Source organism: Calypte anna, chromosome 2, assembly GCF_003957555.1.
Source record: "Calypte anna isolate BGI_N300 chromosome 2, bCalAnn1_v1.p, whole genome shotgun sequence".
In the NCBI taxonomy this organism is placed as follows: domain Eukaryota; kingdom Metazoa; phylum Chordata; class Aves; order Apodiformes; family Trochilidae; genus Calypte; species Calypte anna.
This window is the reverse complement of record NC_044245.1, coordinates 110871606-110943694: the sequence shown is the minus strand read 5'-3', so window position 1 is coordinate 110943694 and position 72089 is coordinate 110871606. Positions and strand designations below refer to the sequence as shown.

General features: G+C 38.8%; 1 protein-coding gene across 7 annotated transcripts; it reads left to right on the top strand.

Moving 5' to 3' along the window:
* Nucleotides 1–16337: 16337 nt before the first annotated feature.
* On the top strand, nucleotides 16338–59386 carry PCMTD1 (protein-L-isoaspartate (D-aspartate) O-methyltransferase domain containing 1). 7 transcript variants are annotated; one of them, XM_030446420.1, is made up of 6 exons: nucleotides 16545–16626; nucleotides 36791–37214; nucleotides 41079–41181; nucleotides 51802–51973; nucleotides 53560–53683; nucleotides 55309–59386. In XM_030446420.1, the coding sequence occupies exons 2-6, from the start codon at nucleotides 36908–36910 to the stop codon at nucleotides 55677–55679; spliced, it is 1077 nt and encodes a 358-aa protein (XP_030302280.1). In that variant the 5' UTR covers nucleotides 16545–16626; nucleotides 36791–36907; the 3' UTR covers nucleotides 55680–59386. The 7 variants fall into 7 exon arrangements, with proteins under 7 accessions (XP_030302287.1, XP_030302286.1, XP_030302280.1 ...); XM_030446422.1 differs by lacking the exon at nucleotides 16545–16626 and adding an exon at nucleotides 17227–17277; XM_030446421.1 differs by lacking the exon at nucleotides 16545–16626 and adding an exon at nucleotides 17283–17367.
* The last annotated feature ends 12703 nt before the right edge of the window (nucleotides 59387–72089 follow it).

Below are 72089 nucleotides of genomic sequence, written 5' to 3'. Positions count from 1 at the left end.
CCATCATTATCAGGGCTACGATTTCAGCCATGTTCTTCATTATAACACAATGGGGTTTTTTTTGCTAGAAAACAGATATAAGAGAGATGGCTAAGTGTTATCCCAGATTATAGCAAAGCCTGGACAAAAGAAAAATTTAGCCTAACACACATAGGGAAAAACCCACTGCTGGTGCCAAGATTAGTAACTGCAGGTCAATGGCAGCAGGTGGAGGGAGTAAAAAACAAGAAGTGAGAGTACTGTTGCCATGAGGAGAGATGCCTCTGCATCACTTGTAAACAAACACTTTAATCATGTTTGCTCCTTCATTAGCATTTGAACAATTCCTAAGAAGCTGGCTTGAGATATAAAGATGGTTTTAGCTCCTTTCTTTTTTATGCAGGTCCTGGATGGCTTTAACCAAAAGGCTTCTCATCTGAATAATGAGGATAAGAGTAACAATACTTCTCTATCTCAAATGACTGTTTGTTAGAATAAATTAGATGCTCAGATGTTATAGCAATGCATCCCAGTAACTTAAGAAGAATTTTCAAAATACCCACACTTACATGATTTTTAGATGCCTACAATTCAAAATTATCTTTCTGGCAATCATAAGCTGTTTGTATGTATGCAAGGAATTTCTGGGTGGTTAACCCCACAAGTGTGAAGAACACTTATCTGGAAATACTTCAGCTAGCTGGCAGCAGAATCTATAAAGAGGAGACTATTGAAATATTAAATGACCTACACTAAAGCTTCTCATGCAGTTTTGCAGCTGCAGGAGAAGCGACTGCTAGGATGCTTAGTTTGGTCGCTTCAAAATGTCTACAGTGAGGCTCTGGTTTGAAAAGTGATTATGTAAAAATAGCACTTCCTACTCAGCAGATCTGTTCTTGTATGCTTTAGTGGGGAGAGGGAAAAAAAAATAAAAATCACTGCATGTCTTCACTGCTGAGCCACCATATCTCTGGGGTAAGAAACTGCATCATACTTTAGTTTATGCAAGTTCATCAAAATCACAGATGTAAAGCTCTAGTGTACCTAAGCAAACCCATCATTTCAAAACTGTGACCTTTGAAATCAGACCTGCATAACCTCATTACCTTCAGCTGAATGGAAATGAATGAAATGAAAGAAATGCTTTAGACTGAAACATCATGATTGGATTTCCTCCAGCTTCCTATCACCCAAACTAATCAAGCTATTTCTCCCTCAGGTGGAAAATGAAATGAAAGAGGGAGGTAATGTTACTTTTTAAAAATATTTGGCATGTAGTCTCAAAGTATGGTGCCCATATAAGTTTCAAGAGGTTACATGAGGACTACAGAAGGCTAATAGGATGATAACAGCTGCTAGCACAGGGATGTAAGCAGTGGAAAAAACAGATTCATGCAATTTGGCCAGCCTGCTGTTCAGAATGTCAGACTCCTGAGTGACGGGGTGGGTTTTCTCACTATCCCGGCTTCCAAAGGATCAGTATTTCACAACAAATGTTCCTCTCTTAGGCTTTCAAAAGAAGTCTTTTTTACCAATCAGTGTGATTTTTTCCCCCAAGATGATCAGATGAAAAGGCTCCTATAAAAAGAGGAAAAAAAAAAAAAATAGTACAATTCTTAACACTAGAAAATGCATACTTAGTATCTGCCTAGAGATTTGAAGAATACTTTGATCATTCTTGCCAATTACATACCTGTTAGAGGCGAGTATATTTACATATTTAATATTCAGCTAAACTCCAAAAAATTCTTTGATCAAATAGACATGCCATTTATCCTCAAATGCTGTGCCAAAAATCTCATCTTTAGATAGCCTAATGTGTGAAGTGATGAATTTGTTTTTCAGTCTTTTACAGAAAGCCTTCAATTTTTCACTTCAGACTATAACACCTACCCTTTTAACAAGTGGATTGCCTCTCCTGAACATTATTATTATTATTATTATCTTTAAATAGAAAAGAAACAATATCAGAATGGTTCTCTTAGCATTTTTTGCCTTTTGACATGTCTCCACTTAAAAAACTTCTGAGAAGCAAAGCTAATGGCACTATGGTTGCAGACACAACCCTTTTCTAAATGAACAGAAATGTCTACATATTTCTTTCATCTGTGACACACTCCAATGTGCCTTATAGATGCAGATCCTGAATGACCTTCCCCAAGTCCCTGGAGCAATAGTCTGAGAAGTTCAACTATCCTTACAATTGCAAGTTCTGAATTAGGGCTTTTCTGCTCATTCCAGATAAAGATCACTTCATGAGTTTACAGGAGAAAAACATATGGGTTCTGACAGAAATCAGTCCAGCAACAGAATTTGGACTCAGGGCTGTTATGCTAGAGTCAGACATGACAAATTCCAGTGAGAAGTGTTGGATTTTTGTGATCAAATTGTGTTCTTACAGAATACATGCTCTCCAAGCAACGTCTAAGATTATAACTCTTTTTTCTTCTTCTTTACCAAGCTTTCTCTCAAGTCTCTTCAAAAAACTCTTTCCCAAAATGAGAATCCACCCATGTATTTTATTCAGCAGAGATGCAAACACTGCATCACAATTCCTTTATGCATTTAGAATGTAATATTTGGCTTTGAACCCCAGGCTGGGTCTGGTAGACATTTCAAGAGTGGTCTTAACTTTTATTGTGGAAGTACTGGACATTCCTCTCTTTACAGTACCAGACATTCCAACAACAGAGGGTTGAGACCATTGGGAAGTGAGGCACACAGTCTGATAACCAAACTGCAATATCTCTGGAGTCAGTGTCAGGAAAGCACTTGAAAAACAGACCTGAAATTGAAGCACCGGGATAGAGTCTATCAGAAAAAAAATAAATACAAAACAAAAATTTAAAAAAAAAATACAACAACCCAACAAGCAATCCACTGTTAGAGATAGAGTAAGATTTTATGTTCAAGTCCTACCAGAATTACTCTAGTATTTTTGCAGTGTATTCCTTCAGATTGCTGCTTTGGGCAGCAAGTGCTTGAGGCTCTTCTGTCACACCAGATTAGGCTGGGATCCATGTGCCCCATTAGCAGCATTCAGGACTTACTCAGGAATAAACTGATTTTGTAGGATTGTTTTCAAAATGTGAGATGGAACTGTATTGACTTCTTTAAGCATGGACACCAGAGTGTGACAATCTCTAGGGTGTGAAATAGACAATGACAATATTAGAGAGAAACAAGGACAAAATGACCAAAAAAATGCACTTTTGAGCGTAGCAATGTTCTCATCCTCACTTATCACAAAAATATTTTGGAGGTTACAAAGCATTTTTTCTTACCAATTATTAGATTAGCAAATGGTAGAACTTACTGAAAGGATACAAATAATAGTATCAAAAATGTACAGCCCTTAGCAAGAAGGTTTTAGAGTTCTCTCTTCAAATCACTACATCATTTTTAATTTTTTTTTTTTTTTTTTTAAGTCAGAAGACTCATTTTCTTTGCAAAAAATGTTTTTTCTACCTGGGACAAATTTGTAGAAACAGATTTACTGAGAAGAATTTTGACATTTTCCTGGCAACTGCCAGTGATGCCTGGTGAAAGTAGCTAAATTTTGCTTTAGAAGAAATCTGCAAAAACTCATGAAAACAGCTTTTGAACTCATCTAAATGTCATTCCCCTAAAGACAAATATAAATAGAAATGTCAGGATTGTAATTTTTTACTCACTTCAGGAACCTCATTTGGTGTACTGCCTATACAGATTAATATTAAACTTTTTGGAGGTTTTTTTCCACTAAGAAACCCACATCAATTTTAAGTGTTGATTCTGTTTTTTTCTTTTAAAGCTTCCTCAACTGGACACCTACCATATAATTTTGCAAGGAGAATGTTTTGCTTCCAGTGATTTCAACTCGAATTCTCCAAAATTTGGTAGGATTTATCAAATAATGAAGAAATCAAAATGACAGCTATCCCTGTTTTGCCCAGCTCCCTGTGATCAGACTCAAGCAAGTAAAAAGGGTCCAAAGGAAAGCCAAGAGCTCTGTCTTATCCCTGCATCTCATGCATTACAGATCACTCACCTTTGCCTTGTGAGGAATGTTAAGGATTGTGGTACAAAAGCTAATACAAGACATTTCTATCATTTTGGGTTCCCTACAGTAGAAGAAAATGTGTTCTGTTTAGAGGAGCCCTGCAATACCACAAGCTTGGTATTTTTAGTATATAATCACATTTTTGGTTTTGAATTTGTGCTCCAGTAATAAAAAGAAAGTTGAAGAGTAATCTGTGTCCAACAAAGCAGCACGACAGGGACTGTAAATGGTGTATATCTGACAAAATTAATCTTTGGTGCAATGCTTTTTATATCCCTTGCTTTGATAGTTCATCTTCTAAATGAACTTTAGAAGCCTCTCATTTAGATTCTTCATGGGTATAACCTGTTTAAAGGTGCTAGAGATGACAACTTAATAAAGGCTGATCTTGAAAACTGAACAAGATGACAAGAATTTAGACTACTATTCTTGGTTTTTCTTTTCTTTTTTTCTAATTCTGAAAAATTTGTTTAACCTTGATGTGCTTCATTGTACTCTCTATAAAATAAGGGTAATGATACATGCCTATTCAATAGAGAGCTGGGAAAATAATTATCCTTACATTGAAAAGCTATGGAAATGAAAAGTATCATTACTTCACTGTCATTCAATTGCATTAAAAATTATCCTTCAACTTTCATTAAAGTCTTTGGTATTACATAGAACAAAAACGTGCAGAAGTAATGAATGTCATAGTATTTTATTTTCTATATGGTTATTTACTGATATGAAATGATTGGCAGGTCCAAGGGCTTTTAGAGAAACAGAGACTCACTTCTGTTTGAAGGAAAAATCCCTGTCCAACTCGTATCATCCATTTAATTTAGGTTCTTCCCAGCCATTTTGTAGTGTTTCAGGTCTGGGAGCTTTTGGATTTTGCTAGCATTACAATGCTTCTTTCATAATTGTACTGTGAAGAAAATTATCTAAAAATAAGCTAAAGAAATCAAGCTCTCTGATGTCAATGTCCCAGATATGAGGAGAACAACAGTATGATGCTGACTAAACACAAACCTCTTCATCTTTTTAATAAGCTTTCCATAATACAGTTCTGACATAGAATCATAGAATCATAGAATCATAGAATTGGCTGGGTTGGAAGGGACCTCAGAGATCATCAAGTCCAACCCTTTTACCACCGTTGCGGTTGCTAGACCATGGCACTGAGTGCCACATCCAGTCTCTTTTTAAATATCTCCAGGGATGGAGAATCCACTACTTCCCTGGGCAGCCCATTCCAATGCTTGATCACTCTCTTCGTAAAGAAATTCTTTCTAATATCTAACCTAAATTTCCCCTGGCACAATTTAAGACCATGCCCTCTTGTCTTGTTGAAAGTCGTCTGGCAAAAGAGACCAACGTCCACCCGGTTACAACCTCCTTTCAGGGAGTTGTAGAGAGTGATGAGGTCTCCTCTGAGCCTCCTCTTCTCCAGGCTGAACAGCCGCAGCTCTCTCAGCCTCTCCTCATAGGGTCTGTACTCGAGTCCCTTCACCAGCCTGGTTGCCCTCCTTTGGACATAAAGTGTTCCAGAATTTAATTTTTGTTAAATATGGATCTTACTTTAAGGCCTGTCCAAAGTCCCAGTGAAAATCTGTAACCATTAGGAGAAGTGACACATACCCCCCTCTTTCCTTTGTGCTCACTAATGACTGTGTTACTGAAAACAACTCCTGCAAAATCAGAAGCTATCAGCTGAAAGAGTACTATACTATATCAATATCAGAAGGTCAGAAGCTAGTTCAAATATCTAAAGAGCATTGTGATAGTTGAACTATGCAGATGAGATACAGCAATAAAGCCATATCACAATACACCCTGTTCCCAAGGAATTTTCACTCTATAATTAGGCAGAGGCAATAATGAAGATTTTGGGTATTACTGACCTTCACGAGAACACCATCATTGAATGTTACTGACCACTGTGACCCTTTGAAAAACAAGCTAAAAAAAAAACAACAAACAGAAGAGTGTGCAAGAACAACCCTGTGAATAGAGGGTGCTTAAATAAGGAAGATTACCAAAGTTATTTTCTTTTTAATTTTTATATATGTATATTTATAAAGTTTTTATGGCTTCAGATATAATGTAAGCATTTAGTAAGTTGATTTGAAATTCTGGAAACTGGTTATAGCATGTCAGATTTATATCTGAGCATGCTGGAAGGTTTGCATCATGTCTCACTAGGAAGACAATTGGCATTATTTGAATGTTGTGTCTTTTTTTTTCTGTGAAATGAAGAGCATATTTCATCCTCTAGCTATAAACGTCTTTAAACATTACAGTCCTCTGCAGCTCTGAGTCACAAATCAAGTACTTATTACAGTCTGGACTCTTAGTACCTGATTGTGTTTTGATTCCCAAGTTCTGATAAATGATTTTGCTCTTCCACAACGGCTGAATTAGTTTTAGAAAGCCACACAAACACTACAACCATACACTTACTGTTGCAGAAAACTGCTTAGCCTGTGACAAAATAAACTAATTCTAGCGTTTGAATAGAGTCAGTGTAATAATTAAATGAAGGTTCTGTAAATTTCTCTTACATTTAATCACTATAATAAAAAAGAGCTACTGTAATCTTCTGAAATGATCCATCCTGGCTACAGGATAGAAATGCAGAATAAAGAAGGGTAATACATTGACTTTCTTAATGTCAGTGATAGTAAAGATAGTAGCAAATGAAAGGCCATGAAAAAAGCCTCGTGATCCCTTGGCTAGATGAGCTCACAGCAGCAGCACAGCCACGCTACAGAAGGAATTGAAGCCAGTGAGACAGTCAAGGTCTAAAGGGTCTGAAAGTCCTAAGGAAGAAATTTCACATAGGTTTTTAAGGATCTCAAGTAAAGTTTGACTGCAAAATCTCTAGAGCTTCATCTCTTTCATGATTGAGTTGTGCAGCATCTTTTTTGGCTTGTATATTTATTTTTAATATATGTGTAATTTTACCTTTATTATAGACTCATATGAAGAAACTCCATGAAACCATTATTTGGATACCAAATAATTCCATGTGTCATAAAAACTTCAGTTACATGCTTATTTACATGCTTATTTCTTTGTAGTCTCTTGTGGCTTCTACCATCATAGCAGCTTGAAACTATTTGGATGCTGTTCTATTTGTAGGTATTAAATCACTGGTGCTGTGTTCATTGTGGGTTCAGTTTGCTATTAGATGCCAGAAATATGTATGGCTTTATTCATGTGAGTTAAAACACATTGAGAAAAAGTACCAGTTGCTGTCTTAAAAAAATGAAAGCTCTTGACTTTTTTTCCAATTCAGCAGCATAAGCCTTCTTTCTTTCTAGAGAACAGGAGTGTTAAATCAGCAGAGCTCTGCAATTCCTTGCAACATAGAAGTAAAAGTGACATTCAAGTGTAACTTTTATTCATTGATCTGAGTTGATACTGGCACAAGCTAAATATGCATATTTGCCTGCCACAGAGAAATTTATCTGTGATCTAGAAAATGCTTTGATTTTTCTTTCTTTTTTTAAATAGGAAATGGTTATATGAAGGACTGGTGCATCTGAAAATTAGCTAGACAAACACTTTAAAAAGAAGAAAAAGGACAGAAATAATTAGTGTGTATTCTCTAACATTGACACATTCTTGCCTATATACCCTAAAACATTTCCACAAGTGCTGTTACTGATTATATTCCAGAAAATGAAAAAAAGCACAATTCAGTTAAATACACTTAATTCCTTGGGGCAGAAAAATCAGTTTGGTATTATTCTTTTGGTTTTGCCTGCTTCAGTAGCAGGGTAGTAAGTCATACAGAGGCAAATTTAGCATATAAAGAAATAACTATATTTTTTTTCTTTAATACACTGATATTTCAATTGTTTCCAGATTGGATTCTGCCATTGCTCTAGCATATAACATAATGTTGACAGAACATATTTATACTTTTCTATTTCAGAATCCACTACAGACCTTCTTGCCATTGAAAGCTTCAACACAGACATAAGAAGAAATGCCATATACATACATTCACACATTTGTATGTAGTCCATTATTTTACTTAAGAAGTTGCAAACTTTAGCAGAGTAAGACATCATAAAACAACAATCAAATAAATCTGTCTCTCCCACCTGGGTTTTCTTCACTGGATTTTTTTTCTTTCCATATACAGTTAGCCATATAAGTCCTGCAAGAGACCTAATGCATACCCAAGGTCACCTGAAACAATCAGAAGCTTTTTAGCTTGGCATAACTTCAACATGACTGATCAGAGCAATCTTATTCTAGTTATTATAGGTATTCACTGCAGTTAGGTATTTACTGCAAAATTTGGCCTGCCCAGCTGTCCTGGAGGTGTTTTACTTGGGCTTGATCAGTTGAAAAGCCAAATGTCAGGACTGGGTGCACCAATGGGTTGCAATGGCCCTGATGAGCCTCACCTGGGACCTCCACTCACAACCCCTGCCCATGGTCCTAGAAGATGTTTAGTCTCAGGTTAGTCTGTGCTGTAAGGTATACCTACCATCCCCATCCCTGCAATGCTGTTTGTTTCTCTTGTGTTCATCCTAGATGTGGCTTGTTACTTTGCTTTTGCCTTATGATCCATGGATTATTCATAGGATCTGCTGCTGTTGCTACCCTGCTTTGCTTATCCAGCTCAGGTGCTATTGGACTGTAGCAAGCCATGCCCATCCTGTCCTGTGGCTGCTCTCAGCTCTTGGTTCAGCTATAACCTTGGTGTAGTGAAATGAGGCAACCAGGTGCCACTAATTGCCAGGGAGTGGGCATGAGCTTGTGTTAAGCCCACCTGTGCCTGATTAGGCTGGGCCCCCACTGCGCATGAGCAGGACCAGGGGGCCAATAAAAGGTGAGGCCTGAGTCACAGGCTCAGCTCAGTCCTGAGCAAGCCAGCAGAGAGGTCAGTTGCTCTCAGAGCAACAGCACTGATCTAGGCTAGTCAACCCTGTGGCTATAGGCTCAGAGCACTGTTTGTGAGTCTCTGCTGGAACACCTGGTTGGACCTTGAAGCGCCATGCCCTAAAAGAGGTTTGTCTTGCTACACCTTGGAGTCCTGTTCTTGCTCCTCCTTTGTATTCAGTGGTCACCATTCCTGTCAAAAGTGAATCAGAAATAAGAACCTGAAAGTACTCAGCTTATTGTGCAAATAGATCTGTGGGGAGCAGCCCCGGTTTAACGCTATTAGCATACTTAGAAAATCTGCCTACAGTATTTTTTCTTTCTTCTCCTCTTCTAGCTGCTCTTGCTTTTCAGAATCTTTCTAAAACATGCTAGTGAAGCTTCCTCCATGATGCTGTCCTTCAGCCTGTGTGGTTTTTTACAGTAGCTGGAGGCAGAAAATACCTTGCAGTTAGTGCTAGAAGAAATAGCTGTAGTAGAAGTGGCCAAAGAGAGATTTCTAAAGACAAAAAGAAAAGAGTTGCCATCGTGAGCTTTGTTTTGCACTGTTCTCACTAGCTATTTTCTACAATCTTCTGTAACTTCTCAGATCATAGTTTCATGTCACACCCTCTCTTCTTTCTCCCCCTTTGTTTCCTGCCTCATCCTTTTATCCATCTTCCTTCACTTAATCTTATCCTATCTTTACATGTCATAAACTACTGCAACTCAGTGCTTGGCACAGCCATACAGTTCACTTATATGCATCGTGTTTCCCATACCCATATTGAATGAATTAATTTCAATAGCAGTATCTCACCTAGCTAACCACTCATAATTTTTTTACCTTTCTCACCATTGCTCCAAGAGTCAGAGGGGAGAATATTCACAACATTTAATTTCTTCTACTATATACTGAAAAGCGTGGTGTACAGCCACAGAGGAGGGATTCTAGGAAAGAGCTTTAATTAGCTGGTTCAGAACAGAAATGTTCCAGAGACCCTTTCCATCACTCCTAAAAATCTAGTTCAATATAACCTACGGAATGATGTGCTCCTCAGACACAGTCATGAAGTTTTACTTTTAACACCCTAGCAATCTGCACATATTCCAAGGACTTAACAATAGTCAACTGCATCATTCAAAAAGCAAAAACAAGCTATAAAAAAAATAGGTGTAAAACCTCTGCCAAATTTGGAGAAAAATATCAACTGCTTTTTTGGAAAGCGTCAAGAGTTTGGAGGAGGCTAAAAGAAAAGATTATGTTCTGTTAGAAGACCTTTAGAAAGCAATCTGCATGATGAATATTAAGCACAAGAGATTTCACTGAAAAGTAAAATTGCTAGAAGAAAATTGCTTCCATCCTGGTTCAAAACAAGACACTTCTAATTTAGTCTTTCTTCACTGCTCATAAAAATTACTCAAAATGTAGAATATTAAAGCCTATGAATTTTTGAAAAATGCACCTTAGTTTTAATGATCTCCATTCAAAACTTGTTGTTTCCTTGTCTTTTTGGTAGCCTGTTGGTAAGGGACATTTTTATACAGTTCAAAACAAGACCAGATTAATGTCTGTAACAACTCAATCCTATGGATTAAGAGATTTACATTCTCTTAGGAAAAATTCATATGAAGTTAACTTTCTCAGCCAAAATATTAAATATGATAGAAATGAAACTAGAGACATTTGGATTTTTCACATACTTACATCTGGAAGAAAGCAGTCCTCATTTTTCCTACTTACAAGATAAAAGCAGCATGTGAGAACATTGTGCCTATTTGTTGATTGTGACTCTATGTAGATGGCTGGTCATAAAAACCTCTAAAATTATTGCACATAGGCCAGATGACTATCAGAAAGAGGACTAATGCTAGTGTATTATCAGGCCATCCACAGAACAGAGTCTCTACAAGTTACAGCTAATTTAGAGAAATGATATATTGTTCTGTGTTCAGTTACCAAAATCAGGCAAATTTCCCAAATTTATTAATTTAAGAAGAAAATTCTTGGTTTTATTTAAGATACAAAGTACAGTAACATTCTCTTAACATGAGTCATACTGGGGAAGCTTATAGACTGTTTGCCTTCAAACTATTAATCATGGTGGCATATAATTTTTCTCAGTTTGTGTTGCTTCTAAAGAAAATAGCATTATAAATTTAGCAAAACACCCTATTGATTTAAGCAAAGGATGACACAAAGAGTCTGCTATTGACTCACTGTCAGTTACAGCCAGAGACAAATCCACATATTTCCATGGAGAGTGTCTCGTGCTTGCAGTTTACGATCAATGAGTAGGACAGAGGTGATAATTTATGACACTTTCTGTTGACGCTTTCATTTTGTATCCTAATATAAGCCTACAAAAATTTTCAAGTGGTTGAAAGCAGAAACACTGGAGGAAGACAATTCTTCTCCCATCATGGGTCATAGAAAAAAAAATAAAAAGTAATGTAAGTATCCATAACCTTTTAAAAGAATGCCTTAATATACGCTATTACAGATGAATAGGTTGCTTCTATTCATTAAATCTAAAAGACAAACATTTGGTACCAAATTCTAAAACATTTTTTAAACATCTGATTGTATGACTTGATTTCATTTTTCAGTATGCCAACTGTTACCTAGATGTGATCAGTTTGTTATGTTTATGAACAACATTTGGTTATGCACTTATCATAGAATCAGAAATAAGAAGGGTTTGGAAAGGACCTCCAGAGATCATCCAGTCCAACTTCCCTGCCAAAGCAGGATAACCTAGGGCAGGCCAAACAGTCTCGGAACCCACCCACATCCAGGTGGGTTCTGAAAGTCTCCAGAGAGGAGACTCCACACCCTCTCTGGGCAGCCTGTTCCAGTGCTCCATCACCCTCACAGTAAAGAAGTTTCTCCTCGTGTTAAGGTGGAATTTCCTGTGTTCTAGCTTAAACCCATTACTCCTTGTCCTATTACTGGGCACCACTGAAAAGAGATTGGCCTCTTCTTCTTGACACCCACCCCTCAGACATTTACAAACATTAGAAAGATCCCCTCTCATCCTTCCAGGCCACTGGAACCCTTCCATTACTACAGTCTCAGGCTAGTTCTCTACAGAAAAAAAAACATGGAGGTACAAGCAGTAAATTGGAAAAGTAATCAATACAGTTGATCATGAGAGACACACGCTTGAGACCAATGTCTGCAGCCAGAGATTCGATTTAATTTCATTTTAAAATTAATTTCAGTAATTTTCATCTTTAAGTTAATACATAAATATTTTTACCATGCATTTTCAGTGTTTTAACATATGACCTTATAGATATCTTATATATATATATATATAAAACTTATAAAACTTATAAGTTATCTTATAGATAACATATTCTAACAGCTAAAATAATGCTTCTGGCTCGGTGCCACCTGTTGCCCATATCCAGGAGCTCTCCCAACACAACAGCTACAGAGGACCAGAGAGTGCCAACACTGTTCTAGCAGAGGATTTCATGGCAAGGGAGAAAAAGTCTGTCTTCTGCACTCTCCAAACAAAATATTCATGCAATTAATCTCTGAGAAGTGTGTATTTCAAAATCACAGCTATGAAAATCCCCATTCCTAAAAATTACAAATACCTTAACAAGGTTACCGTAAAAACTGCCTCTTTGAAGGGGGCAGGAGAGGGATAGAGTTTGCAGTTCTAAAGTAAATTAAAGCAGCAAGGAAGCCATAAAAACCAGCAGGAATACTGAGAAGTAACCTAGCACATAGACATGGCCTGAAGTAAATGATGATTTACTTCTTTTAAAGACGCCTTTTCTGATTAACCACTTCTGGAGCTTTTGGGAGATGTTATTCTGATCTAAAGCTTCATTAGCATACAACCACTTTAAAACAATTATGCTGCAATTTACTCAAAGTGTAGATTAAGAAGGCCAAAGACGCAGAGAAACTAGAGCTTGTACACACAGATCTTGCCAGTCTTACAGGTGCCAAGTCTCACCTGCTAAAGCAACACCATACAAATGTGACTAAACTACTTTCAGAGCCAGACCACACCTGCAAGCAGCATAGCTGCATTAGTTTCATAGGTCCACATCCACAGCCCACTGAGCCAGTTTAATATTTTCATGGAATCATGGAATTGGCTGGGTTGGAAGGGACCTCAGAGATCATCAAGTCCAACCCTTGATCCACTACTGCTGCAGTTACCAGGCCATGGCACTGAGTGCCACATCCAGTCTCTTTTTAAATATCTCCAGGGATGGAGAATCCACTACTTCCCTGGGCAGTTCATTCCAATGCCTGATCACCCTCTCCGTAAAGAAATTATTTCTAATATCCAACCTAAACCTCCCCTGGCACAACTTGAGACCATGCCCTCTTGTCTTGAGCAGCTTGTTTTGCTGCTCACTGGAACTGGGAACTATGATGTGATGTGACCGTGCAGTGTGACTTCTCCACTACAACTTAACAGGCAGTGGGTTGGCACTCTGAGTCCAACAGAACCAACTCAGTTTGGGTTTGGCACTCTGTGGGGGCTGATCCCACAGTTCCTGGGGGCTTGAACACTACTGCTGGGATACAGGTGAGAGCCACAGAAGGTACATTCCCTATCCGGGAGGAAAGATTGTAAAAATAAAATATTTTAGAAGTATGATTGGTGGACCAAACATTGAGGATAAAAGAAGCTGTTTCCAGCAGTTTCTTTATTTTTATTTATTATTTTCTTTATTACTTCTGTTACTTATATTTTTTGCAATAGCACAGTATTTTTTATTGATACAAGATGTTAATGTGGGCTGCAAGACAGATGAAAGCCTCTTCAGTTCTTCATTTAAGAGCCTTCTTCCTGAAACAGCAATGACAACATATGAGACAGTGTTAAGTATCTGCTCACTGTATCCAGTTGCCCGGGGTAATATCTACTGTAGGGAGCAGAGCACAATATCTGAAAACTGTAACTGCTACTTTCACACAATAATGAGGATTTGGGGACCTGTTAGCCTACACAACCCACAGTTTTATGAGAGTAAAAGGATTTTCACTGTGTATCAGTCAAGAAGTGCTCTACATGAGTTTTGAACTCAGCTAACATATACAGAGGTTTGACAGGTCTGTCATGTAAAAGCTTCTTTTTTGAGAATATTAACTTACACTCAAATGAAAAGAAAGGTTGCCTAAATTATGCACATCTGAAATTTAAAATAATGTGATGGTAAGAATCTTCCACACCAAGATGCAGAAGTTACACACTGCAGCAGAAAGTATGTACCTTACTTCTGGTCTGATAATGGATGACACAATTAAGAATAGATTTGGAGAATTATACATTCTTGAGCAGAATTTTCTGCTATGCCTGAATGCTGAAACTCTGAGAGAAGCTCTGAGAGAAGACAGCAGAATGTCCACTGTAAGTGGAAAAGGATGGTCCTGGTTTAAGCATAACATGGTAATTTACAGTGAAAAAAAATATCCAGAAAAAAATCCCTTAAAATTAAGTGAGCAAACTATAGCCATAACTTCTGTCCTCAGTGAATACAGATTAAATGCAATTTGCCTGACAGGTAATGAGTATGTGTTTGTCATGCATAAGATCTAGGATGTGATGCAAAGAGAAGGAATGAAACCAGGAAACCCTTATATAGACAACAGGGAATGATATGCACTTAGTATAGTTTTCTAAAAATTCTTAATAAATATTCAATACTCAGGGCCACCAAGCATTTAAATTTACTATTAGGGCAAGATGTATTCTATTGTCAAAATGTTTGTTTCTCCTCCCCTCCACTTCTCTCATGCAAAAGTGCATCAGTTGCAGCAGTAATTGCACAGCAATTTGTAGGATTATTTTAATCCCTCAGGCCAACTAACAAAACACAGAATTGTTGGCCATAGTCTAGCAGAAACTCTGCCCCTTGGGTTGCCAGTTATCTCTACCTCAGCTGTTGTAATCTACAACCATTCTGTACTGCAGGTATTAACTAATTCCATCCCCACAACAGAGTAATACTCCTGGACTCATACCAGCAACATTTTTGTCTACTTCAGTTCTCAGGGCCATTACTGAGAAATCCTGTTCCACCAGTAACCAAACTTTGGCTAAAACTCAAAACTTCATGCCTTACAACTCCATTTCGCAAAACTTTCAATGCCTAAACCAATCCAAATTAAGTAACCACTGTAAATCTCACCAAATTACCTAAATTGTTGTTTTCCCTGTAACCTGCACTCTACATCTTCAGGTTTTCATATCCAGTTGCCTGAAAACACAAACACTTCACCTTTTGCCTGATTATTTGGTGAATATGAACTTACTGCTGCACAAGTGTGACTATTATCCATTCTCTGATACTGATCTCTAGCATTTCTCATTCCTTTCCTTAATGGAAAACTGATTATCCAAGCCACTGCAAGTCCTGACAGCTGAGTACTTTCAATTCTACAAAACACCAGAAGCAGTCTCCATGCCCCTCTCTGACCTCCCAGATATCACCTCAGTTCTCCATCCCCCTTTGAAACCAAGCATGAGACGATGCCTTAAGACCCCTCACCCGAGACCAGGCCTCAAGAGTAACCCAGAGCATTTTGTTCACCTCAGGCTCCACCAGACGGCACAGAGAGGCCCCAGCCTGCCTTGATTACCACTTCCAACTTATCTCTTCCCCGGACAATTCGTCCTTTAACAAATTATGACTCTGAGCTTTCCCCGAGAGCTATCTCCCTGTAGTTTTGCAAACTATTCTTTCAGAGTTCCGCCAACACCGGAGCCCGAAGCTCCTTCTCCTTCACCTGGAGAAGGAGAAGGGAGGAGAAGGGATTCCCTGCTGAGGGAATCACCTCCCTCAGCACCACTTTTGATTCCCCTTGGACGAGGCCCTGACTGAAGTGAGGGGGATGTGAGGAGACGCCTTAGTTCTGCTCTTGGGAGAAAAGCCAAAAAAGCCATGAATTGAGGAGGCCCAGTGAAAGCAGAGCAATTCCGGACGGGCACCGGGCACCTTAAGCGCTTTTTTTCTTATCAGCCGGGCCCCAGACGTCCTCCTTCGCCCTCCGGCGGTGTTGCTCCTCCTCCTTCCCCCCCCCCCCGCTCCAGCCCTCCGCCTGTCCCTTGCGCTGCCAGAACTTGTTTTCATTCCTCGGCGGCTCACGGGAGACAAGCGGGCCGCCTGCCAGGGGCGACGGGGTCCGGTCCGGCTCGGCGCGGTCTCGGGAGGGGCCGAACCCGTGACCGGGCGCTACTGGGAGGACGCGGATCCACACGTCCCCAGGCGACTAGTGACGAGCTGCGTCAACGCCGGCCTCTCATTGGCTCTGGGGCTGGAGCAGCGCAGCCAATCAGAGATCGAATCGAAAGGAGAGGGCGGGGCGAGGCTACTTTCCCCCCGCCCCGTTCTTCCTCCCCCTTTCAAACCGCCCCGCGGGGGCGTGGGGGTGGTTCGGCGGCCTGCGGAGGCAGCGTCACGTGACCTTCTGTTTACATCCTCTCAGCTGTTGGGGCCCCTCCTCCCCGCCCCGGCTCTCGCACCGGCACTGGCGGCGGCGGACACCCGCGGACCCCTCTGACCCGCGGGGAGGGTAACACCGGGGGCACACCTTTCTCCGCTTTACGCCAGCTCTCCTCTCGCTCTCTCTCTTCTAACTCAGCGACTGCCCCCGCTGCGCTCCGGCCGGGAGACCGGAGTGCTTTCCCCGTCTGTGTTTTTTCCCCCAGGGCGGGTCTTGCTGTTGTCGCCCCGCGTAAAGTCCGGGGCCCGCTGCGGAACGGGTGAGTGTCCCCAGAGGGGAGAATGAGGGGGGATGGAGGGGGTAGAACCGCTCTCCTTGGCTACGCTCAGCGGCGTGGAGGCCACCGTCGGGCAGCCGGGACGGTGAGTTACGGTGAGGGGACGGGAGGGAACGCGGCCCGCGGACCCCCGGTTGCCCCCCCCCGCCTCCCCAGGCGCTCCGGTTCTCATTGTTAGTCGGCCCCGCACGCAGGCGCGCACCCGGCTGAGGCGCGGGGGGGTGGTGGTGGTGAAGGGGGGGGAGGTTGTTTTCGTGCTGCCGGGACGGGGCGAAGGCTCCCTGGTGCTCGCGTCCGTGGGGCGGGGAGGGAGAGGACGAGGAAAGTGTGTATACGCCATTGGCAACCCTGTTCCTCCTCCTCCTCTGCCATTTTCGCACCCTGCACCCCCTCCTCCCCCCCCCCCGCTCTCCCCTTTCCTTCCACCCCCCGTGTCCTTTCGCCGCCTGCGTAATAAATAATCTCTGGCCCAAAAAAAAAAAAAAAAAGGGGGTGGGAGGAGAGGTGGTGGTTGGTGTGGCTACTGTGGGCCCGGGGCAGGTGTGAGGGGTCGGGGACTTAAGGCCGGCGGGTGGGATGAGGAGGGAGAAGGGGACAGGGACAAGAGAGAAGCTTCCAGCCTTGAGAGACCAGGTGAGGGCATCGCTCGTCCCCCTCAGTGGCTCTGCGGCCTGCGCTCTCCCCTTCACGGCTGGGGTCTTATTTTGCCTTCGAGGAAATGCAGTAAGAACTGTAGCTTAGATCTACTTTTTTTTTTTTTTTTTTTTTTTTCCTCCCTGAAGTCCTTAATAATCTCAGGGTATTTGTGGGGGCTTGCGTCTTCCAGGCCGAAGCATTTTGGGTGAAGCGAAAAGGGGGTGTGGGACAACATTTTGTTTCAGGAAAAGCCTCTGAGCTAAGGACGGGCATTTCTCCTATCGGGAGGGGAGCTGGTGAGGCAGCAGCAAGAGGGAAACACTTCGTTTACATAAATGAAGCGTGTAAAATGCCCGGTAACTTCGCTTTTCTCGCCTTGAGCGGGGCTGGGTGGAATCGGGTGAGCCGCAGCGGCGGCAGCCGGGAGGGAGGGCGAAGGCGGCCGCTGCCCCCCTCTCCGCCATCAACTCACGTTTTGTCTCTGTTTACATTGTGGTCTCTGTTTTGGCTGGGAGCAGCGTAAGGGGAGGAGCAGGAACTCGCTCCGGGGCAGCCACCTCCTCCCCTCTCTGTTTTCTTTGTTGTTATCTGCTCGGGGGAGGCGTCTTGGGGACACGCTTGCCTGTAGCTTAGCTGCAGGTCTGCGGCTAATGTGGTTCCTCCTTGGCCCCCAAAACCTTGGGCCGCCTTCTTCTGTGCATGTGCAGGTCTTGTCTCTCCTCCGTCGTCGCCCTCCTCCCCCTGCCTCGGCAGTTGTCAGCGGCTCGCAGTGAAGTTGGAGGAAGGGGGAGGGTGGAGGGGGAAGGAATCTTGGCATTTATTTGATACGCAGTCAGCAGCCTGGGCCTGCTTTGTACAGCTCTGTCGGCTTTGACAGCAAAAAAAGAAAAAAGGAAAACATCCTATGTTGGAAGGGAGGGGGGCTGTTCATTTTTCTTGGTGGAAGATGAAGGACAACGTTTTTGGGGTCTCCATGAGAGAAGAGAGAAAGAAATACTGAATTGTTGCCATGTCTGGAGAACGCTTGTGTCTTAGCAGTTCTTAACCAGTGCCCATGTAGCTGCTGTTCTCCCAGTGGGTGTTTTTTACTCCTGTCAAATAAGTCAGGCACAGTTGAACTGCAGATTTTAGCAAGGACTTAAGATTTCTTCTGATAGTGAACAGTAAGCTTTGAGACACAAACACAAAAGATAACACAAGTAAGGATAGTTAGCACTTCAGTGAATTAATGCAAGTGTCTAATTCTTGACCATGTGCCCTCTGTTTTACAGAAAATGCTTCTAAGATGTAAGATGCAAAAAATCTAATTCTTAAAGTTAGTTAATGATGAGAGTATATTGTGAGAATGCATTTGTAACCATAATTCACTTTTTTGCAAATGAATCATAATACGTGACGCATTTTTTTCCCCCACAGGACCCTTATCTTTCTCTGTGCAGACTATCCCTGGAAGGAATCAGGCATGGATAAATGGAGCTGTGATCTGCAGAACTCCTGCCTGATTTGTTGGGAAAGTTGAAAAATATTTTGGATGTGTAGGTGAACAAATGTGTGAAACATCTATTGCTGTTTTAACTGACTTCGGGTGAAAAAAGTATAATGATAGGAATGTAAAAAATAGGAATATAAAAATTACATGAGTTGAGTCAGAGAGCCATAATGATGGCTTTGGACACTTAGCCAGATGTTCTTTACAACAGTGTCCCTCAGAAATGCAAGGAAAAACAATTGGATGTTGTTGAGAGGTCTGTAGTGAGGAGATTGTAATGAAATCACAGAAACAAGTATGTAATACTGGACAGCCCTCAATAATCAAATGTTATCACTAGGTTTGTGAACAGTTGAGTTCCTTCCCTGCATAATCTCCAATCTTCACTCCAGAATTCTTTCTGCCTCTCCTACTTGGCTTTGTCTCTGGGTTTTCGTCATCCAGTCTGGGACTTCATGTCATGACTTGCTTTAGGTATTTGACTAGCCAGTTCCAATTTTTCAGTACCCTCTTTATAAATCTGTGAAATCTTGCAATTTTTATAGTCCCAGTCTTGGCAGATTGGTGATTTTTGTTGCTGAGTCTTCTGTTTGCCTAACAGTGACTGCTACAAGCTGCAGCAGCTCCTTTTCAGGAGGCTTCTGCTAATAAGAGACCTGATTGCCAGACATGTTTTCTAGCTTTCTGTGCTTGTGCTGGACCATACCATTGCAGTCACTTGGCTGTGTTTCTACAAACTTGAAGTGCAGTTGCTTTGAGTTGGTGTGGATGCTGAAGGTATAGGTAGGCTTAAGCATGATACTGGAAATTTCCTCTCTCAAGAGGATGCTGCTTGGAACTTTTGGTTTTCTTTTTTTTTTTTTAGGCAAACTGGAACCAAGAAACAGTAATTCAAAGATAAAATTTGAAGTTCCTGCTTCAGACATAACTAGTAATACAAGGTGGTCTCTCTTCCCACAGATGCTTCCAAAACTCAGTATAGTCAAGATGATTTTTTCTTGCTGTGTTCCAGAAAGGTATATGCCAGAAGCTTTAAGAATTCTCAAAAACATATACATTAAAACAGCAATTGTGAAATAGTTAGGCATTATGGCAATGCTCATATCAATCTCCAGTCCATGGTGAGAAACATCTGAGATTACACTCATTGTTTCCAGGTGAGAAGTGTCTTTGCACATACCTGTTCATTTGTTTCCTGCCTTGTTCCTGTTTTCAGCAGGAATGTCACAGAGATCTGCTGTTTTGCCCTGCTGAGCTGCAAGTGATCTGTAGCTGATCATAAATTAGCTATAAGAAAAGTATCTTGAAGTCTGCAGAGCTTGACATTAAAATGCAAACATCACTGAACATTTTTTTATTTTGCCTACTTAAAATTTAAGTTTGTCAAAGCAAAAGCCCAAAGAATACATGCATCATCTTGTTTTACAAATGAATGATGAAGTATGTGACACTCCTAAAAACACTCTAGGTATCTTCTGGTAGGGTCAGAAGTTCATATGAATACTTCAACCATCAAGTCTAAGGTTTTTGGGCTTTTTGTTTTGTCTTTTTCTGGAGAATTCTTTTAATATATCTGCTTTACAAAAGTTTTATCATACTGTTCCACTTTTTTCTTTAATGGCGTTCTAGTGAGTAAAGTGAAGTAGCTTATATTAAGTGTTATGGGTATAATTACATTAAAACATCAGGAAATGGCTACTATGCTCCAATTCATTTGGGACCTATTTGTATGCACTGAGTTGTAGTGAGAGCCTTTTGGCCAGCTTAATGCAAGCTCTTGAAGTTGCTGCTGCTCCAAGGAGCTTGAAATTCTGATGAGTGCATGTGTGTGAATTCTTGTTTAATGTACTTTTGATCAGAAGATAATTGGAAAAATTGAAACAAAGAAGTAAATGGAAAGTAACGATGGCTTTAAAGATTGCAGTTAGTCCTAAGAAACTTATTTCTGAAACCAAGAGATGCTGGAAGTTATATCTAGAAAGCAGCTGTGCTGTTCATCACTTGTATGTGTGAGTTCAGTTGGTATGTGACTTATTTCCCAATGAAATTTTAGTCTTTTTAATTTAAGCACAAAAATACAAATTGTACTTCATTTTTAGCAGAAAACAGTGATTTAAAAGGTCAACAGGGTAGCTTAAAAAAAAAAAAAAGACAAAAAACTCCTGACTCCACAGCCCTAAGATAGTTTAGAGGTGACATCAGGAGTCACCATGGTAACTCCCAGGCTACAGATTCTGGTGTATTCTCATGGGGGGTGAGTTCTAGAGTGAGGAGGTGACCGTGGAGCAAGAGCAAACTGCTTTTCTCGTTAGAGGCATGTCTCATGGCAGAGAAAGACTTGAAGCCCACTATGCAGAAGATGAATTTTGGAATCTGCTTTTGTTTTGAATAGTGTTTAGCAAAGAAATGAAGTAAAGGTTTAGTCTGTGACAAGTGCAAATAATTGAATTCTGTGTGTTGGATGGAGTTTCAGGTTTAATATATCCTAAGTGTTGTTAAGGAGACATAAAATATTGAAGCTTAGAATTTTTATCAAGTGTTGCATTTCACTTCAGATTTTCTCCAAGTAGTACTTGCTCAGCACAGAGTGGTGAACCAAGTGCTAAATTTGGGTTTGAAGTGTTTCTAAGATGTAAAAAGACAAATGGAATTAATGTTTAAAAACTTTTTTTAGGAAACAATCCAGAAATTGTCAACAAATCATAAAATTAGGTTTAAAAACTAATTTAAAACCTAATAGGCTTAGAGCACATGGTTTGATAGCAACATGGGATGTTTGGAGTCCTGTGTGAAGGTCATTTATATGAAGGTGCTGTAGGGCATTTGAGTTGACAGCATGGAGCTGCCAGATATGAGATATGGTTTACTGAGTGCCTACATTCTTCTGAAGTTAAAAAAAGATGTCAGTCAGGATAAATCTAAGTAGAGGTAGCTGAGCAGTTAGAGAGGGGTCAGTCTTTGTCTTGGTTAATAACCAATGCTTTACTGGTGTTTATGTGCACAACCAGTTGTGGGCCAGCATAGTGACTGTGGACAGGTTCTCTGTCCTGAGAGTTTTTAGAACTTGGTGATGACAGACTGCACCTTCAGTTCTTTTTTTACAATTCAGAGGTCTCCAGGTTTGTTGTTTTAAGAGTCTTTAGCTCATGATGCCTTAACTTTAACTGGTTCCTTTTCCACTTCCAGCTGTTGGGTTCATTTCAAAGGACACGTCCCCCAGTTTGCTGCAGCTTGTATTCTATCTAAAAGTCTTGAATCACACAACAGCAGCAGCTCTTCTTGCTTATTTGCAGGGAAGCAAGAACAGGGTGTGGGCAGGAAAGTTTTCTGTTGTGTTAGCTAACACTAAGTGTTACCATATTATAGGCCAAGTAGACTATAGTTAGCATGAGCACCTAAAATGGCACTAAAGGCCTGTGTTTAAGCACCTGAGTCACACAGCAAGTATCAAAGGCTTGGTATTCATATGACAAACTTTTTTTTCTCTGCATGCTTTCTAAGTAGAAAATACTTAATAAAGCTGTCAGTAATCATGATTATTTCTTCCTTTTTTTTAAATAAAAAGGCTTGTTAAACTCTTAAAGGCTAGGTGCATATTTCTAGTGGCAAACTAAGCAATCTTGAAAATTATTTTCAGCATGGATAGCAACAACTTTGTGGTACTGGATATTCCACTGGCATCTGGCTGTTACTGTGCAGTTTGTTAATTTATTTTCTTTTCTAGCTGATGTCTACAAGTGTTTTTATAGCTTTGGCTGTAGGTGTTGAGTCAAATCAGAGTTCTTATACAATAATAATATAAGATGTAGTGAAAGGGAGTATGCAGCATTATAGTAAACACAAAATACATGTACTTCTGAATGTAACTATTAAAAGTATGTCTATTGGTATTTGCCTTTAAGCAAAACAAATAGCATTTGCTGCCAGTTCCTGTTGTCTTTAGGAGTTAAAGGGAACAAAATTTGGAAGAAAAAATCTCAGATTATATGATTGACTTGATTATTTTCTGAAAAGTGACAGAACTGCTTCTCTAGAAAGTTATACCTGCATTAATGTATGGTTTCCATAAGTGAAGTGATGAAGTTACTGGAATTGTCTATGGTAATAGCTAATGAATAGCATCCAGCCATTGTTTATTGCCTGTTGTGCCTCTGTCCCAAATGACAGGCTTGATTCCTATAAATGGTTGTTTTAACATTGGAAGAGGAATTAAGACCATGTGGTTGGGAGAAAATGACAAGTGGTTACTATTCTGAGAATTTGTGATATTTCTGTAGCAGATGTTTTCAGTGGATATTCAGGAATTACCATGTGGTTTTCTTGGCAAATATTTGCAAGAAAAAGCCAAGTAGTACTCCTCAACCCAGTCAGAATCACTGGCACTATGTAATTGTCTATGTATCATAGTTAGAAGAGAGCAGAAGCTGCTATCCTAGTAATAATTTAATTACAGTGGGATTTTTTGTATGATAGGTATGGCTAAAATGTATGCAAATTAACATTGCTGAAAGAATAAACTAAAGGAGATGCTTACTTTCAGCAAACAAAGTGCAAGGTTAATATTTGTGCAGTACAAATAATTTCAAGTAATCTGGAAAGTTGTGTTTTTAGCATGACATCAGTTTGCCAGTAGAGGAGTTCATTACCATTTGAAAAATTTGCCCGTGACCCATAAATTTCTTGTTTACTTCTGCTGTTTGTGTTGGATTCTGGCAGATAGGGGATTTGGCTCTTCAGCTGGGGCATATGACCTTGCTGTTTCTTTGCAGTTCTCCCCTCAACCCTTGAGAGAACGAACTGTGATTTTGTTTCCATTCAGTGCAGACACCTGCTGTTCAGTTTTAGTTTTGCTGTGTTTTCCCTTCAAGAAACTCTTAATTTGTCATTACTGCAGTTAGGAGGTCAGTGAAACTGGAAGGACACAGAAAAAAAATGAGTTGTGGAGTTATGCTGAGCTAGCAGTTGCAACTTTATAAATCCCACAGGCCTTAGTCTTTGCTTATTTAATTGAATTAATTATGCATTCCTAAGACTCATTACTCCTGAGCTTCTGTGGTGTTTTCTGGAGTAACTCAGTTGTCAGAAACAGTTACTGTGGGATTTGACTTACCTGTTCTGGATGCTCTGGGTAAACTGGAGTTGCTGTGATGTAACTGTGGCAGGTTGCATGACTGTAGCAGCCTCTTGTGTTACATCTGTAAACTACAGTTCTCTCAGGTAAAACCCATATGCTTTGTATGACTGAAAAAAATGATGGAGTAGGATTATGGGCATGAGCATATGCTTAATCTGCTACATGAAGCAATGATAGGTTCTCAGCTTTCATTTGGTGAAATACTTGTGTGAATATCTCTGGTTGGCCACCACATGAGCACAGAAATGTATCACTAATGCAAGCATAAATGGCTCCAGTGGCCTTACCCTGTTACCCTTTTAGGATGGTCAAGCTGAATGTCTGCTAGTGGCAAACGCATGCGTGTGTATATATTATGGATCTTTCCATTTACTGGGTATAGACACTTGTTTTACCCTGAAACTGGCTCTTGGATCTATTTACGTTTCATTGTGTCTTGCACTTCCACACTCCCAGGTATGCCCCTGACACCACAGGTTCTCCAGCAGCTCACTTCCTTTTCCTCTTTTCCTCCAGCAGCCAGCTCTCAATTTCTTCACTGGAACAGGCAGCCTGATACATGGTTCCCAAGCCAGCTTGGTACTGTACTCCCTGTGATCACAGTCTGCCGTGCAAAACCTCACGCCCTCCTTCACTGGCATGAAAGACTCACAGTCCCCTATGACCTGTGGTGTGACTCTGCTTGTAACGTTGGTGCACATGCACACTGAATAAAGTCCCAGGAAAAGAGCTGCAAAAAAGAGATTAATGGGCAGACAAAATAGACAGTAATGATTCAGGGCAGAGCACAGGTAGAAGTCCATAACCACCTGCAGCCTGTCCAAAGGTTACCTGTCCCACTTGTCACCATAGTTCTGGTTTTCCTCTGCTTGTTGCTCCCAAAGCTGTTTTGATCCCTCCCTTTCCCCACTCTCGCTCCCTCTTTTAAACATGTCATGACAGGACTCGAGCAATCCCTTAATTCCTTTCCTTTGTATCCTATGGTAAATCTGGTAGCCCAGCCACATCTCTCAATCTGAAAAGTGCTGTGGAGTGGCCTGTGGGGGGGAGGGAGTGGGGGATATGGGGAAAGCTGATGGGTCTCCTATGAAAGCCCTGGGAAGAGCCAAGTCAGGGTATTCAGTTGGGTTCCTCAATCTGCAAGAGTGACTCTGCTCCTTTGCTTGCAAAATAGCTTTTCACCACATACCCTTACAGGGTTAATTTTGGTACGTGCTGGCAAATAACCTGTTTAATCATTTGCAAGCACAGTTGAAAATTTATGGTGGAACTTACTGGCTGGTGACAGGTGTGAATTAAAGGGATACTGTTACAAAAGCAAGACTTGGAAATGTTACCTCAAAGCAGGGTATTTTAATAGCAACAGAAACAGAATGCTATAATGATCGCATGAAACTCTAATAATGCGGTAACCTTTTAAATTATAAAATGAGCAGTTGATTTTATTTTTTTTCCCAGATGACCTGAATTTGTGTAGAGGCTTTTAAAAAATAGATATAATTCATTCTTTATTTGTGTGTTTTGAAATTTTTGATAAGTGATCACTTTCCTTAAGAGCCATGAAGAGAGAGTTAATTTATGTTTCATAGAAAGTAAGCTTTGGATATCTTAAGAAATAGGGATCTGTAGACAAAGTAATTTTTGGGTATGCTCTTTAATGGATTTATGGTGCGTTTAGAGAGTGAGGCAGGTTATGACATTGAGCCCTAGAGTGTGAGGTGCTTGGAGATGCAGAGGCATCTCCCATTGTCAGAAAAGATCAGATCCCTGACCACTTGAGGAACCTGAATATACATAAGCTTCTGAGATGCATCCCAGAGTCCCAAGGGAATTGGTTGATGTAGTTGCTAAGCTGCTCTCCATGATACCTGAAAAATCATAGTAATCAGGTGAAGACCCTGGTGATTGGAAAAAGGGAAACATTGCATCCATTTTTATAGAGGGGAAGAAAGGAGCACTCTGGGAACTGCCAGCTTGTCAGCCTCATCTCTGCCTGGGAAGGTCGTGGCACAGCTCATCCTAGAAGCTATGCTAAGGCATATGGAAGACTGGGAGCATGGCCTTACCAAGGGCATGCCCGGCCTGACCAGCCTTGTGGCCTTCTGTAAGAAAGTGACTACATCAATGGGCAAGGGAGGAGCTATAGATCTCATCTGTCTGAACATCTGAACCTTTGATACAGTCCTGCAGCATCTCTATATTGTAGAGACACAAATTTGATGGATGAGGAATTAGTTAGTTGGAGAGTAGTGGTTAATGGTGCAATGTCCAGATGGAGATTGGTAAAAAGTGCTGTCCCTCAGGGATCCTATCTTCATCAATGACATAGTGGAATTGAGTGTACCCTCAGTTTGCATTTGCAGATGGCACCAAGCTGAGTGGTGCAGCTGAAGTGCCCAAGGGATCAGATGCCATTCAAAGGGATTTGGACAAGCTTGGGAGGTGCTGCGCCCATGTGAACCTCATGAGATGCAGCAAGGCCAAATGTAAGATCCTGCACCTGCATTTGGGCAACCTCTGGCATCAGAACAGATTGGGGGATGAGGGGATTGAGAACAGTCCTGCAGAGAAGGGCTTGGGGCTACTGGGGGAGGAGAAGCTGGCAATGTGTGCTTGCAGCCCAGAAAGTCAACTGTATCCTGGGCTGCACCAGAAGCAGCATGGCCAGCATGTTGAGGGGGGTGATTCTGCCCTTCTGCTTTGTTCTGGAGTTTTCAGAACAGGAAAGAGAAAGACCTTTTGGGGTTGGTCCAGATGAGGGCCACAGAAACGGATCAAGAGGGCTGGAATACCTCTCCTAGGAGGAAAGGCTGAGAGAACTGGGCTTGTTCATCCAGGAGAAGAGAAGTCTTCTAGGAGACCTTTGTGATTTTTCAGTATTTCAGGGGGGCTTACAGTAAAGATGGGGACAGACTTTTTAGTAGTGCCTGTAGAGACAGGACAAGGATTAATGGTTTTAACTAAATGAAGGTAGGATTAGATTGGATACAAAGAATACATTTTCTTCAATGAGGATGATGAAACTCTGAATCAGGTTGCATAGAGAGGTGGTAGAAGGAAGAACTGCCCCTGGAAATATTCAAGGTCAAGTGGGACGGAGCACTGAGCAACCTGATATAGTTGAAGATGTCTCTTCCCAATGCAGGGGGTTGGACTACGTGACCTTTAAAGGTTTGGCCTTCCAGGCCAAATACTTTTATGATTCTTTATTCAGGATTTAGGGATTAAAAATACAAAAGTTAAGTGCAAGTAAATATCCATCACTTTCTTTGACAAGGTAAAAGTAACTGTTAGTGTGCATGTGTACTACTAAACAAGTTAAATGGGAAAGAATTGGTGAATCCAGTGCAATACTTCTGCAAGATTTTATCAGTGGAAGAAATTTGTCACAGCTCTGAGGAAGAGAAGCAGGAAACAGGGTAGGCCTTACTTGTACATCCCTCTTGAGGATTACAGGCCTACGTATAAAGTCACTCCTCAAACCACTGTTACATTGCATTGGACTATTTTAAGAATCCTAGTAAACAGGATCAGGACTTGAATTTCTTTTTAAACTTTATTTAGTATCTCATAAGAGGAGGCATGATAAATGTTGGTTTTCTTAGGCTATAAAAGTAAACATTCTGATAATACAGTATTAAAAGCTGTTTATGCTATGATGATTGCATGCTGTTTTGATATTTTCAGATATATTTCTAAAGATCTGAAAGCTCAAAGATTTTAGTGTACCTGGAACTTGATAAAGTTGATATTTCTGTTTTTATTTGGGCCTGTTTTGGTTTTTTTTTTGTGGAGACTGCAGTAAATGCATAGCTCTAAGATTGAGGTTTCAAGTGTCAGCAGTGTAACCATCTTCTATTTTTACACTTGACCTCATTTTTCTTTTCTTTGCTGAAGGCAACAGGCATATGTTCTGTTGCTGCTGGAAGCAAGTTATTTAAATAACTTAATGTTATGTGCAGTAGGGTTTTCAGTTTTAGTGTGGGGTGAATTAGTGAATATATTGTTGTGGGCTGTATTTTGTGTACTCAAAATTACATGAACTGTTACTTGATCTGCTTAAGAACTAAAGCTCCAGAAATTACACTTGAGATAAAAGGTTAGTAAAGTTGTTTCAGTTTTCATACTAAACCTGGTTTGTATTTCATTATAAAAGAGAATTTTCCCCCTCTTCCCCCAGCTGTTGCTGCTTGCTCTCTGAAGGTGCTATCAGTAGCCAAGGAGCATCATATTTTTGCGGTTTGTTACCTTCTGTTCAGCAGAAACTAAATTATTAAGCATTTCCTTTTAGGAAGAGTAACAAGTTTTGTTTTAAAAATGCTGAGTGTTGCCAGATGGCTTATGCTTTATGTCAAGGTGTTTTAGTTGGCTTATGATCAGGATAATGTTAAAATCTGCAGAAATGTTTATGCTGCTTTTGCCTTTTTACACTGATCAGGACTGGGTATTCTAGAAGTAGGGTACTTGCACATCTGCACAGCTCTTATAATTCTTAATGTTTGACTGTTATGGCTTACATAAACCTGCTTGAAATGAGTATTCTCTGTTAAATAGCCTTGTACAAAGCTGTGTGTTGTGGCAATTAGTTTTGCAGCCTGGTCACTCTGTAGCTCACTAATTCCTGTGAAATATGTGCACAGACAGCAGTTCCTCCTCTGAAAAGCAGGTGCATGATGCAGACTCAGTGAATATCAGACATCTGTATGTACTAAGCATCACTGATTCATAGCTGTCTAATGTAGTCCTCTTATCTTAGTCCTGCCAGTGAAAAAGCCTCTGTTAACAGATGCCTCTTGTTTCTATGGTTCTGTTAGGCCTTCTAGAGAAGCATCTCTTCCTCTCTACTTCCAGCCAGTCTGTGATATAGCAGCACTCTGCCTAGTTTATGTAGACCTAGAGTTGTAGCCTGGGAACAGGCAGAGATGTAGGAAAGCTGAGAGCTTTAAAAGGAGTGTGCTGTAAGAGGACTGCCAGATTCCTTCATGAATACTGCTGTCAGAGAAAATATAGGGGTTCTTCTGTCTGTTAGACATTGGGTTAAGCTGACATTCTTTGCTTATGGATCTTTTAGTGGACTTTTGACAGGTCACCAAATTGTCTTAGACTCTCCAGAGATGAGACCATTTTATGAAGTGTCTCACAGACCAGCATCACCAAATATTCTGTTCTGGTGTTCATATAGACACAGTTTTAATAATTTTGAAAACTACAGTTGATGAATTACTACGGGGTACAGAGGACTGGGCAGAGCTGGTATTCATTCACTCATGGAGGTATACATACAGCTTCTGAGATGTGATTACCATTTGCATATAGCTGACCTCTAATGGTAAGCAACTGACTGGCAACTATTTATAGTTGACATCTTATCACCCTCTACTGTGAAAAAAGTGTCCTGTTCTGCTCTGATCAAGTGCTCTTATCAGGAGCTGTCTATTTCCACTGCTTGAGCTGCATCATATTCTGCCATAGACACCAGTTCTTACCAGTGTCAATCAGGTGTTCAGACTTTAGTTAGCCATTAACACACCTCTCTGAAGTTACTCAAATAATTTAGACTTATTTTTAATCTCCTAAATGGTATCACCGTACTGACACATAATAAAATTTGATGATACTAGCTAACACTTACAGCTAGGTACAGCTAACAGCATCTTGTTGCTTTGGGAAATGATTTTCAGGCATGTGAGAGGCTATTTACTCATCAGCACTTGATTCATCTGCTTCAGAATATGAGGAGGAACTGGGGTCTGAGCAGCAAATGGTTATTAATGTTGTCCATTAGTACTGGACAGACTCTTTATGCCTGACAGTCTGAAATCTTCTGCACAGTTAGTAATGTCAGGTGCTAAAAATGTCATGAGGTTTTTGTGCAGATGGGTTAACTGGAGTATTCCAGAGCTATTTATCTCATATACCTCTCATCCATGGAGGCTTTTTCACTTTGCACTTAGGGGCATTTCTTAACAAAAGTGTTATGGCAGATACTGTCTAAATTAAAACATGCTATGAAATCAGGTACTAGCAAAACTTTATATTTCTGCGCTTGATACCGGTGTAAAACATTTTGTAACATGAGTAGCTAGATTCAAAATGTTTGTAAGTACACAAATAAATCTCATGTGTTTGAGGTAGGAACTGCAGGTAAAATAATTTTGTGCAGATGATCAACAGGTACTGGTGGTTTATATGTCAGTAAACTAGGGCACTGAGACAGCTTTCCTGTCTCAGGAGGGTGTTTTTTCAGTATATAATTAGGAGGGGTCAGTTGGTGGCCCACAGGGCATGCTAGGATGTGAAGACATCTTGGTATGTGGTGACCAGCTATCTTGAGACTCAAGAAAAGCCCTAAATAAATGGAGACTACAGATGAGGACTTGTTCTCTGAGGGCATAGGGCTACTTTAGTACCTACTGGGCATAGATCGACACCTTTACATTTCAGAAACTGTCTTGTACTCTAGGTTGCACCTCAGTAAGGCAAACTATAGTGATAGCTGTCTGGGGTAGAAACAGTGAGCTGTTACTTCTGTGTTTTGAAGTAGTCATTCAGAACACGATTGTGATGTCACAGGTTGAAGACTTTGAAGAACAGTCTTCTTCTGAAGCCTGGGAGGCTCAGCTTTGCAGATACCTTTTTTTACCCAGATTTTAATCAGTAAGCAGAACTGAGTCAGGTTATGGTGTTGTGCATTAGAAGTTCCATCCAGGAAATATGCAAGATTCTTTGCTTTGTAATAAAAAGTAATGAATTTTGAAGTCTTCGATCATGAAAATAGGTCTGGCATAATAGAATCAGTATGTAGAAAACGTTTCAGCTTCTAATCCTTGTCATCATGTGGAGGGTACATAAAATTTTGGATGAGAAAAACTGTTTCAGTACAGAAGAAAACTCAGAAAGGAATAAATTGGGGGGAGGGGGGGGAGGAGAGGAGAAGTGGGTTGGTTTGTTTGGTTGTCTTTTTCCCCTAAATGGGCAGCCAAAAAAATGCTATGTTTTTGTTTGTTTGCTTGCTTTTAAATTCCAGTGAACTGTCTTGGTAGACCTTCAGCAAGATTGCTTCAAAAGTTATGCCCTTGTGGAACTATTAAGGTTAAGGCCATTTGATCATGAAATCTGCGCTGATGTGTTTTGACACTGTTTATACATCTGTGGAGTGTCATAAGCTTCAGTGCAGCTTCTGAGTGAAGTGCAGGATGAGGTATGCTGTTGGTGTTCAGGTGACTGAAAGTGGAAAAAGAATGAGAGCAAGCACACACCTGGAATGCTGTATAAACAGCTGTTGAAGGCCTGAACAGGATTAAGGTTTAAGCTTACATCAGACTTGACAAACATTTTCTGCCCAAGTAGGTCAATGCAATTCAGGTTAAGTCAGTAGTTGTAGCTGTTTACATTCATTTGGCTTAACTTTAATCCTGTGGTCTGTTCCTTGTTCTATTGCTATGTTACAAAGAACCTTGAAGTATGCTTTGTGGAGTGTATTATGTTGGAGGACTGACTGTGCTTGGTTTTGTACTTGGGTGTGTTTAATTTGAAAAGCTTCTTTAACTGATACACTGAACAGAAGGTTAGGTGTTTTGAGTGAGATGATTCTAGAGTATTGACTTCAAAACCGTGCGGTGTTTGCAGTAGAATTTTCTAAAATGCACCAAGCAGTACATTACTATCTCCTGAAAAAAACAATTCTGTTTTCTGGACTATTTGAGTGACAAAAAATACAGCTGTGGAAGAGAAGACAGCTAAAGTAGCAGCTCATTTTCCAAAGTAGCTGGGCTTTCTGTTGCTGTTACTATGTACAAGAGTTCAAAAAATGTAAGGACTTCATTCTGAAATTGTAGTGTGTCTTATTCTGATTTTTCTAGTCACCTACTACAGTTACCTCCAGCATACAGTTCATATTTTGGTTCTTTTCAGACTTTTGTGAAGCTAATACTACGATTTCTCTTTTCCTGTCGGATAGTAATCAATCATTCTGTTTATTCAAAAGGTCCTGCTGAAATCCTACACTCAGCTCTGCAGTTTGGAGTTTAATTTCCTCTTGTGGGGCACTGTTAGAGTACTTGAGAGGAAGGTGGAAGCAAAACTAAAAATCGAGTCCTTTTGTTGTAGGAGTGGCTGGACAGGACAAGGATAGACTAAACATCATCCTGATTTCATTACAGCTGTAGGAGTGGCACAAACTGAGTCTGAAAAGCAGGTCTCACCCTTGTTGGCTCTGGAAACTTTAAACCTCTGCTATCAGAGTTGTGTTTTCGACTCTTGCCTTGAGTAAACTGAAACTGTTAAATGGACTCAAGTGTTTCAGGCCCTTTTGCTCTTTTGTGGTTATCTCCCTCCTATTGCCAGTCGGAGTATTTCCTCTTTGGGAAAAATTAACAGCAGACTCCTGTTGCTATATTAATGAGTAGGTCAGTGGTTTACTGTTCTTTTCCCCCCTCTCCTCTCCTGGCTAAGGGGAAAGGTTCACCAAGCAATTTTTTCATGTCATCTCTGAGTTTAAAGTAATGTATCACAGTCTTGATTCAGGGTGGTGTGTTTTAAGGCAGTATCTTTGTGAAAATAGTTCTGAGGAGGAGACTTGAAATATGGCTGACTCTATTTTACTGTATTTTTCCTTTCATTTTTATATCCTTTGAAACACAATAAAAGTCAAGTTAGAAGGCTCAAATAATTTCTGTTTTTAAGGAGTCATTTATTTAGAGTTGGGATGTGTCAGTATTACAAGTTACTAAATATGTAAGATACTTGACATTGTATGGATTTAGCAAAAGTGAGGTTTTGTCTTTGAAATTAACTGGATACCTCTCTATCATGGTATTCAACCCCTAAGAAAGTGTGCGAGTCTTTAGTGATCTAAAGAATTAACTTGATATGAAAATACATTTGTGAAAGATCTGAAATGTGCAAAACTTTTGAACCTTTGAGAGCTGTGGAAAAAAACCCCAACAATCTCAGCTTTTATCTGAGAAGTTAGTAAGTACGTGCAAATTTCACATGGCCCATAAAATGATGAATTAAAATGCACTCAAATTGTCAGAGCTTAGATTCATAGTGAGAGAACACCTCAATGTAAAAAAAAAACCAAACAAATAAAAATTGAAATTATTTATAAGGAATTTGAGAAAATTTGGTTGTAGGTTAGGTCAGAAACAGACCAAAGGTGTTGTGATACAGTTCTATGACTTCTACAGAATCTGGACAGTAGCATTTTATATTAAATAAAAGAAACTTCAAGATGAAGTGTTTGAACTCTTGTTAATAAATTAATTGTGTCAAATGAGAAACTGAGGGTTTTTTCATTATAGTTGGTTTTATTTGGTAATGAACTTTTAAATTCAAGAGTATGTTGAAATTTTAACTCCTAAACTGATTTCTGTTGGATTCTGTATTCTTAACGCTAAAGGCAACTGTTGCATTATGTTAATATTAGTATTATGCACCTTTGCTCTTTCTTCCAAAATATCTATACTTCTTGGTGTAATAGGCATCAGAATGTTGTTCATGCTCCTCCTGAGCTGCATGTTTCAGTTCAGGTATTGGTGAGCTTGACAGGATGCTTTCCGAGCTTTGCAGCTACCTAAGGTTTTATCATCATATGCTCTGTTGTCTTTATTTTGGTCCTGTCACAAGGAAACTTTGACTAACTTGCCCTTTTCCTGAGCTGTGCTAAAATAGCTTATGGAGTGGTTTCCTTTGTGTTTTAAAAGTAGTTGAAAATGTATCTGACTTCACATCTATTGCCTTTGTTAAAAGCAAGTACCTTTACTTTTACAAGGTAAAAGCTTACAAAAATAAAAGCTTCGAAAGGAAGTAAAATACACAAAAATATTTATTAAAAGCACAAGAAGTCACTTTCGTACAAAGATCTTTAACTTCCTAGGGTGTTTATTGGTTTTTAACAAAAATACTTTCCGCTTGGAGCACTTTGCTTACCTGTAGCTATAGAGTCCAGAGTAAAGCACCATAGTTGGTTAATGAAAGCAAACTAAAAGTAAACTACAAACAGTATCCCTGTCAACCTAAAGTCACAACCACACTTGTAGTAGCTGTTCTGCTGCATAAGCTTCCCTATCTTGAGAGGTCTCCCTACATCTGTTTTCTCACTGACTCCCCACAGTATTGTGCTGTGTACCAGTCCTTTGCTGTTCTTGTCTTTGACACTGCATGATAACACTAACGAAGGTGAAACACTTGGTGGATGTCATCCTGTAGAAAAAGCTTGCAATACTTCAGTAACTTCAGCTGTCGGATAATAAAAAGGACATAAAAATAATAATAAAAAAAATATATACACCTGAAGAAATTAATTGTGTTTTAGCACAGTGACTGTATTGAAATTGGGAAACGTTATTTATGGGAATGAAATTTTATATGAAACTCGTAAAGAGATTTTGTAATAGAAACGATAAAGCGTTTGCTTCGAGGATTGCATTTTTCCATCTGAGCTGTTGATGTCTTTTCTTGCTCATTGGAGTGTGGATAGTTGTTAAAGCTCTCCACCTGGTGGTGAGAAGCGGTGAATGCACTCTGCATACAGGGCTAAAAGTGGTATTTCTGTTTCTCAAATGTAGCAGCTACATTAATCTTCAAGAAACTTCGTTCTTAATTTACTTTTTAGTTAAAAATATTTACTTTTAGTTAAAAATATTTTTAGTTAAAAATATAAAAAATATTTACCCATATCTCAGGACAGTAATGAAATTTTTAATGTAAAAAAATGGCAAAAACTGAAAAGCATTGTGGCACTGCAATCCAGTAAAGTTGAAATTGTGTGCTTGAGATGTTAAACCTGCCTATTTATCAGGGCTAGTTCTACATGGTTATTAATTTTTATTAGTGAGTGGTTGTTCTTTCCAGGGGAGAGTAAGAATTGTGTTGGATACTGTAGAAAATTTGACATTTCTTTGGCCTGCTATTTTCTTCTTGCTATAACAAAAAATAAAGTTCAATCCCAGCTTTTCTGCTTATAACTCATGTTGAGTGGTTTCAGTACTCTATTGAATCTGAGCTTAGTGGTCAGAAATGTGAATTCACTCACTGAGCTAGAGTCCAGCATGTGATTTTTTTTTTTTTTTTTTTTTTTTTTTTTGCATTTACAAGGATGTTTCAGTGCTCCACTTCCAATCATTGCTATTTGCAGCTTAATCCTTCAGGAAAATGGTGTGAATTTTAGATGTCTTTTGTTTAATGTTGCATGGGGGGGGAGAACCACCAAATTTGAAGTTTCTTGAAGTTTACATTTGCTTTTATGGAAAGATTTATTAGAATTGTTTTGATAGAGACCTGTTAAATGTGGGAAAGGTTTCACTAGTGTTCCATGAAGATTCCTCATTTAAAGTATTTAACCATAAGATTGTGGTGATCTGTACAATGTAAACTTAAGAACCAGCTTCATTCTAGTAACTTAAATGACGCTGGGTATCTGCATTCTGTTTGTGAATTCCTGACTTATGAATTTGCACAAATAGGTGTGTACAAAACAGGAATTTGCTGAATTGCACTGGAGGGTTCCCAGATAAAAAATTACATTCATATCTTTAACAAGACTTCTCATTGACATGGGCTTGTTTGAAATGGAAGGTGGTATTTTTTTTCAAAGGTGATAAACAGCAATGCAGTTAAGAGTCACACAGTGAATGTGCACCAAGATTCCTGTTAGTCTCTTTTCTGTTGGCCATTGATTCTGTGATTAGTATTAACAATTAGCTTACTATGGATAATCAATTAATTTGGAAGTTGTGGATTAAACTTTTTTAGTTTCCTTTGTTTCAGACTTACATTTTTATGGTAATGAATGGAACATTAAAAATGTTAACATCTGAATTTTATATATTTATTGATTAATAATGTAGTAACTGTAAGTAAAATACAGATCCGAGGGAATTATATTGAACTGAATATGCTGTGTAGAATTAACGAAACTTGCTAGTCACTTAACAGCCAGCAAGGTGTTGAAAACATCTAAGTACTTAGGGAGTGTGTATTCCTCTAGTGAATATTGCAGATGTTTGGAGGAGCTGTCTGTATATGAGTGAGGAAAGGTTTCCTGTGCTGAATCAAACAGAGCAGTGTATGGTTGTGTCTGCATTGGTATTCTGGTTCAACTCAAAAGTCTGAGAAGCATTTCCAAGAGATAACCACTCATCTAATGTTTTTTTCTCACTGTGGGATAATTTCAGAGCATGTAAATCAGTTTCCATTCATATGTAACTTAAGCTTTTAAGTGCTGCATCTGCTGTTGGACATGTAGCTATTGGGAGGGGACTAGATATAGTCCAAGTGCAACTCTCAACAAGACAAGAGGGCACGGTCTTAAGTTGTGCTGGGGGAGGTTTAGGTTGGACATTAGAAAGAATTTCTTTACTGAGAGGGTGATCAAGCATTGGAATGGGCTGCCCCAGGAAGTTGTGGATTCTCCATCCCTGGAGATATTTAAAAAGAGACTGGATGTGGCACTCAGTGCCGTGGTCTGGTAACTGCAGCAGTAGTGGATCAAGGGTTGGACTTGAGGATCTCTGAGGTCCCTTCCAACCCAGCCAATTCTATGATTCTAAGTGCAGTTGTTGTCTGTGTCATGTATCCCCCTCCCCATATATATATAATGTGGGTGATAGGTTCCCATCACTATTTCCAGTGCCTGTGTAAGGTCTTAATATTTCATTGCTTGCTAATGTAGAGATCCCTTGTTGACATATTAAAGCTAAGCTGAAAAACATACTGAGTTAAACTTTGAACTGCAGATTTTTTATTAAACAGGGGCTGTCCTGACTGTTCACAGTTCTGCTTTGTAAAGTGAATCAATACTAACAGTATTTCATCACCCACTAATAGTTGTTGGTTCGTTTCTCTTCTGCAACTCAAGTTATGTAAACATATCTGTTTTCCAGGAGTCATTTGTGATGTGCTTCTGAAAGAAGAACTGAAAATCCATTACATACTTACACATTTGGGAAAGCTCTCCTAATGTATTTTGCAAACTAATTGAATTACCATAGAAATTCAGCATGGGAGGAGCTGTGAGTGCTGGAGAAGACAATGATGACCTAATTGATAACTTGAAAGAAGCTCAGTACATTCGCACTGAGAGTGTGGAGCAAGCCTTCAGAGCAATTGATCGTGGTGATTATTATCTGGAAGGATACAGGGATAATGCATACAAAGACTTGGCCTGGAAGCATGGAAATATACACTTATCAGCACCTTGCATTTATTCTGAAGTCATGGAAGCACTGAAGCTTCAGCCTGGATTATCTTTTCTAAATCTGGGTAGTGGAACCGGATACTTGAGTACAATGGTGGGATTAATATTAGGTAATTTGAACATTTTTATTTTAAGTGTTTTTGCATACTTTTAGAAGATTATAAAATACCTTTACTTTTGCTTCTTTAAAAATAACTGTACCATACTTAAGATTGGGTGTTAGAGATGTGTTGTTAAAATACTGCATATTATCTACAAGCTGTTTGCTGCCAATGGTTTTCAGGGACATTTCATGGAGTGTTTTGGAAGAGGCAGTTGTTCCTGCTTACCTTTCTGTAATCTAAAATTCTCATCTGAAAGGAAACAGTCCTTTTGTTGCTTAAAAGGAAAAGCCACAGGAACAGTTTTTGAGGCTTAAAAATTTTAGTCTGCATTTGCATCATGTTTATGCCGTTACTCTAGGTTACTTCATTTTATGCAAAGAAGAATCTAAATTGTATAATGACTTAATTGAAAAATAAGTCTTTGGGCATTCAAACAGTTATATTAAAATACATTTATTTAATCATTACATTAGTGGAAGTTTTCATTGTAAACAGGTAATGCTGTTTAGGCACAGCAAGTCTGTAGGTTTTTAAAACTTTTAACAGTACTCAGTTTCTTTCTCTGTTTCAAATATATTTCCATGAAGGAAAAAAGGTAGAATGAAATCTCACTGTCTACATTTCAATTTTATTAATCTACCTTAGTGAGAAAAATACTTTCTCCCCGCTGCCCAATATTTAGAAAACAGAGTGTGTGTACCAATAATTTTATTATAATTTTTTACATTTATTTTAGTATGTACTTTTCATAGGTGCAATTTTATTGACAGCTTTTGTATTTCTTTGGTTACAGAATGTAACAGATCTAACAGGTAGTATACAGATTTTGTATACATTTATTTATATACACAACTGAGGCATAATGGTTTGTTAGTTTTCAATCCGTTCAGTTTCTCTTATCTGTTCTTAAAGAGTAGAAATTTTCCCTAATAATACACAACACACTATTAATTGGCATCTCTGGCAATATTTGTTCTTGTTAATACCGATAAATTCAACAGATTCTACTCCTGTGGGAACAGGAATTACATTCATTTTACAGGTATGAAAAAGAAGATACCTACTCTTTGTGTTACTTTGCCCCTTCAAAGATTTTCTGTTAGAGAGAGGTGATATTTTTAATTAGATTGTAAGAGTTTAAATTCTGCATTTTACTTCAGTATTGAAAAAGTTAGATGCTACTGCATTTTTTCTCTTAATGTCTGCTCAGAGTAGTGGGTAATGGTATTGATTATTTTTCTGCCTTTTGTAAAGCTTTTTTATTTCATTATTCTTTCTTAACTGTGATGTTTAAAAAAGAAATTCTCTTGTATTTTGCACTTGTATCTGTGTAGTTATCTAATGTATTTTGAGTGGCTGCTGGTTGGCTGTTAAACTCTTGCATTTGGCCTCTCCTCATCAAGCAGAATTCCTATCCTTCAGAATATTATGTGGGGACTTGAAGAAATGAAAGAGGAAAAGGCTTGTGTGGGTGAGGAAAAGAGGGTGAGATTGGCTGTCAGCCCGTGAAGAGCAAGGTTACACTGCAGATGTTCCCACAGAGCCAGCTCAGGTGCTGATACTTCTCTGGCAGTGATGAGGAGCCTGGAGCAGCAACTGCTCTGCTACTTACAGAAGCAGACTTCCCATGTTTCTGTACCTAGATTCCAAAGTCTGCTTTTAGTGTGGTAATGTGGTTTGAGTGCTAGACTGAGGTGTAGAAGGTGTAAATACAATTTGGTTGCTTTTATTTTCTTAGTCTGCTCCCTTTGATAAAATTACAGATAATTTTTTTCTTTAGTGTTTCTTATAAGCCAGCTGCTTTAACAAAGAAAGATAAATAGGCATACTTTTCTGACAAAAATAAACCATGTATATCTTCAAAAGCCCACTTCTTTAAAAACAGGTTTCAGCATGCCCTGCAATTAGTAACAGAGAGCCATGTGTTCTCTGACAGTAGTTTGGGTATCTTTCAGTTTGACAATTTAGTGAGTAGTATTCCTGCCATGTTGGCAGTGTAAAAATGACTAGCTTAAATTAGCAGATAATTTGAAACTGGTATGCACTTCTTGAGTATAGCAACATACTGACAAAAAGAATCCCACCACTCCAAATAAGCAAATTAACTGTTGCTGACACTTAATGTAAACTTAGTTCAGACTAGGTGGTGGAATTGCTAGCTTACTGTGCTGACAGAGGCCAGATGACTTTGGAGAGTAGCAGAGAAGTTGGTGTCAAATTTTTAGAATGGCTGACTCTTTACTTAAAATTCACAGCTGTGACTTTACTGATGAAAGAAGAGAATGTGTTTCTCATATTTCTGTTTGGATTATGAATACTATATTGTATCATGATGCAGTAGTGTCTTGCATTCATAGATTTTAATTTCAAGCTGCATATTTACACAATATGTATTTCTCTGTGTTTCAGAACCGTGTTGACATAAATGTTGGTGTGTATTTTGGTAGAGAAGATGTTGATTCATTTTTAAATATACTTCAAGTTATGAGGCTAAACCAATGGCGATTAATTTTTAATTAAAGCAAACACCTTGAATGCTGCTGTGCTGCAGCACTAACTGCACTGGTTAGAAACATTGTAGACTATTTTTGTGCAAAGGAAGCTTAAATAATTAAACAGCTAGAAAGGTATTGCCTATGCTAATGCTTTTCTTAATGCGATAATAAAATAAATTTAGAGTAAGTATGAGTTTCAGCAGGAGGTACATGTTTTCACAAGATTGAAGATCCCTTTGGATGATCTCCCTAACTCTTGTCTGCTGTCCGAGAAGTCTTACAAGTGCTTCCTGTGGTAACCTATTGGATTGGCTTTATTTCACAATTATTAATCAGCTTAGTGAAGTATACTTTGGAATGATTAAACTATTCTCAGTAACTCTAGGTCTGTTTTGTTAATCAGTGTCCTAGAAAAGGCAAAGTGAATTCTGTTTCATTGGAGTAACATCTTTGAGATAAATATTTAGGAAAGATTTAGAATGCAGCAGAGGATATAAATGTAAGGTTTTGTCTAGCCTTATTGATGTTTACTTTCCCTTCTTCCCCTTCCCTCTCCCTTTTCTAATTCTGTGCTCCACTGACTAAAGTCCCTGGGCTATGAGTGCATGTTAAATATAGAATCCCCACAACAAATATGACTATCTGATTTAGATTCCTTCTTGATGCGGATAATCCTTATAATACTGTCCCATGATTTCTTGTTCCTGAAAAATAGCATTAACTTCTGGCATGCAAATTGACTTGGAAATATACTTGGATTTGATTGCAGGAAAGTGGTGTTGCTTTCAGGATTGGATTGTGATGAGTAAACGTAATGTGGTCAATTTCAGTTGTTTTATATAGAAATTAATTATTATCTAGTTTAAATCAGGAGCAGACTTCTGATTTTGTAACCTGCAAAATAGAAGAGCAGATGTGCCTAAGATGTACCTGATCTCTGAATTGTCAAAAGCCAAAAATTTAGCCATAAGAAAAATTTTCAAAATTTAAATACCAAGCTGCAGATTAAATTATAATTTAAAATGTTATATTTTGGTTAAATTTGTTGTTGAAAAGTTGTGGAGACTGACTTAGGTGCAGTAATTTTTTTTTTTTAGTTTCTTACTGCATTATTATGAAAAAAAAATATTTGCACAAAATTACTTTGCCACAGTTCTGTCCCTGTTCTTTTATTGATCCTTTGGTCTTACTTTTCTCATGAGCACTGGTAATGCAGATTCAAAAAATAACTGTCTATCAATGTCATAAGACCTCTGTGTTCTATGTGATGTTAGTGCTTTCACAGATAAATATCTGTGTAATCCTGTTCCATGCGGTTGTGCTCTGCCAAAAGAGAAAAACGTATCTAAAAATACCCTGCTGTTCTTATTTACAGGGCCTTTTGGGATTAATCATGGAATAGAGCTTCATTCAGATGTCGTAGAATATGCCAAGGAAAAATTGGAGAGCTTCATAAAATATAGTGATAGCTTTGATAAGTAAGTATCTAATTTGTGAAGTTCACTTTGCTGCAGCATTTCTGTTTTTAAACTGAGTGCATCATTGCTTGTAAGTTTAGGGAGGGGAGAAGAATGAACCAATATATAAATCTTCATTTGTGACACCGGCTCACAAGGTAAGTTAAGGCTTAAAAAACACCTCTCAGATGTGTGGGAGTTTTGCTGATGTGTAATATTTAACAAAATTTGATTTCCCTGCATTTTTGCAGTGTTTGTACATACACATAGGTATGTATGTATGTGTACATGCATGATACATATGTACCTAATGAAGTGATGTGATATGCAGGTGTCTTTCTCAGCATGTGTAGGTATTTGTATCCATTAAATCAGTTTTTATTATATAATTGGATGTAATCTCTTCGTACAGTATTTACTTTTTTCTAATCTACCACTGTTGATCTAGACACGAGTAGATTTACTGGATTGTCTTCATGTTTAATACCTGAAGAGATGGATTTAGGCGTATTTATCTATGCTAGTATACCACTCGTTTTTAATGGTGTACTTCTGTGTTACAGGGCTTTGGAACTCACTAGTTCTACCTACTTAGCACTTTTTTTTATTACTAACTTTAAGTTGGCCTGTAATAGTCTGGGTCTTGGGCTTCTCTGCCTATTTGAAATGGAAAGGAAGGTTCTAGCTAGGACTCTTTCCTGTAAAGACTTTTTTCCTTACAGGCAATAAGTTCTCCAACAGTGATGATAAGGTAGCTTCTGGAAAACTCTTGAACTGTAGGGTTAGCCTAAGAATTGCATGTCCTACACTTCTCTTCCTCAGTGGGCAGCAGAGAAAACTCTTTCTATCCCTTTCCCTTGGTTGTAATGTGTTTTATGAACCACCATGCTCGTGGTTATGTTGGCTGTAACTTAATCCAGGTTTTTCCTTATTCTGAATTTTAGGAGGTTTGGTCTGACCACAGGCCTTCCTCTTTATAAGTAATAGAGGGATCTTTGAGTATAAAGTTAAGTTTAACATTATCATCCTAACATTGCCTGTGTCTGAGTTTGATTCTGATATTGGCTAGATGCTTTTATTAGTATGTTCCTCCATTAGAATAAACAAAAACTATATAAGAAAATGCCTGTATTTTGTTACTACTGTCTTAATTGTAATAGCAACAGATATGTTAGCTGAAGTTAATGCACATAAAAGCCAGAAAAAATAAAAATGGATTTAGTATAGAGCTTGATGATGCACTTCATATACTTCTGTCTTATAAAAAAATGTGTGTGAAATGTGATTACCCCTGACTGTTATTAATACTGCATTAGTGGCTCTATTAAGTTAGATGTACCTGCCAGCTAACCAATTCATGCACCTACAGGTCTGCAGTCCTGCAGGTGGGTGTACTAAAAGATGGTTTTGATGAAAATGTTTTTCCAGTCTAGATAGGTTTATGTACAGAAATTTAGAGAAGTTGAAGGAAGGGATCTCAAGAAACTGTTACTAATTGTTTAAACAAAATTTAATTAGGGTATTTATGTAAATGAATCTCAGAACAATGGGTCTTAAACTTGAAAACATACAAGAACTGTAAAAAAGTCTTTACATGATAAACTTGTCATAAGTGAGTATCAATGTTGTGTGTATATTGTGTTTGAAGGAAGTGATTATTAGTAAGTGACCTAAATATTCTTCAAGGAGGAGAGATGCATTTTCCTTTTCAGCGAAGATCAGCTCTGAAGACAGTGTTGTAAAGACCATGAGCTGTTTAGAATGGTAGTTAAATTGCTATTTAGTTACACAGTGTTAGTCCAATGAGTGGAAAAAGTCAGCAGGTTAGTGAGAATGATCTTGACTTTATCACTACTTTGTTCATTATTTTCTTGGCATATGCTGTTTAACACTCCACCATTTACTTGCAACAGCAAAATACTAAAGAATGGCTACAGAAACGCCCTTCTCACCAACCTAACAAAAATTATGCTTCCTTTAAAGGGCTTTTTGATAGAAATCTCTTTAATATCAGTGTAGCTGATGTGATACTGATTGGCTGTTTGGATTTTGTATTTTGTGGGGGGATTTGTAACCTGCCCACATTGCTGATTCTGGCTAACTGCTTTCTTTGTAAATACTCTGCATTTCAGTATAGGTAATGAAGATGGTGTGTGGGTTTTCCTGTGATGAGGTCCTGCTGTATTTTTTTAATATAAGTGAATTTATGTGGTGTGTATTGAATTTTGATCCATCTGCTCTTGGTCAGTAAGTCTGGTTTTGATTCTTGTTTCAGTAACTTTTTCTTATATTTGCATTTATAAGTGGAAGATATTTACCCAAAATTGGGCAGGCTGTGTCATCTGAACTTATCAATTAATTTGATCAGCTTCATGTTTGGATGAAAGACCCCAATAAAAAAGTGTGTGGTCTGCCCACTGTTGACCAGTGGTGTATACCTCACAGGCATCCTTATCTGTTTGGAGAGATTTTATGTGCAGACTGGTATGAATGATCTTAATTGTCTGAGTGAGTGTCTGTGTCTGTGATGGGAAAAATACCCTTGCCAGCAGCCTCTAGTGAGACATGGGAGGGACAGGAAGATCACTGAGTCCACGACCTGTTTTCCTGGCTGTAACAAAAAAATTACACAAATGGGGAATTATTTAAAACTTTGTAGTGCCACTTCTCTGTGTTTAATGTTCTTCAGTCTGGTCTGGATGTTTTAAGCAATCTTCTTTTGAAACAAAACCAAGGATTTTAACCTTAGGGGTAGATACTTAGAGAGCTTCAACCTAAATAAATACTTTATAACTTTGTGGTGTTCCTTTTCTTAAAGCAATAGGTCATTTGCTTTGGATCTGACTTTTTCATTAGAAAGGGATCATAATGATTTAGGTAGGTTGTTGGCTGATGAAGCAAGATGAAATATTGCTTTTATTTCCCCGTTTTTATGGGGGAATGATCCAGTGTTGTGTCATACAACTTTTTCTTCTTCATTCCTGGTAAGAATGCTGTTGAAGTGTAATTAAAACATTACATCTCTGTGACTGGAGTAGATGATTGACTAAAGGCTGGAAGCAGTGTGAAAATACCATGTCCAGGATTTGAGACACTCGTGGATGAAAGGGAGGAGTGGTTTATCTCTGGTACCTGGGCTTCTCAGTTTTGACCACTGGAAGTGTTCATCAGAGGAAAAGCTTTTCAGATAGCTGTTTCAGAAAGACAAATCAAGTAGTCATTTGTATCTGTATCCATATCCCACCAATCTAAAGAAGTAATTTTCCTCTAAATGAAGGCAGGCTTTTTCATTTTGAGAGGTAAAATGCTGCCTTGATTTATCTTGCCAATGTATGTTTGCCAGCAGAAGCAAAGGAGAAGTGCCATCTGAAAGTGTTGTCATGGATGAGGTGCACAGAAAGATTTGAGATACAAACTAAAGGAAGATGTCCAAGTCTGAAATATGCATAAGGCTCTTTTCTTCTTAAAACCTTTAGGGAATGCATGCCAATTAAGGGGAAAAAAATCATTCCATAAGAAGGCTCTATCTAAAACACATATGTGCAAGTGTCAGGCCCCGCTTCACCTGTTTATTGAAGGGGAATGTGTTGTCTTTTCTGCTCCCAGTCAACTTCTAGACCTAGAATATCCAGCTCGGAGGGAGAGCCACAGGGCAAGGCTAGGTTGCCCATCTTCTAGCACCTAATCAAAAACCAAACCTGGGTAACCTGGTGAAGTCCCTGCTGTGAAAGAAAATCAACCCTTCTCAGGATCAAAAGAAACCACTTCAATGGTAAGTGATAAGAACCCTACTACTACTGCTGGGATAACTGTTACGGGTGAAACTTCTTCCTGAAGTCCTGTAGTAGGTTGTGTAGGCATTGAAAAACAGTAAGGTTAATCTTCCAGCAGAGTATTCATTTGTCTTCATCAAAATTCAGGGTTCCTGTGAGGACTCTGAAGGCTCATTTTCTTTTTGGGAAAGCAGATATGAAATAGGAAGTTTCCTGTATACACATGAAGAAAATAAAGCTCTTTCCTGCCTGAGCAGCTCTTTAATGATTAAAGTGAAAATGTAGCCAGGAAAAGCAAACTGTCTACAAAACTCACTGGTGGCTTTTTTAGTTTAAATATTTCTGATAATGTAGTCTTAGTTTCCAGTAGTTTAGGTTATGGTTTGTTGGTTTTTTGCAAACCTCTTGTTGAGGTTTTGTCTAACCAGAGCACAGGGACTTTCAGTGGGATTCTTTGATGCCAGAGGTTGTGTTAATCAAAAAGGAAAGGAAGATAGATTTCTTTGCATTTAGATACTGTAAATCACTGCTGAAGGGATGGTGGCATTAGTCTTAGTATTTTTTGATGAACCAGTGTTTTTATGTTTTCTTCAGAAATACTTAGGAGTAAAACTTCAGTGAAACTAAGGAGAATATTGGAAATTATAAACAAGGTGGCTGAGGTTGTATAAGAAAGTTGGTATTTTTTTTTTAAATGAGTATGACCAATACACATGAAGGAGAGAGGTTTCTCACTGCTTTAGCAGCTGAAAAAAAAAACGTTAAAGACAAAATCACTGAATAGAAGTTGGACTATCATCACCATGTCACCATTAACCCCATCTGTGGTTTTCAGAGAAGACAAGTTTTGTGTCAGTTTTAAACCTGAAAATTGACTAAATTTTCTGAAAGATTCTTCAGGGATTCTTTTAGTGCATGTATTTGGAGTACTTGCAGTGAGATGAGTGATGAAATTCTTTGGCACAGAAGGTCTGAGAGTCTTGTCATCCTAAAGCAAATGGACAAAGGAACCAGAACTTTCTGTATTAAATTCTGTGTAGCTTTTTGGTCTAGATCTTAAAATAACCATAGAAGACGCTTACTTTTTATCTGCTGTGTCTGTGTTTTAAAAAGAAGGCTTTTTTCTAGCTAGTGAAAAGAGTAAAACTTCTAAATCAATCTGCCAAAACTAATTTTTTTTTTCTTCATTCTTCTTCCACACTGAGGTGAAAATATGGTCAAGAGTATATTAGAATTAGTACAGCAGCGTTATTAGCACAAAAATTAAGAGTTAATTATCAGAGTAGCAAAAACAGTTTCATGCTTTATCATGTGTTCAGTCTACACAATTTGCAGATTCATTTCAATGTCTGGTCATTATTGTACTTGATGCTTTTAGGGAAGTTTGATACACAAGTAATTTCATTAGTTCTTATGCTGGATTTACTATTCTGTTTAGGAATATATATTTATACCTTAAGTATTTTCATTGAGTTCCATGAAACTTGCCTTTCAGTGCCTTTGAATTCTTTGTTCCAGTGTAGTGTTACCATAGTTCACATGGCAAGTGTTAACAACTTGCTAATTTTTTGATTTTTTTTTTTTATAAAAGATTAAAGTTGAAGAGTAGTCTTTTGTGCCCTAAGTTTGAAAAAATAAAAAGTTAAATAAATTTCTTAATAGAGGGGACTTGGAGCAACTTGAGGGTGCTGAATGGAATTTCAGACTTCATGAATGATTTTCTTTGACTGACTAAGGACAAAGAGTATGGATGGAAAAACCATTTACTGCATTCACATGGAAATGTTTTTTTTTTCTATAAGGGCTGTGAGCAACAAGCTGAGATATGAGTGTGATAAGTAAATAATAGGGATAGGCAGAAGTGTACTGTTAGGTGATATCCTAGTATAAATGTAGCGGTTGAGGGGTGTATAATGTAGCTCTATTGATGCTGGTTTTATGAGCTAATGAATTTTTCTCTTTGCAAAAGTCAAGTTTAAGAAGTTTAATTCCTCAGTATTGTTTGGTTTTTTTAATAAGCATCTTCTAACATGTTTTACTGTTTCCTTCAAGAACAAGCCTGTGGATGTTGAAAGTTGTCCTTCCTTCAATTACTTCATTTTTCTTCCCAATTTTATTGGATTTGTTCCTCTTTCAAAAACCAACTATTTATGCCACTTAAAAGAAAAAAAAGTACAGTTAATGGCTAATTGCACCTAGTTTCATTTTCAAGAGACATCAGGATAACATCCTGCTTTCATAAAGGTTGTACAAATAGAAGACATTACCCCAAGAAGTATCCTGTACGTATTCAGAGTTGGAATTAATTAAAGGGTAGGATTTTCGGGAGGGTATTAGGATAGGACCAACCAATGAAAGCCTTGTAAAAAGGTTCCTGCTATCAGGGTAGGTTATTGTACTATGCTTTCCTATTTTTTCATTAATATCTTGCTATTACAAAAATACTAGATTGGTGGATATGGATACAAGAGCAATAGTCTTACATGTTGTGTAAGACATGTTTTGTTTTTTTTTTAAATGGGTATTTATTTTATTATAGTACTTCATTGTGTTTATCTGTGGGTAATCTTACCTAGAAGAACATGGGCAGTACCAGTTCTTTACTTGACAGTTTCTTCTGTTGCTGTGGTGAAGACAGAAATGCACTTTAAATTCTACATGATTCTTTTTAACATTTAGCTAGTGGAAGGTACTGCGGCTATGTTGAGGATGAACTTGAAACACCTGAACTTGATGGATAGATTAGAAAAATAGAATAGAAAAACTGAAAAAGTAGAAAAGATGAAAGGGCAGAATCAGGTCAACAGATGTTTTAACATGTGCTTGAAACTGCTTGATTATCCTGGGCCGTTGCTAAACGTGATCTGTGTGTGCTTAAATTTATCCAGTGGCAAGTGCTCGTACAAACATTTTCTGTTGCTGTGTTATCTACAATAGGAACTCTTAATTTCTGTTGTCTTGGCTGTTGGTTCTCTTGTGATCAAGGTGCCAGATTCAACTGGTACTTAATGTAATTAAAGTTTCTCCAGATTCTTCCAGCACTTTTTTGGTATCTGTTTTATAGAATAACCCAAGTTTTTATAATGTTCTCTAAGGCCACTCTGGCTGTTTGGTAACAGTAACTAACACTTGGCGTTTCTTAGTTTCATTTGAAATCAGTAACTGAAAAAAGGAGAGATTTAAGTGAAATATTGCCTCATCTTGATAGGTAGCTTAGGTGGTTGTCAATACTGCATGTTAAGGCAATAAACCTTTTCTTTTCAGCAATGTCTTTAATCTAACAAAAAACAGCTCAGTGTAACACAAAAGGAGATCTAATATGTTATCTGTTTGGGTTTTCCAAAGGGAACAGGAATAAGATCAACTTGGTGGTTATATTAATAATTAGGAATAAAAGAATTTGGGTTTAATTAGGGAAAGTTCTATTGTGACACAATTTGGTTGATACTACATTTAAACTGTAAGATTAACAAGTTTGCAATATTATTGGCAGATATTCTTAAAATCACTACCTTCTGTTTGCAGACCCTTTGTATTTAAGTCACAAGTATTTTCCTGATTAAATACTCAAGTCTTTCATACTTCAGTCTTTTTACTACAGTAAAATGAACTTTGCTTCTTTTGAAAGTTACTTGGGCAAGTTAGTAACACCAATTCTATAAGTCACCTTTTAGTCACTGTTGGGAGCTCATCACAAATTATTTGGTTACAGAAATACAAGAAAATGGTACGTGTATTTATTGGCTCTTTCTGATTGAGAGGCATGTGCATCTTCCTGAGAAAATAGAATTAACTGAAGATTCAGGGAGCAGGAGAAAATAGTCCTGTTGCATCTCTACTGAGGTTTACTTTATGTGGGAGTGTGGAGATGTAAGGTTGACTGTTGTACAACTTAACCTGGTTTGAAAGGTCTGTAAATCTCTACTAAGTATGGACTTGTATGCCTTTATTTCTGGTATTTTGTCACTGTGCCACAACACCTGATGCATTTGATTCTATGGACAGCCCTAAGGAAGAAGCTTGGCTTCAGAACTTGCATCTTACAGATGACCAGGCAGTGTTTGTAATCTTTTTTTCTCCCATCTCTTCTACCTACATATCTTACTTATTTAACTTTCTGGGTAACTGGAAGCTACACAAAGCAATTCTTGAGCTGCTGCTGTTTGAGTGAGCAGCCAGCATACCAGTGCAGGCCAGTGAGGTGTGTAACCCCTCCACAGTCAGGTGAGATGAGTAGACTCCCTTGTTTTTCATCTAACATGGACTGAGGGGATTATACCCTAGTTCATATTGTGTTTAGGTTTGCTGTGGGAAATGAGTCCTTCAGGAAGTTCCTGCTGTTGACAAACTGAATTGAAATTAGCTGAAGGTATGGGGGAACAGGAAGGTAATTTCAAAGAAAGTGGATGGACAAATGACTGCCTGTTTCGGTCATCAGACTTGTGTGTCCACAAAACTGCTAAAAACATGGGGCACAGTCCAGCCACCTTGAAGTGCCTACAGAGTTGGTGTCTTGTGCTTAACCCATGTCATTCTTACATAGGAAGTTGCTACTGTGCCTTCATTTGCACTTTGTGCACTTCTGCTTACAGGCTGTGGAGCTAAATGAGAAATCCTCTTCAACTTTTACCAAATATGTAGAGACCACTGTGGATTTTTATGGTTTATGATATAGAATATTTTGAGGTTTTTGCATTGTCTTGTATATTTAATTCCTTGGAGAGTTTGGTATTTCTGCTTTGTTTTGTGGGTTTTTTTTGTTTGGTTTTTTGTTTGTTTTTGTTTTTTGTTTTTTAGAGGTTGTGACCAGTGACTTAATGAGCTTTAAGCTGGTTTCTATAGAGGAAGCAGTTTAGAATGATCTGGATGATCTGGAACTGAGCTTGCTGAAAAGGCATCTCCTTTTTGAGGAGCATTTTGAGAACATACTGAAGTTTTTTGAAAGTTTCTAGGTTAGGCAGGTGGTCTGTCTTCATTTTGGTAAAAACTAACATGAGGCTGTCTGAAGATTTAAAACTGCATTTTAATAAAAAAAAGAGAAAAAAAAAAATCTATTCTTCTCTCTTATCTCCCCTGGTACATACCCTGCACTTTCTTTCTGTTTGTCAAGCCCAAAAAGGTACTTACCTCAGAGTTTTAATTAAATTGACATGGTGATTCTTGACTTTTTAACTGTAGGCAACTTGAAATTAAAACTTAACTGCCTGATTGACCTTTGCGGAATGTAGAAAAATACATGATAGTCCAAGTGCTTACAAAATGAGGTTTCTTCTTCAGCGAAGTGATTAGTGCCTTGGGTTTAGTTTTTTTCTAAGCATTTAACCTTAGCTAATATATTTCCAACTCATTCTGTATTAATCTGAAATAATTTCAATCACAGTTCAGGCTGGGCTGCTGCTAAGTTGTGTGTAACAAGGCAGTCATTCGCATTCTTCCTCCCTCTTTTTTTCTGTTCTGTTTGTAGTTTTCATTTCTGTATATGGATAAGGAAACAATATTATGGCCTATTAGCCACATATAGTACATGGGAGAACATGCAGTAGTTGGTAAAGATATTTCTGGGGTCCTTCTGTGAGACAGAAGCAAGCATCCCATCCTGGGGGAAAAAATATACTTCAAACAAACTTTAGTGTTTTGATTTCTCAATGGCAGTGCTGTAGATAGGAAAGACAGCCAAGCCTTAGAGGCAGCAGCATCCCTAAGCAGTGAAAGCTGCTGCCCTTCAGTGTAACTGAAGAAATATAGATTTGAATGTTGTTAGGTAATGGTTGTACTGGAATTTGCTACTGGTAGCCAAGTAAAAAAAAATAATTCCCATAACAGTTCACAAAATATATTTGAAGAAGGTTTAGAAAAATTCACTCCTTCTGAGTGAAGTTAGAGATGCATTGGTTTTGAATACTGCTGAAATAAGGTTATGAACTATTCAACAGCAAGCTGTTAGGTTTTACTTTCATTTTTTTCAAAGAAAATCCTAAATCCTTTCCATGAGTAATCATGTAACCTCTTGTTTTAATTTTAAAATGCTTGGGTAAAACATAATTTACTGAAGCAGGTTTCTTGTTGTGTTGTGTTTTTCAAAAAGGTAAATTACTTTTATTATGGTGTTAACAGCTGAAGCAAGAAGCTGTAAGCTGCAGACATTTGAAAAATGTCAGAAAATATCAATGTAATAGAGAGCATTACAGCCTGTCCTGTACATTTTTCCTTCAGTATTTTATTCAGTGACAGAGTACTTAGTCCTTTCAACTTCTGTTATAAACTTAGGTCCATTTAAAAGCAGCTGTGTAATTTGATTTGCTGATGAAAATTAGAGTGGGTACTTCTGACATAATCAATCTTGTGTGATCACAACATGGAAGACTTCCCATTAAATTCCTTTTTTGGGGAAAAAGTAGATTGGGATTAAGATGCAGAGTAGTAGGGAGGTAGAAGAAATGAAGTCTTATAAAAGCCTAGTTTAAAAAAAAATTCGCTTGTTTCAGTGTTTATTCAACAGCCTGGATATTGCACATTGTTGATAAATGTACTATTTTAAAGGCACTTTTACTGTATAGCTTGTAAGGGGTTTGAGACAGATCTGTTTGCATGCAGTTAGGAAGTCTGGTGATGCTTTGAGGCTTTTTCTGTTCTGTGAAGTACATAATTATGACTGCTTAAGAGTTTTTATTTGGTGGTCCTTGAAAAAAAAACAGTTTATTTTCAAAGTATTGTTTTAATACAGACTTCTGAAGTGCGTGTGCTAAGTTTTCTTCATTACATATGGGAATGATACATACTTTGTGTTTGGACTGGCCCTTACTAAAAAAATTAATTTGAAATGTATCCCCACCCTTTTGTTTTGTTGTTTTTTTTTCTCTTCCTTTAGATTTGAGTTCTGTGAACCTGCCTTTGTGGTTGGTAATTGTTTGGAAATAGCCTCAGACAGTCATCAATATGACCGGATTTACTGTGGAGCTGGAGTCCAGAAAGACCATGAAAACTACATGAAAATTCTTTTGAAAGTTGGAGGCATTTTAGTAATGCCTATAGAAGACCAGGTGACTTAGTGAACATTTCCACTTTTTTCTTTCAGTATGAGAAATATTTAATTTAAAGAATGCTTTTAAGTATATATTTGACTTAAGTTAATGTTCATTGATATGTTGATTCAGTGTATCATTGCAGTTAAGCAGGTATCAGTCATTTTAATGAAGTCTTTTTTGAAGTCTTTAATGAAGTCTGAACTTTTTTCCTTTAAACTTGTAGAAAATCATCAATATCTTGCTTCCAACAAAGTCTATGGCAAAACTGTACTCTGAGAAACTGAAATTCCATTCGTAGTATTTACACATTTCAGTGTATTATACTAGTCCCAGAAGTGCTTTGAAATCTCTCCCAGTCACACAGACATTGTCTTTCTCAAAACAGTGAAACCACCCTCTAAATCAAAATAATTTATTCCAGAGAAATGAAATAGTTGTGATTAGTGGGACATTGTAAGGGGAGGAAAAAAATGAAGGTAAAAAATATTACTTATTTCCAGTGGTTTTCAGTGTTGCTTTTCCGTGTTAGATTAAATGATTTGCAGACAGGTGTATTATTTTAATAATACTTCACACTTTTATCACTTTTCATCCTTAGATCTCAAAAGGCTTTTCAAAGGTAAGTATTATTCTCCCTGTTTCACTGATAAGGAATTTGAGAAAGGCAGACCATGACTTAAGTTGATGTCCTCCTAAGTACAGATAATTACTAAAATGTTTGCTAATAAACATACTAGTTACTTTACCTTCCAAAAAGAATTACTGCATCTGCTTTCTCAAAATACATAAGTGATTTAAACATCACTTTCATGATTCAGTTCCATAGTACCTTTTTTAAATTGGATTTGGATGCTGTCAGTTGATACTGATGGAATCCAACTTGAAAGTTAATTTGAAAACAAAATTAAAACTGAGTATTTCTACCCTCTATACAAATGGTTAGGAGGCTAACGCATACAAAGTATATGGAGCAGCTGGAAGGTCTGTGTTAATCCAGTCTGTAAAGAAACAGCTATGGAAGCATTTCAGTCCTGACTTGGCTTCCTAAAGGGATGGAGAATTTATCCAGTAGATAGGAGTGCAGTTCTTCTCACATGTGAACAACAGAATGAAAGAAGGTTATAAAAGGCATCAAGGGGACACATATAGGGAGAATAATTTTGCAGAAAAGTGGTTGAACACTACAGCAGGTTGTGTAGACAGGCTGGGTTATCTCAGTTCTAAGAAGTCTTTTTCAACTAAATCAAAAAAGCTGAGTTGCCCAGTTTAACTTTAAAGTTGGTTGTTTAAACAGGAGGTAAGACTCCAGAGGCTGCTTCCAATCTAAAGTATTCTGTGATCTTCAGGAAAAACAGGGAAAAAAATCCACCTCATCTAGGGCATTAATTTTCCATCTACATCTCTTCCTGTGGCCAAAGAGCCTTATGCAGTACTGTAGTAACCAAGTAACATTTCAAGGAATATGAAAGTCTTTTCTATTCATAAAGCATGTTTTTTAAATCAGTCTTGAAGCAAATCAAAATAACTGAACACCAATCGGAATAGTATTGAGTATGACAAACCTTTAACCATTGAACTTTTTTGGTTTTGTTTTTATGCAGCTAACGCAAATCTTGAGAACAGGACAGAACACCTGGGAAAGTAAGAATATCCTTGCTGTTTCATTTGCTCCACTAGTGCAACCAAACAAAAATGACAACGGCAAACATGACACTGTGGGACTGCGTAAGTGTCTTGTGTGCTTGCTCCCTTTGGCCTGGTGGTGGTGGTGGTCTGGAAGTGGGGACATGAGGCTGTACAGATAAAATATTTTATAAAATGAACATACAGTTCAGCTAAGCAGTATCTCACTGATACGTTTTTTTGCTCCTGGCCTGTATTCTGTGTTGCTAAACAATTAATATCCTTAAAATGATAGAGTGTTTCCAGACTTCTGTTTATTTAGGTTCAGCTTCTCCATTTCTGTTGAACTGCAGATAAAATAGAAAGCATAAGAACAACATAGAGCTCTTTGAGCATGTCCAGAGCAAAGCCACAAAAATAATCAGAGGGCTGGAGCACTTTCCCTCTGAAGACAGGCTAGTGAAGTTGGAGTTACTCAGCTTGGAGAAGGCTCCACGTGGACCTTATAGTAACTTTCCAGTACCTGAAGGGGGCCAAGAAGAAAGCTGGGGGAGGGTTCTCTGCACAACTTTGTAATGAGAAAAGGGGCAGTAACTTGAAGAGTGGAGATTTAGGTTATAGATATTCAGAAATTCTTTCCTGCAAGACACTGGAACAGGTTGTCCAGGGAAGTTGTGGATGCTCCTTCCCTGCAAGTGTTCAAGGCCAGTTTGGATGAGGCTTTGATCAGCCTAGTCTAATGGTAGGTATCCCTGCCCGTGGCAGAAAGGTTTGATCTAGATGACATTTTAAGATCACTTCCAATCTTAGCCTTTCTAGAATTCTGTTCATCAAAGCTATTTCTTCACTAGCTTCTCTGCTGCTGCAGTCCCTGATAATTTTGTTGTATTAGGAGCAAACGTGAGGAACAGGAAGGTCAAACAAACTGCAGAGTTTTGATTGGTGTACTCCTTTATTTTTGTTTTCTTGGAATTATCCAGCTGTAGGTCATCTAGGATAGCCGTCCAACAACACTTAATCATCACATGCCTGTCTCTCATTGGAAAATAAGTGTCTGCTTTTTGTTGCTTCTTTGTTTTATCTAAAGAATCTCAGTAGTTTTGATTCCTTTTCTTGCAGCAAAGATGGCATATGTCATTGATCAGCTGTGAAATTGAAATGGCCCTCTCCTCACCAGTTAGGTTCAGTATGAAGTAGGGAAAAACACAGTGATAAGAAGACAAAGGCAGAAGAAAAGCACTTCCTGAAACAAATGTGATGTGAGGGTAGAAATTCTTTTCTGAGCAAGAGGATTTCAAAACAGTTACAGCAGTAGGTTCAGAGACTTGTCAGGTGCCAAGAAAAGATTGTATTTGTATGTCTGCTTAAATTTATTTTAATAATCTGTTCGTGGCTTTTTTTCTCTTTCTGTCAAAAGGCCTCTTAATTCCTTGGTGTGTGTTATTTTCTCTAAAAGATTGATTACATTCCAGAAACCATTTTCAACACAAATAAGTTGTTTATGTATGACTGTGGAATTGAAATTTTCAGTAGTGAATATGCCACAGGGTTTGTCAAGATGGATATACTGAACCTTGTTCCATTTGTGTTATTGTATCATGGACTAAAAATTCAGTTGTTCTTGAATGTTAATCTTACTGCCTTGCAGCTTATATTTTATTTATATTTTTTTTTCTAGGAGGAGTTTTCACTTAGTGATTAAAACTTAATTCTCTCTTTCATTTTAGCTCCATGTGCTGTTAGGAATCTACAGGATCTTGCTCGAATATATATCAGACGCACCCTTAGAAACTTCATAAATGAGGAAATGAAGGCCAAGGGTATTGCTCAGAAGGCTCCTCCAAAAAGAAAAAGGAGGAGATGTCGTAGACGCAGGATTAACACCTATGTGTTTGTTGGTAATCAGCTCATTCCTCAGCCTCTAGATAGTGAAGAGGATGAAAGAATGGAAGATGATAACAAAGAGGAGGAGGATAAAGATCACAGTGAGGCCTTGAAGCCAGAAGAGCCTCCTCGAAATCTGTTGAGAGAGAAAATTATGAGTCTACCATTACCTGAATCTTTAAAAGCATACTTGACCTATTACAGAGAGAAATAACTTGTTTTAAGTAGAAATAATGCCTACTGATAGTTCCTTTATTCTTGAAAATGTAGCATTTAAGAAGTAGGTGGACAAATTATTATTAGTCTTTCATCAAGACTGAAGTACAGCGATAAATCCATAACTTGTCTCTATCTTGTCTTTGCTACAAGGAAGACTTCCATTCAACAGTAGAATCCCTTTTTAAAAATCTATTTTTCTTTAATTTTTGAAAATGCTGTTTTAACTCTGATAGAAATATATATTCCATTATGCAACACTAATGAATATTTTGCATGGTAAGTCTTTTGATCCCTAACAGATTTGTATTGATAAAAGGATGAGTGAAATTTTATATATGCTCATAGTTGTTAAACATGTGCATCTGACTTGATGAGCAATTTGTCTGTATTTATTATTTAGGGGAACATTTTAAACATGCAGACACTTATCCTCTAATGTCAGAATCAGACCCTTTTAAAGTTTATTTTACTATGGCTTTGTTGCAATCATTATTACTATGTTGGTACAGATGTATTCCAACAACACAAGTGCAATAAATGTATTCAGACATTGAATGAGCTGGCTTTAATGAAATACGGAAATACAAGTTCTGAAATGTCAGATTACCCTGCTACTTCTGCGTTTATATCTTTTGCCAAAAGATCTTGAGAAAAGTAACAGCTTCTCTCAGAGCCTTAAAGAAACATCATATTTGATAAAGCAATGCTTGCTTCAGCTCTGCTTATATTTGACTCCATTCTACACTTTCAGTATTTCTAACTAGAGGCACTTCCCCCATTGTGGGAAGTTAAGGACAATACATTTTGTTTATTTCTACAGCATTCAGTCAAAATGTTTGCTAATACAAGATGGTAATGTGGATTTCAGTCATCTATATTTACTGCTTTTAAGTAGAGGTAGAATTTCCATGAGTTAAGTTTATGTTGCTTATTGGGATAGCTATAATAGTAGAACTTAGAATTTGTTCAGCAAATGCACTTTAGTGAATTTTATATTTAACATGCATCTCCAAGAAGGTAGACTTGTGCTAGGCTATATTTTGTTTCTGAGCATGGCTCTTAGCACAAAAATATTTATAAAAACAAATGCATCTTTTGGAAACCTAAGAGTAGCAGTGCAACTGTGGGGACGCACAATAGTGCTGATTTAAATTCTTCTACAATTTTTCCCTCTTCTAGTTGTGAAGTTACTTGCAGTTCTCATTTTTAACTTGGTTTGCATTTACCATCTTAATTTCTTCATTCTGTTATAACAACCATGAGGGAAAACGCTATTTATTAAGAACTAGGCATGATATGCATTGAAAGCCACAATCATTGGACATCTGTGCCTGTTGGACCCAGTGAAAAACATTCCCTTTGAAACATCCTGCACCATTAATTTTAAAATACTGGTAACATTTTTTTTGTGTTATAACAATAGAAAAAAGTAATTACATCTTTCTAAAGCAGTGAATGTTCCTAGTTCAAGTATTATAACTAGCCAGTATTCACGTGGTCTGACAGTCTAATATTGACTTCAAAATGTATAAGTATTTTGTTATAACTGAGAAGGAAGATAATGCATAGTTGCATGAAACTGACTTCTTATGATGCATTTCATGCTGTAGTCCCTGTTTTTTAAGGTACCTAGCAGTAATGTTTAAGTGGAACTTCCTGAAGGCCTGTTGTACCAGCATGTGGAGTTACTTTCTGCAATATATTTACAGTATAAGTAAACAAAACTACTTCAAATAATTAATCTGATTTTATTTTAAAAGCAGGAAAAACTAGTAAGAAATAGTTTTCAAAACAAAAAGATACTAATAAACTAATTGCTTCAGCTGTTAGAATTGAACATAATCTTGGTTTAAATGGATTATTTTAGATGGAGTTTAAGTAATCTGAAGTTGGAGATGTTTTTGTCTATCCTTTTCTTGGAATTTACATCCATAAGCTCAAGAGTATGAGATTACTAAATATTAAATACTTCAAGGACTATACGGGATGCTTTTTGAGAATTAAATTTCTGCATTCTTTCACACCTGTGTATTGGGAAGAATGGACGTCAGATGACTTGTCATGATTCTTTAGTATGTAAGTTTTTTCTGGAGTCACTGAAAGAGAATGTTTCTTGTGTGTTTTATATGTGGATTTATTTTACATTCTTGAATTTATATTTACATAAATAAAAAGGTAGAAATGCAAAATGAATTAAAACAATTTTTGCCATCTCGGTTCATGATGGGGACATCATTGCAATAAAATGGTGGGGTTTTTTGGTGGTTTCTGCTTGCTTGAATTTCTGTCTTTCCGTGCAAGTATTTTCCGTTGTTTGGAAATCCTGATACCAGCTTGTTTGGTTGGGTTAGTAACTTCCTAATTAAAGGCTAATCTTGAATGTCAGAAATAAAGTAATTACACCCTTTTTGATAAATTTTGGGGGTTTTGGAAAGGTTGGAAGATACATTACTTTTGACATAGGAAAGCTGTTTTTTGGACCCAGCACTACTTTTGTGTACTGTTGTGGAGAGTCAGTTTCTTCTGGAGAGTCCAGAAGCTATGCTTGCATTATTGTCAAGAACAGGTTCATGGGTTTTTTTTTTTTTCCCCAAGAACTGAGAATTCTCCCTCAATGTGATGCAAATATGGAGAGGTTTGACATAAGAACAGCAAGAGTGAGCAACTAGCAGCTCCCCCTTCCTATTGAAACTCCCTCTTGGTGCAGCCCGATTTTGTTACCAATTAGAAAAAAATCCAAGGTGGGTGGGCTAGGCTGACCAGCAATATTGTAACTGTGGTCACTGTAAGGAAAGATACGATTAATTGGAACTTGCAGTGATGTTTTATCTTCAGTCTGGAGTAGGACTCAAGATTGGTGCAGTTCTTACTGGAGACCTAGAGTTTTTTAATCCCATATTGTTCAGGAGCAAGTCAGCTGCCTACCAAAACATGGGAAATGGTTTTCAAATGGTTTTCATTGAAATGAGTTTTAACAGCTATGTTCAGCTGAGCACTATATCTTGCTTGGGTTTAGGTGCTGGCTAAAGTTAGTTAAAGTTAGTCTTTTTTCTTTTTTTCTTTTTTTTTTTTTTTTCATCCTGTTTTTTTTTTTCTAAACTATTTTTTAAAATGCAAATTTATCTGTCAGTTTGAAAACAAATAGGGAATGTAATCAAATGTGCTGTTCTGATTAAAGCTGTTTTAACTCATTAAATATTAATATTTTATCTCCTGAAGTGTCTCCTTCTGTCATTCATTGAGTGTGTAAAACTGAAGGCTTCTACCTTTGTGTGATTTACTAATCATTTGTAAAAGATCAAGGAGGTGTGTGATATGTTTCTCTCGAGAGTTGTACATGTAACTCTGCTTTTATGAGGTCCTAATAATTTTGAAAATACTTAAATCATGTATGAGGCTCTTCCCATAAATCTCAGAGGGTCATTGGAGTGTAACTACCAACAGCAAGGCTTTAAAATTGTGTTTTACTCAATATACTTCAGTAAAATTAACTTCAGTAAAATCAAGATTGCTGGCTTGATAAATGGCTGTCTCTGTGGCTTCTCGAGTTTCCCAGTGACAATTTGTCAATTTGCTGAATGACTCTGAAGTACAGCTGGGTGGTCAGCTAAAGACTTGCACTATGTTTGTGGTGTCTATGGCATCAAGAATCTAATGCTGATTTAGCAGTGTGTTTTAAAAATATAACATTTTCAGAGTTTTCTTATTGTCAGCCTTTTCATTCTGTGATGGTTTCATGAGATTTGTCAGGGGAGCTCAGGCACTCAGACTTCCTTGTTAAAGCTCCATGTTCTGCTGTGGCAGGAATCTCTTAACAACTAGCCAGGATATTTTGCAAAATAATTCAGCGCTGTAGAGAAGTGAAAGAACTGCAGAAGGTTTTGAATTGTTGTCTCTCCCTCTTCCTTCGTGCATTCATAAGCAGCCATGATGATCATAAACTGGAAGGAGAGGGAACAGAGGGCTAATGTGTCAGTGCATACTAGAATGCTGTTTCTATCAGCATTTCCTTGCCATTTTGCTAGTTTCTTCCTCCAGACTGAAAAATAGTTCATTAGGAGTTCCTGATTTAGGACAATGCTGACCACCATATTTCTCTACTGATAACTTGACTACCCTGCTTCAAGCATCTTCAGAAGATGTGAATAATCTCCACAAACCGGAAAGTGTTCCTTGCAGGCAAACATACCTAAAGGATTTTTTGCTGATACACATTTTAGTAGACTTTCCTCTCAGACATCGTCCTGAGTTCTTGCACCAGTATATTAGGTTTCTTGAAGTGGCTGCTATTCATGTCACATATCTGAAAATCAGGATATTTAAGTGAGAAAACTAACTAGTCAGGAGTCTTTAGGCTCTCGCTTCTGAAATCGTGTTGGTAAATTGCAAGTTTTTGTTACACATCTATGTTATAACTTATCTGTCCCAAGATATTCTGAAATAAACCATCATGAGTTGTGGTCATTTCTACTGAAGCTTTCACACACTTACATCTTAACAGTCCAGTATAAGAATTATGTTTCATCTAGATCTAAATGTTACAAAACAATAGTGTAGTTAGAGTAATGTTATATAAAGGTGGAAAAGAAAATCACAGTAATACAATCAATACAATTAAAATGCAGCACATGCTCTTTATTTCTGTTTCTTTTCTTTAAATTACACTTGGCTTTGTTTCCAAGCATTAAATCCACTGTTTTCAAGTGCTGTGGAGGGTAACACTGAGTTCTATGTGTCTGCAGTCCTTCTGGGGAGGACTATGTTGTTTCTGGTTCTTACTCTCCTAGAATCAGCCTGGGAGTAATTTTTATGTTGATAATGTGCCTTTGCATCTTCGTTCTTAATTGTCCTGTAGTTCCAGGTTGCATCCAAGTTTTCTGTATAAGAATGCATTTTGTTACCTCTAAGGATGGTTTCTCAAACTTCAGGTCTGCATTTTGGTTTTTTTTTTAACCTTTAAAGAGCTGTGGGATCTTCTGTGCCAAGTGTTGGTTCCCACCTGTTGCCATCATCCCGTGCCAGCATTCATCTACAGCACCTCCTGCATCCCCACTTCTCAGAGCTTTGTTCTCAAACCAGAGCCACCTGTCTGAACTATGGCATTGTGTTAGAATGGTGAATACCTTGTTCTTGCAATAGTAAATGCTTGTTATTGTTATGTGTATAAAACTATGGTTGTACCACAAAAAAGACAAATATGAGCAAAACAGGTTCTCTATAGGCCCCTAGGTCAATTAGGGTGATCACTGTCACAGCTACACCGAGTTAACACCAAATTAGGGGTAGTGGTTGACATTACCAATAGCACAGAGGCTCTTCAGAGTGCTTTAGAAAGATCAGAGTGTTGGGGAATTGCCAACTATATGAAGTTTAACAAGGAGAAGTGCCAGATCTGGCTCCTGAGACGTGGTAACCCTGGATATTTTTACACTGGGGAAGAGGCTGGAGAGCAGCCCTGTGTAAAGGGATCTGGGGCAGGTTGAACATGAGACAGCACTGTGCCCTGTCAGCCAGGATGGCCAAGTGGGTCCTGGGGTGCATTAACCAAGTCAAGGGAGGTAATTGTCCCACTTTATTGTGCACTGGTGTGGCCCTATTTTGAGTACTGTGTGCAGGTTTGGGTGCTACAGTACAGCAAGGACACAGAGTTACAAGAGAGTGTCCAGAGGAGAGATGTGAGGCTGGAGAAGGGTTTAGAGGGAGAGCTGAGTGAGGAGCAGCTAAAGGCACTGGGTCTGTTCAGCCTGGAGGAGACTGAGGGGAGACCTCATGGCAGCTCCCTGCTTCCTCACTAGGGAAGGAGGAGAAGCAGGCACTGACCTCTCTGATGACTGGCAATAGGGCCCAAGGTGTAGTGGGGGAAGCTTAGGTTAGATATTAGGAAAAAGTTTTTCACCCAGAGGGTGGCTGAACTATGGAACAGACTCCCCAGGGAAGTAGTTATGGCACCAAGCCTGCCTGAGTTCAAGGAACATTGGAATGATGCTCTTAGGCACCTGGTGTGGCTCTTGGGGTGCCCTACACAGGGACAGGAGTTGGACTTGATGATTGATCCTTATGTGTCCCTTCTAACTCAGCAGATTTTGTGTTTCTATAAATCTTAGGATTCAAAAGCCATCATCAGGTGAAGGAAAGCTCAGATGTTGCCAGTCCAAAGGCCTTAAAAACTCTACAAGTCCTCTCACTCTTGCAAGTACTGCTTTTTCCCAGATTGAGATCATATTACAGGCTTACAAAAATACGAAAAGCTTTTGTATCTGTACTTGACTAAGTGATCAAAAAGCATATATATGAGAACTGGAACAGGAGTAGGGATAAAGGAATGAGAGGTGGGAATTTTTCATGGGAGAAAGTGACTGGTAAATAAACATTAGCTACAGATTTGTTTATGTCATAAATTAGCAAGAAGTTTTTTTTTTTTTTTTCAAAATCTTGTATTTTTGGCAGTTCACAGGTCTATGAAATCACTAGTGTTTGTTAGCTTGAAAGGAGATTTTACTTCATGTTTAAGCCACTTTAAATGCCTGTTGTTAGTGTTTCTCAGTCTATTTTTTGCCCTGGCTTTAAGTTTATCTAAATTGCACTGCGTGTATTTGTGCTGTAATTGGTAAAAGCAAACATACAATGTCCTATTTTTGTACTGTTTGCCCCACATTTAACAAATTTCGTAACACTTTCAGTAACATGTTAACAGCAGTGATCTTTTTAGATAAACATCCTACAAAACCGTGTTACTTTTACTTCTCACTTTTTTTAGCTTGTTTTTTCAAAACTCAGTGGGCTGGTGCTCTGCAAGTTAAGGACCATGTCCCTGAAGAACCTTACTGAGAAATTGTATAAAAAACATCGTGCATAATAAATTACACCAAAAGAGGGCACTGTTGCCTTACAAGATGCATAAAGACCGTGTGCTGACAACTGATAAAAATGACAAAATTATATTGGTGCTGATGTTTTTGTAGGGAAATATGTCTTTAAATAACTTGCATAGGTACTGCTCTGGAAGATATAGAGTCATTCTCCAAGTCCCTTTATGATTTTTCCGAATAATTTTCTGAAACTTTTGTTTAAGGGGTAGAGCAAAATAGTTGTTTTTTTCTGAGGCAAGCTTTAAAGTAGTGAGATTTTTTCCAGAGATGCTGATATCAATAAACCCTTCCTTTCATGGAAATCTAAGGTACCATACTGTAAAAGGGTCTGTAAGAGCTAGCTGTTTAACTGATCATTAAATGTCTTCAAATGCCAGAGTTGTTTTGGATTTCAGACATTTCTTAGAGATATAACCTCAGAGAAAGCACCTTGGAGCACTTCTTAATGCTCTGCTGCCAGGGGCCCTCACAGGAATTTTTGGGCATTGTAGAGTTGCAAACAGATCCTAGTTCTGCTTTCCCTGTTTGCAGGAACAACCAAGCCAGCTGTCCAAGCCTCTGGATTATGCAAACTGGCAGTTTTGCAGTCCTGGAAGTTTATAGTCTCTGGCAGTTGCTGATTTACTTCTGAAAATTGGGAAAAATACAAAATGGGGGCCAAAAAAAGCAAGTGTCATACTAAAAGCATGAGGCAAACAGATCTGTCCCACTGTTTCCACAGCATATCTGGGGTTTGCTAATGATGCCAGCGGTGAGATGAGCACTGGCAACTGTCTTACTCAGATGCAGTTTCATCTTCTCTTGAAAAAGAAAGTGCATTTCTGAACAATTGTGATAGTGAAGGGAGGACACAAATCCTGAATGTTCAAAGGGCAAAGCGAGGCTTTGCATGATGTGAAAGTTGATGGGCTTGTTATGTTACCTCAGATAACACAAGGCAGGCAAAGTGCTACCAAAGCAGCTTTCAGACCAGAGTTTGTACATGAGTGATCTCCTTGAACCTCTAGTGTTTCACAGAATCATAGAATCGACTGGGTTGGAAGGGACCTCAGAGATCATCAAATCCAACCCTTGATCCACTACTGCTGCAGTTACCAGACCATGGCACTGAGTGCCACATCGAGTCTCTTTTTAAATATCTCCAGGGATGGAGAATCCACTACTTCCCTGGGCAGCCCATTCCAATGCCGGATCACCCTCTCCGTAAAGAAATTCCTTCTAATATCCAACCTAAACTTCCCCTGGCACAACTTAAGACTGTGCCCTCTTGTCTTGCTGAGAGTTGCCTGGGAAAAGAGCCCAACCCCCCCCCGGCTACACCCTCCTTTCAGGGAGTTGTAGAGAGTGATGAGGTCTCCTCGGAGCCTCCTCTTTTCCAGGCTGAACAGCCCCAGCTCCCTCAGCCTCTCTTCATAGGATATGTTCTTAAGTCCCTTCACCAGCTTAGTTGCCCTCCTTTGGACCTGCTCCAGGACCTTGATATCCTTCCTAAACTGAGGGGCCCAGAACTGGACACAGAACTCAAGGTGTGGCCTCACCAGGGCTGAGTACAGGGGCAGAATCACTTCCTTGGACCTGCTGGCCACAACATCTTTTTTCTACTCTTGGACATTCCTTAAAATAGGGATTCTGTGGATACATTATATAAAGCTGTTACAGCATCTTGAGTACATGCACTCAGTGACTTCTCCCATATCCAAAAAGTGGGATATTAAGTTTTCTTTAACCCTTACAAAATCTTTTTAATAATGACATACATCTCTATGACCTTATCTCCTTTACATAAAAAGAAAAATCACACATTTTTTTTCTCCCTTGTGCACAGAAACATGCCTCATTAATTTTTTGAGGAAGAAGGGGAGGTAACTGACTTTTTGGGTAATGATAGTGATACAATACTAACTTGAGAGTAATAGTACATTCTGATGTTACCATTTTGCTGTAAACATATCTCCGTGTACTGCTATTAAAATCATCGCACTAATACCCTTTTCTCTGCAGTGGTGGTAGCAATTGGGGTGAGACAGACTTAGTTCTATGACAGGAAGCTTTCTGTTTTTTTATCCACTACTTTTCTTTCACCTTTTACTTAATCCATGGACTCCAGTGGTCACTAATTGCAAGCCACTGCCAGTATAAGACCCTGGGAGGGAAATGTCATCTATGATAACACATGAAATGTTAAATGCTTGTGGTTAATGGAGTTATGAGATCCTTTTCAGGCAAATGAAAATATAAAAAGAAATCAACAAAAGCTTGCGAACTGTGTAGGAAAAGGCCCAGAGAAGAAGTCAAGTCTTCAACTGTGACCTGATGAACCTAGAATTAGTGTTTGTCCATGTATTCTCAGCTGCTACATCTGATTCCCACCTACCTGTCCTGGTGTTTAATGTAACTTAGCTGTCACTTAAGTCACAACAGGGATCACAGAGCATATATTCTCCAGTTCAGTTTGTCCTGAAAGTACAGAACACGCTGCTGAATTAAGCCTTGGACCTTGGAGAAGATGAATGTTGCTATTGCAGACAGCAAGAGGTACTGATTCAAGTGTTTTCTCAAAACCAGGAAGACAATAACTTTCAATGAAAGTTCCCCTGTGACAGGCAAGAGAGCTAATGGCAATGTTTGGAGGATTTTATGGAAGTGAATGACAGGCATCTTTTCCTCTCTCAGGCTTATATATATTGGTGTCTGGTTGAATTAGTTCACCTCATCACACTGAAGTGCTGTGGATCCCATGCTCTTGCCCACGAGTTATCTCAGGTGTGCCATGCTTGGGTACCAAGATACCAGATCTCAATCTGTTCAGGGAAAAAAAAATTGTATTTACTTCCACATGCTTTATCTTAGGTTTAAATATTTTTACTTTATTGTTTTCCCTAGGGATGATAGGTTTTTTTAAAGTCAGTTACCTTTAATGATGTAGCCCTTCTTTGCTTCTAAGTTGCTTGGAGATTTCAGAAACCATATAGAAAAAAAAAAGATTTAAAGGCTATTGAAAGTGTTTGGTCTCTCAAGCAAGAATGGTAAAAATGCCACCTATACTGCTTTGACAACTTATAAAGCTCTGTGTTAAAGCAATTTCCTAATTAGTGCTTCGGGATATGGCTAAGAACAGACAATAAAATAATTAATTAAAATAGCTGAACAACATGCTTCTCTCTGTATGAGTATGTTGGAGAATGTAAATATTCTACAAACTTCAAACAGGATATAAATTTCTGACTTGGATTTTACCTGTAACATCAATGTGGTAGCACTTACAAATATAACTCTGTACATTGATGAAGAGCAGCAGTCTACACATGGGTAACTGTGAAAACTTATTTAAGTAAATAAGAGTTCTGGTATCACCTCCAATAAATAATGGATTTCACCACTGCAACAAAATTTCCTATCTCTGAAGAGTTTATAGTATAAGACAAAGAAGATATAAAGTGTGTAGGAAGAGAATATGGTATGCAAATAGTAACCAATTTCATGTCCCATTAGTTTTTGCATTTTCTTTTTTCTTAAGAGAAGTCATTCAAATGGAAAGTGAAGCTTTTTCTGGGTTGGTTCGCTGTATGCAAAATGGAGTTTCCATAGGAGCATGAAAGTTTTGCTAAGATGTGAGAGGAAGATTGGGAGGTGAGAAGAAACTGAGTAAGAGACACAAAGGATGTGTACCTGGCTTACTTTGGAATTCTACTAGTAGAAGATGAGAGGGAGTGAAATGCCATTGGTAGTACTAAGGCTGGGAAGAGCAAGCTGCTGGTTTCCATGCCCTGGGTGGAAACCTCCTGAAGTTTTGTAACCTGCCAAAGCCCCAACAGGACCTGGTGGCTCTGATGAGTGGTGGTTGGGCTGTTGTGGCACAGCCTTGCTTGATTTCTGACCTAATCTGACCTTAATTTCTGACCTAAAAAGGGATTTTAATTCATTCTCTCAGATCTGTTCAAATAAGTCAGAGGATGGAGAATAAATTTATGTAGATGCTTATGTTTGCAGTCAAAAGTCCTTATATCTTCAGTGGGTTGGTTTCATTCACGTTGAAAGCCCTTGGTTCTGCAAACTCTCTTGGTTTGAGGATCCAATCTAAAATGTATGTAAGACCTCAAAGAAAAAGAAAAGAAAACCCACTAAAAAATAGTCCACTGATATGGGATATGCTCCTGTGCTACATTAAGTGTTTGAAAATACTCTTTGTCTTTTTAATGTGATAACTTTTAAGGTGTAGATTATTCTGTATGGAAGATGAAAAGAAATGTGATTTTTCTAAGTCACTTCAACTGAAATTATTTTCATTTTAATGGAATAATTCAGTAGGCATTGGTTCTGAGATAACTTTAAAAAAATGGTCCTCACTGGGGAGAGAAAATATTGTAATTTCAACCTGCAATTCAATGTGTATTAAAATACTTTGTTTTAAGCACCCTCACAAGGAACAAGCTAAACCCAGGAAAAAACAAAACAAGCAAACAAAAAAACAACCAACCAAAAAAAAAAGGTAGGTTTTCTGTTCAAAACTGTCAGACTGAGTGATGGAGAGACATGGGTTTAGCTGAGACATCTCTAAACGCAGTCCCAGGGAGGAGGAAGGAAATGTTATGGAAACTGAGGAAGGGGTAGAGCCACAAAAATGGAGGCAGTTCTGACTGTAAATGTTAAAAAAAGCAGTATGCAGAGATCAGGTTGGGTGGGAAGAGCTGTGGCTGCCCCTGAAAAGGGAGTATGATGAACTCATTAGCAGTCACAGGGTGCTGATTTGGGAACCACCTCCTGCTCCCTGCAGGGTCTGACCAACCCTAGCCCATCCAGGGCTTGCCATGAAAATTCTGTAAAATAAAAAAAAAAAAAAAAAACCATTCGTGTAATAATTCAGCTACTAAGGAAATAAAGAGCTGACGTTTTCACTTTTTTCCCCAGCAGAAAGGAGGCATCAGTTAGGTGGATGCTCAGCCCTTTCAGTCTCAGTGAAGGCAATAGGACTCACTGTTTATAAAACAGTAAAACTTTAGACTTGTCTTCTAGTCCTACCTTCTCTTCAGCATTTCCTTTTAGCTGAATACTCTCCTTTACCTTTGTGGTTCTCCTGTCACTTGGCTCCAGCCTTGATTTTGGGGTTTCAAAGGCACAGAGGGAGGGAGAGTGCTTAATGCAGGGTACCACACATCCCTTCAAATCTGCAGTTAATCAAGGGGGCTGACTGGAGGCAAGGAGAGGAATGCATACTAATATACAAGAGGCAATGATACTCATTTCCTCTGAAGATGCCAGTCTTCAAAATGCAAAGCTGAAAACTGTAGAGAAACAAGGCAACCAGGTGCCTCTAATTGCCAAGGACTGGGTGTGAGCTTGTATCAAGTCCACCTGTGCCTGGTTAGGGCAGACCCCCTACTGAGCATGAGCAGGACCAGGGGGCCAATAAAAGGTGAGGCTCACACCCACAGGGAGCTCACTCTTGGGCTAGGCAACAGAGAGGTCAGTAGCTCTTGGAGCCACAGGACTGATCTAGGCTAATTCCACTCTGTGAGCTATAGACTTAGAGCACCGCTCGCAAGTCTCTATTACGACACCTGGTTAGACCTTGAAGCGCCGATCCCTAAGAAAGGTTTGTCTCGCTACAGAAAACAAAGCACCTGTCTCCCAAACGTTCTTCTTAAATTTTTAAAGTGTTGCCTGGCAATAAAAGCACTTATAATCTCTAGGCAACATGTCCAAAAGATAGGAAATACCACACAATGCTAAAACTAAAACTGCTGAGATGTAAGCTGTTTAGTGGATCTAGTCAAACTTCAAATTCTGCTATCAGAGCTGAGGAAACAGCCTTCCATGGGAATGCAATAAATCTAGAGGGGAATTGAAGGCTCGTTCTCTGCTTTCTTGGTGACCATACATATCATTAGCCCATGCTTCATTTTACAAATTTTGAAAGCACTTTGCATTACTGGACCCCTTTGGCAAATGCTTTTACAAGGAGGACTACTTTGTTGTAAGAGACACTTTTTTATTTAGCTGAGACCTTACACAACTGGGCCTAGATCTTTAGTGCAGGACAAACCAAGTCAGCAAGCTGCTTTCCACCTCCTAGTTTCTTCTTATTGGAAAGGAATGGGGAAAGACAGCAGTAAAAGACAGAAGAATGAGTAAGAGTAAAGGAGAGGATTTGCAAAGGTTTGCCTGCCCAGGCTACAAATGTGATGTAGCTTTTACATTCTGTATCTAGATAGCTTCTTGCTGGTCACAGCCTGACACTGATACTATATTCAAGGAAATTCAGAAGTGGACTGTGCTTGGTAGCTTTCCTCTTTCAAGACTGTTTTGTATCAGCAATATTTGCCCCCTTTCTCTCAGGCATAGAATCATAGAATCATAGAATTGGCTGGGTTGGAAGGGACCTCAGAGATCATCGAGTCCAACCCTTGAACCACCGTTGCGGTTGCTAGACTATGGCACTGAGTGCCACATCCAGTCTCTTTTTAAATATCTCCAGGGACCGAGAATCCACTACTTCCCTGGGCAGCCCCTTCCAATGCCTGATCACCCTCTTTGTAAAGAAATTCTTTCTAATATCTAACCTAAACTTCCCCTGGCACAACTTACGACCATGCCCTCTTGTCTTGTTGAAAGTCGTCTGGCAAAAGAGACCAACCCCCACCTGGCTACACCCTCCTTTCAGGTAGTTGTATAGAGCGATGAGGTCTCCTCTGAGCCTCCTCTTCTTCAGGCTGAAAAGCCCCAGCTCCCTCAGCCTCTCCTCATAGGGTCTGTGCTCGAGTCCCTTCACCAGCCTGGTTGCCCTCCTTTGGACCTGCTCCAGAACCTCAATATCCTTCCTGAACTGAGGGGCCCAGAACTGGACACAGGACTCAAGCTGTGGCCTCACCAGGGCTGAGTACAGGGGCAGAATCACTTCCTTGGACCTGCTGGCGACGCTGTTTTTGATACAGGCCAGGATGCCATTGGCCTTCTTGGCCACCTGGGCACACTGCTGGCTCATGTTCAGCTTCCTGTCAATCCAGACTCCCAGGTCCCTTTCTGCCTGGCTGCTCTCCAGCCACTCTGTCCCCAGCCTGTAGCGCTGCATGGGGTTGTTGTGGCCAAAGTGCAGGACCCGGCACTTGGCCGTGTTGAACCTCATCCCATTGCAGTCAGCCCAACTCTCCAGTCTGTCCAGGTCCCTCTGCAGAGCCCTCCTGCCTTCCAGTTGATCCACACTCCCCCCAGCTTAGTGTCGTCTGCGAATTTGCTGATGATGGACTCAATCCTCTCATCTAAATCATCAATGAAGTTATTAAACAGAAAAATAATTAATTAAAATAATTAATTAATTAATTAAAACAATTAATTAATTAATAATAATTAATTAAAATAAATTAATTTTCAGGTGAGGAGACATTTTTCCTCTCTCCTCTTTCCTTTTGAAAAGTCTCTCTGCCTGCTGCCATACAGAAACCTTCCTCAGACATAACCCCAGGCCTCTCTCTGCCAGGTTTTCAGGAGAGCTCTGCAGAATGGTCAGACCACAGGTGATTTCCTGGGCTGGAATAGTTGGAGTAGTAAGGAAAGATGGAGTTGGGAGCAGTGGGAAGGGGGAAAGTATCCCAGCACATGAACAGAACCTTAAAACATTTGAATTTCTGGAAACACCAAGGGTGAAAGTGCACCAGCTCCACAGAGCTTAAATGCTGTCAGGACCTCAGAGCAGAAGAAAAAGGCAGCAGCCAAAGGACAGAAAATTGTCTGCTTAAACGAGAAATGTTTATTTCCTGCACCATGTGGCTGCATTACACAGTGCTCAGGTGCCTTGGCTAAATAAAAAACTTTTGGATGCTATGGTAATAGAATTAGTGAGATATGACTTCGTACACCTGGAAGCTGAAGCATACTGAGTGGCAGGCTTGAGGTTACATGGTGCAATTGCTGTGCATTTGATGTGCATTTGAAAGGTTTGGCCTTTTCTGTCTCTCCTTGCTGCTAAGCCTAGGGTACTTTTTTCTCTGCTGATGAAAGAAAGCTCCCACAAAGCTTCTAGAGCAAACTTCACTGTGCAGCCAGTAGCAGCAGATGGTTTTGAACTTGATTATTTCTACTGTCATTTAGTTAAGGTTCCCACATGTAATATTTACTCTCCTTATGTTGGTACATCAGAAGGGGATGATTAGAAATGCTTGTTTTGTGGGAGTGTAATATGAATGAAGAACACTAGAAAATGGATTGCAGCAGCATGTGATTATCACATTACTATTATTTCCAAGTATGTGTTCGTGAGTGATTAAGTTTTGAGCCTGGCCCTTCCTTGTGAACTGTTTAAAACCAAAATTAGTTTGTAACTGATTAAAATGGCTGTGAACAAATACATTCTGTTTGGCTGCCTAGTTCTGTGTGCATGGAAGAAGGGATGATCTGAGCAACAACAAACTACTTGTGCTCATTTGCCTTCAGGAAAGAGATAAGACAATGTTGAGAACTTTGCAATAATTGTTTTTGTCTTTATAACCTCGATAGCAATCTGCCTTATGCTTTATGGAGCCTGGGAAGCAAGTAGCAGTTTATTAAGTGAGTGAACAATGGATGGCTGGAAATTACAGGGGAATGAAAAACTTTGGGTTGTATTTGATCGCAATTGAATTAATCTCAAATAGAGTGTGTTACCTGAAGCTGCTAAGCAGTAAGTTTTATAGATATAGCATTGTGTGTTGTTCCTTCAAATTCTCTTTCCTGAAGCTCAGGTGAATGAAAACTTTAGCCTAGCACACTGTTATGATCCAAGTGATTATTTTGTATTTTGGTTGCGAGGAAAAATCATCGACTACTCATGGAGGTCACACGAATTTACAAAAACAACAGGGTTTATGATTTAAGTAAATTACAAAGATTTATTTCAGGGAAATGAGACAATAACACCACCTTTAAAATAAAAAACAAGAGGACAAGAGGAGAGATTTTACATAAATTAATCACTCTGGGGAGAGAGTTGGGAAGGAAAGGGAAAAGGGAAGGGAAAAGGGAAGGGAAGGGAAAAGGGAAGGGAAGGGAAGGGAAGGAAGGGAAGGGAAGGGAAGGGAAGGGAAGGGAAGGGAAGGGAAGGGAAGGGAAGGGAAGGGAAGGGAAGGGAAGGGAAGGGAAGGGAAGGGAAGGGAAGGGAAGGGAAGGGAAGGGAAGGGAAAGGGAAGGGAAGGGAAAGGGAAAGGGAAGGGAAGGGAAAGGGAAGGAAAAAGGGAAGGAAAAAGGGAAGGGAAAAGGGAAGGGAAGGGAAAAGGGAAGGGAAAAGGGAAGGGAAAAGGGAAAGGAAGGGAAAAGGGAAGGGAAAGGGGAAGGGAAAAGGGAAGGGAAGGGCAAAAACAATAGAGTAATTAAGTTTTATCACTGTCTGCCAGCCCTGGTCTCTGTCTGGGAGGGGGGAATGGGATGGTGGCGTAGGAGCTGCCATTCCTGTTTGGCTGCTGTTCTCTGCTTTTTTTTCCTGCTGGTACTGTCCTGTATATGAAGCCAAAGTTGCAAGAGAAGAGGGGGGGGCGGGAAGAGAGAGCCAGTGTCTTCTCCTTTTCTCT

Bases quoted from the DNA above. Each gene is read 5' to 3' on its own strand.
- PCMTD1 (XM_030446420.1), top strand. From the start codon at position 36,908: ATGGGAGGAGCTGTGAGTGCTGGAGAAGACAATGATGACCTAATTGAT. The intron at 51,974-53,559 runs GTGACTTAGTGA...GTTTTTATGCAG, and splicing joins TAATGCCTATAGAAGACCAG to CTAACGCAAATCTTGAGAAC. The intron at 53,684-55,308 runs GTAAGTGTCTTG...CTTTCATTTTAG, and splicing joins ACATGACACTGTGGGACTGC to CTCCATGTGCTGTTAGGAAT.